Raw genomic sequence first — 69,703 nt, 5'->3', positions numbered from 1 at the left:
GGTCCTGCTGCCCCCTCGCCCTTCACCTGATCTATCTGTGTGAGTTTCAGGAGACTCCGGGTAATTATGTGGTAATTGAATTTAGGGAAACAGACCCTAAGGATAATCCTTGAGTCAGTTCCAGGAGATTCATGGTTTAATTTCCATATTTAGCTAGTGGTACATATTATACGGTTCCTGACAGCACAGCAATCACCTCGTCCTTATGTATTTAGTTTTGTTTTAACACGAGGTTCAGAATAGTAGAGATATGGGCATGTTACTCCAAAACACACACACACACACACACACACACACAGAGTTAACAACAAGCAGAAGACACAGCACACACCCCTTTTTTATTTTCATATGTGGTCTTAACGTAAGCTGTGTGGATAAGGCCTGACACAGTAAAAACTCACCAAATGCTGCCTGTAATTATTATTTCACTTAATTATCTGCAAGTTCTCAAATCTGGATAGGGGCAGAGAGCTGGCATTGCCAATGGACGTCCAAGGTGCGTGTGCATGCCTGCGTGAGTGTGCATGTGCGTGTGCATTTAGGGCTGGAGGAGAGTGGTGGCAATGCAGCCCGTACTGGCAGGCACGCCTCTCGTTTGCTGCCTGAGCTAAGGATCCTTTCAAACGCACCATGGAGTTTAATATTGCCAACGACTGGCCCTGACTCCTTTCAACCTGCGCCAGGTGTAATGTAAACCTCCCTGCATTTCCTCCCTTTCCTGTTTCATCTGAGAAATTCTTCACTAATTCCATGGTATCTGGTTTCTCATTGTTTCTCTCTGCTTTAGAGAGCCCCTTGGGGTGGGCTTTAGAAAGGTGTGCTTAGCGCTCTCAGCCCTCCGAAATGACACAGGCTCTTCCCTCACTACCACCACTATTCTCCGGAACCTCTTACAAGGGACTTCGCTGGCTGTCAGGGCAAAATAAGCCATAACATCCTGGGGAGATGAGCAAATGCCTGTCACAAAATCAGAGGATGGTCTTGGGTGGTCTGTAAGGCAGCATCCAAACTGAGAAAACGGGACAGTCGTATTCAGCTCCTTTGTAATATAACACTGAGGTTATAGTAATGTAACAGAATAATGGCGTGTCTTCCATCCTTTGTTGAAGTAGTGCTCTTTGGGGTTGAAGACAAGGAGGAATACAGCCGGATGGAGGAGGCCTGGGCTGTTCCAGATGCAAGCAGGAGACCATCTAATTTCCTCTGATTCTCTAAAGGAGGTGGGATTACAAAATCATGTGAATGTTGGGGGGTGGGGAGAGAAGAACCTGGAAAGCAGAATCCCTCCCATGAACAACGGAAGTGAACATCCTTATAGCCATTTCCTGCTTTGTGTTTTGTGCTCCCCACTCTCCTATCAGTGCTGAGGGGAGAGAGGAGGCACTGGGCAGGGTGAAGGAGACTCAGGACTGGCCAGGTTCCTTTCAACCTTCAATGCGTCTTCCTACTGTCTCCTCTCCTGGCATTGAAAATTATTTATGTTTGCAAATTGCTTTTGACTCACATGAGTTATTTTTCTTGCCTGCCAACAGGTCTGGGGATGGGAGAGAGTTATTGAGCCAGCAGCTGAGAAGTCCAGGGGCGATGGCAGAAGGAGCACTGAGGTGGAAGTCATGAGCCTTGGGATTTGGCCCCAGCTCTGCCACTGCCGTGCCATTACTTCCCCTTCCCAGGCCCCAGGTTGCTCATCTGCAAAATGAGAGGGTTGGGTGGCCTTTGAGTGCCAAGAGCCTTGGTGGCTCTGACATCCCCTAGGCCTGTGACCCCTGAAGAGACACAGATGAGGGTGGCGCCGGCCCCTACACTGCTCCCTGACCTGGGCCTGGCGGTGCTGCTGCTGCTGAGCACTGGAGGGTGGAGAGGATGCTGCCCGGGCCCTAGCCTGGCAGGAAGAACTAGACGGGGCGGCAGGGCAGCCAGTACTGTTTCCTCCCTTAGCCTTTTGCTTCACGCTGGTCCTTAGTGATGCCTACTTCCGTAGACTAGGATGAAAACAAATAACTGCAGAGGAACCACCAGAGCAGAAAGTCCCTGGGTACGTACACAAGTGGGTACGTACATTCCAACGAGGAGCAGTGCTCACCCAAGTCACCCACCATAAAGTTGGATTTAATAATAGGAATAATGATAACATAATTCAAAATTCAGTGCCATAGCCATGAGTGATTGGCCGTGTGCTGCTCTTTTTTTTTTTTTTTTTTTGCTATTTATTTATTTAAACATCTTTATTGGAGTATAATTGTTTTACAATGGTGTGTTAGTTTCTGCTGTATAACAAAGTGAATCAGCTATATGTATACATATATCCCCATATCCCCTCCCTCTTGCATCTCCCTCCCACCCTCCCAATCCCACCCCTCTAGGTGGTCACAAAGCACTGAGCTGATCTCCCTGCGTGTGCTGCTCTTGGGTGCCATGGTCTGGCCTCTATTCTCTGACTGTGGTTTGGGGCCCAACCCAGAGAGAAAAGAAGCCCGGGGTCTGGGCTTCTTCCAATCGAGTGACCAAGTGGGGACGAAGGCTGTTGTGGGCTCAGCTCCGTGAGGTGGCAAGAAACCTGCTAACCTCAGAGCTTTGAGTTGGCTCTGCCTTGGCAGAAAGATGGTATTTGCTCAGTCCTGGCCTAACCACAGTGAGCCTCAGCCCTGGGTCTAGAGGGGAGTTTGGGGTCTGTGCACTCTCTCATGGGGGATGACATATGGATGGGCAGAAGGCAGTCGGACAGCAAGAAGAGGAAATTTTATGCAGAATCCCTCTTCCTCTAGAGCGTGCCTTTTCTCATGGGCCCAGAGATGAGTTCCAAGGACCATGAGATTCCACCTGGGTAAACTACGATGCCTCAAAGGTCTAGCCTCTCATTAGTTCCATATGATTCCTCTTAGGAATCCGAGGACACACCTGGTCTTCAGCTGTGGGTCGGTCTGGTGGCAGGTCTAAGTGGTCTTGCATGCCTTTCAGTACTTTGGAGAGAGAATGGTGACACAGGACCAAAATCAAGGGTGGAGGCGGCAGCAGGGAGAAAAGGAAACCAGAGAGGACCAGAGATAAAGAGAGAGACAGACCCAGAGGTAAGGATACCAAAAGGACCAGCACAAGAAAATGGAGAATGATCATAACAGAAACAGAAAGAGAGCGAGACAGAAGCAGATGAGGAGAGAAACCCGTACAGGTAAGGAGAGAGACACAAAAGGCTGAAAGAAACCAACTGACAAAAAAACACTGGGTTGGAAGGGATCAAAGTTAGTGTCACCAATATGGGGACAAACTGACTTGTGCCTCTTGATACGATGCATTGAGAAGGATATAGCATCACTCCAGTACTTTTCTGCCACAAATGCAGTGCCCCAATCTAACCATGTAGAAATAAATATCAGACACTTACTCTTCAAAATGCCAAGGCTGAGGAACCCAGAGGCCCTGTCCCAGCTTAAGGAGAAAGGCATGTGCCCATTGAGATGACCCCACCTTTTTTTTTTTTTTAATATTTATTTATTTAGGCTGCGCTTGTTCTTAGTTGCGGCACGCAGGATCTTTGTTGACGCGTGCAGGATCTTCATTGCTGCATGCGGGATCTTTAGCTGCAGCATGCATGTGGGATCTAGTTCCCTGACTAGGGATTGAACCCAGACCCCCTGTATTGGGAGTGTGGAGTCTTAGCCACTGAACCTCCACGGAAGTCCCTGTCCCAGCTTAAGGAAACTAAAAGGACAGGACACTCAATGCAATTCACAGTCCTGGTTTGGCTCTTGGAAAAGGAAAAAAAAACTGCCTCGAAAGAGCATTGAGAAAACTGACAAAATTTGTATGTGGACTGTAGTTTAGAAAATAATATTGCATCCATGGTAAACGTCCTGATTTTGATAACTGTACAGTGGTTGTGTAAGAAAATGTCCTTGTTCTTAGGAAAAACACAGTAGAGTATTTAGGCATAAAAGGGTACAAGGTCTCCAACTTACTTTCAGATAGTTCAGAAAAACTATGGGGAAAAGAGAGAAAGAGAATGATAAAGCAAATGGGGCAAGTGTAAATAACTGGTGACTCTGGATAAAGAATATATGAGAGTTCTTTTACTATTCTTGCAATTTGGAGCCTCCCCTTTGGGGTTGGGGACAAGTGCTGGCTGGCACTGGAGCCTCGTAGTGGGGCTGGGAAGAATCAGAAGAGCCTCCCATGCGGGCGAGACTGAGACCCAGCTCTCCAGCAGCTGAGAACATCTGGGCAACTTGACCGTCCCTTGCCGACTAACTTGAAGGCCTATTTTCTAACCCTTCACCCCATAACCTCAACACAAATGAATGGGGGTCCAGGAGGGTGGGCCCATAGCCACCGAGTTTCACAGGTCATGGCCGCCTCCAGCTCAGCCTGGCTGCTCACACCGCACAGCAGAGCCCAACCTTACTCTTTGGCCATGTGAGGAAGCAGGATGTGGCAGAAAGAGGAAGGATTAGGCAGTCGGGCAAACCTGTCTCCGTGGGCCAGCTGCTCTGCACTTACCAGTTCTGTGCCCTGGGGCTGGCAGTCCTGTCCCCTAGAGCTCCCCAAGGCTGGTTTATTCTTACTATTTAGGTCTTCTAAATGCCACCTCTTGAGAGAAGCCTTCCATGACCAGTTACTCCATTTATTATATTATTCTGTTTTGCTTCTTTAGAGCAGAGGCAACCTTAGCTGAAATTTTGATTTGTTTGCTTGTCTGCCTCCCCTTTTCCCCAATAGAGTGTAAGCACCATGACAGCAAATCAGTGTCTGTCTTACTCATTCCTTTATTCTCAGCTCCCAGAACTTGGCAAGTGCACCAGAGCTATTTGTTGAAGGAAGAAAGGAAGGAAGGGAGGGAGGGAGGGAGGGAAATCTCTGAACCTCTCTGGGCTTCAGTATCCTCACCAGTGAAATTGGAGGAAATTTGTGCAGGGACTGCTGTAAGGTTTGCTTAGAGATAGGCTTAAGAATGTCCCAGGGTAGTGTTAGCCCCAAAGAGACAGTAAGAAGCTTCGATTGTTCATATGACTGTCTCAGGGATACAGCCTGTGTATCCCTGCTCAGTCATTTGGTAATTGATCTGGTCACCTAGTCATTTTTTTTTTTTTTTTTTTTGGCCGTGCCACGCAGCTTGTGGGATGTTAGTTCCCCGACCAGGGATTGAACCCAGGCCCTCGGCAGTGAAAATACAGAGTCCTAACCACTGGACCACCAAGGAATTCCCACACCTGGTCATTTTAATTTCATCTGGGGGAGGGTAGATTGGAAGGGGTGAATTATTTTGTCATCATTTGTTTTTGTTTTTTTTAGGTTTCTGTGTGTGTATGTGTGTCTGATTTGATTATATTCAGTACTATGAGCTGGGCACAGTGCTAGAGCCGAGGTCTCCCCACCGCTGCCCTCCAGACCTGACAAGCCAGGAGTTCTGTGAACATCAGCAGGCTGACAGGCCAAGTGTGGGTCCAGCTCCCAGAGACTGCGTGGGCCCCAGAAACACTCAGTCACGCTTCTCATGAAGAGATTCTAAAACTAAAGCATCCCTGGGCCCCCAGATTGCCCTCCTCATTTTGACCTGGGGATTCCCATCTTCTTTTTTTTTTAATATTTATTTCTTTGGCTGCACCGGGTCTTTGTTGCCGCATGCGGGATCTTTGTTGTGGCGTGCCGGATTTTTAGCTGTGGCATGTGGGATCTAGTTCCCTGACCAGGGATTGAACCCGGGACCCCTGCATTGGGAGCGCAGAGTCTTAACTGCTGGACCACTAGGGAAGTCCGGGGATTCCCATCTCGATTCAATCGCAGAACATGCTCGAAAAGAGTCTTGCCTTTCGGTTCTCTGACTTGCCTCCCAGTAATGGGAGAGAAACAAGGCCAACCAAAATCAGGCAATAAATGCTGCCTGGCTGGCCAAGTTATGAGTGAAAAAGTGAGTGAATGAATGAAGGAAGGAAAACCTCTGGGAGTTTGGGTTAGTTTAGCTCATAATTTGGTTTCTTCCCTGGCACATATGAGACTCTGGAAACACTGGGAAGACCCCAATCTAGGCCTGACCTTTGTCCCTGCCAAAAGCTGGCGTTATTTGGGCCCAAGAAGCTTGCAGAGGTGGCTGTGGCATCCCAAATGGAGCTGGTCCCTCCCTCAACCTAATTAGGGCCCAAGGAGAGAACCCTTTTGAATTGCAAGCCCCAATGAGACAGGAAGTAGCTCAGAAGGGGTAAGAGAAAGGCTTACCCCAGAACCACAACCACTGAAATTTGTTTACTGCCATCTAGCTTCCCTGGTGACACTGCTGAAGATCCAGATACACACTGTGCATTGCAGGGAACATACCACACAGGCCAATTTAGCTGATCAAATCTTGGCAAGTCAGCAAGTAGGGACCATACTGACATTTAAAACATTAGAGGCGATCTCCAGGTCTGCTCCAGTTGCCTCCCCAGCTGGCTGGAGAAATGAAATGTGCCTCCAACTCCAGACCAGCTGGGTCTCTTGCAGGCGAGCCATCTCTTCGTGTCGCCCATGCCTGTGTGAAGGGTAAGGGAATTGCCATGTTGAATGGATTGCTGACAAAGGAAGACACCAACTTGTGACCTGTTGTCCCAAATTCCCATCATCAAGATAAGAGCGGGCAAACGGTCAGATCTATAAATAATGCTTTCAAGGGGGGCCCTTCCTGAAGCACCTCGCAGATTTGGCAGGTGTAGGCTGCCCATTTCTCTCTCTTCCAAATGCAGAGCTGGCCAGCTTTCTCCCTGGAGCTTTGGAAGCCCACAATGCAAGAGTCCCTTTCTCTAGCCAGCCCTGAGCCAGGAACATGGAACCTTCTTCAGCCACGAGATGGTTCTCATCTCTCCACCTGCCCTGCAACCACACAGCTGCCCAGAAATTAACTTGGATGGGAAAGAAGCCTCCTCCAGGTTTCCAGTCCCCAGTTAGGGTGAGGCGCCTCCACCAGCTGACCAAAAACATGCCCAGAATTCCAGGCCGCACCTGTGTGCTGTGTCATGCCCTGCAGGGATCCCTGTGTCTCTGTCACCTTACGTCTCTCACTAATAGGGACTGTGTCTTTGTCACCATCATTCTCCAGCACAGTGTCTGAAAGGCCTGGATAAATAGTTACTGAATGAATGAGCTGTGTTTACAAGGTTATAAGTCTCTGCTGCTCCCTTTCTCTCCATGTCCCCCAACCCAGCCTCAGAAAAGAGTAAAAGTTCAGGCAGAGGATTTTTCAGGGATTGTCCCCTGGTCCCCCCAGGTCAGCATGATTTCCCACCTGCTCATGGGATTGGGAGGTGGGAAAGGCATCTCCCTTTCTCTCTGTGTGTCTAAACAATAGTCTATAGTTATTAGATTTGATCTTTGTCTTTACTCTTCTATCTTTTATGAAAAAGATTGCTTTTGTCTTGACTTGTGAGGTATTTTGTTTTTTTCTCTCTCTCTCTCTCTCATAATTTTCATCATCACCTTGAGTTTAGGTCAGATGCCAAAAGTGACACCAGCTGCCTGGTGTCCCCATGACCTAATAATGACAATAACTCACAATTATAGATTGCTCACTGAGCCAGGCTCCACGGGAGAGCCCTTACATGCTTTTTCTCTTTTAATCCTCGCAATAACCTGATGCAATACAAACTATTATTACCCCCACGAGGAAATGGATGCTTCAAGAGGTCAAGTACCTGGCCTGAGGTCACAGAGCTAGTGAGTGGTGGAGCCAGGGCTTGGATTCAGGTAGCCTGGGCTCCTAACCCCGGTGCCACACTGCTCCCTCGGGAGTCTTTGCACACACACAGTGTCTGGTCAGGATGCCCCCCGGCAGGAATGGCAGCACAGCCACAGCCACCTACACATCAGAGGTGCCAGCTGTGAACTGAGATGAACCCCAAAAAGTGCACTGCTCCTGGGACCATACAGTCATCACAAGGATGGAGCTGGAAGAAGCCTCTGAGAGACTCCAGGAAACACCCCCTCATTTTACAGGTGGATACAATGATGCTCGGGCCCCACACTTTAGCTAGTGAAGCATCCAAGACCACAAGCCCTCTGCCTGTGGTCCCCGATTTGTGGTCCACTCTCAACGCAAACTGGACAAGAGACAGTTTGAGATGAGATTTGGAGCGCTCAAGTTCTGGTTCAGATCTAAACACCCTGGCTTGTTCCACAACTGGCTCAGTCCTCTGGAGGCCCCCCAAGTTGAACACAGTTTTAGAGTAGCCTCCAAAATAAGGAGCTGCCGGTTACCACATCTGCTCTACAGACCTGGCAATAAACTCCCCTCTCCTCATGCCTGAATTTCTTTGTAGCTTCCTCTTTCCCGCAATTGAGAGCTGACAGAGGATTTTTATTCACCGACCTCACGTCATGGTCATTCTATTTCCATGGCTACTCCATCAATGCTTAAGTTTTGGTCACATCCTCATGGGCTGAGTGGACAACCCTAAAAATCCTGAACCAGAAGCCAGAGTTGTTCAGGCAACTTCCATCCTGGCCTTTGCTACAGCCCACAACCCCAAATGAACCTGTTATATGCTCTCAATAGCACCAAACACTTCTTCCCGGGCAATTTTCAAGGTTGTAAATTACATTAGGTGTGCGGCTTTTCTATTACTGTATCCTCTCACCCCAGGCTTTAAACTCCATGAGGTCAGAAGCCAGGTGTTTTATCTGTAACTCTGAGCACTGGGCTTGACCAGTACGGAGAAGGTGCCTAGGAAATCTTTGTTGGGTGAATAGGTAGGAGGGTGGGTGGATGGGTGGATGGATGGATAGATATTGAGAGAGTGAGTTAAAAAAAAGCCTAGATGCCCGATTACCAGAATGGCATCTAAAGCTGAGGGAGGTCCCACTGTGCAGAATGATGAGGCTTAGGGGGTCCAGGGTAGGTGTAATAATTCTTCCCCCACCTTCCCACCTGCAGTCTCTCCAGCTACCGGCCTGGAGACCTCCTGCTCAACCTGCCCTAGAAGGATGTCCTCTGTAACTGGCAGCCCGTTGGGTTAATGGCAACCTCAGGCGGTTGGTGAATGGGACTACGTTCTCTCTTCTGTTCGTTCTGATTTTGCCCCTTTCTTCCCTGGCCTGCTGCTCCAGGGAAGGTATTGGGAGTGTCCTAATAACTGTGAGGGGAAGCAGATGAGCAGGCTGGAGCAGATAACCTTCATGTACTTCCTGAAATGGAGCTGACATCTCTCACTTTATCTGGGGAATCCCCCACCAAGGAGAGAAGGTGGATGGGGGAGAGGGAAGACAGTCCATTCTTGGAGATGCTGGTTTCCTACTGCTGTTGCCTCCACTCTAGTGACACATGGGAATTCATAGGCACCTTCTTCATGCCCTTGGTGCAGGGCCTAGAACAGTGCTGGGAACAGAGGAACAGAGGTGCATTTGAGGAAGCTTCTCTATAATCATGATGACAAAGAGGACTATAAAGACATCAACACTTAGATGGAAATTAAAGATTTGCCTTTCCATTACTCTTTTAATCAGGGTACCTACTAAGTACCAGGCACTTCCCATGTTATTTCACAGGGTCCTGCCATGGAACTGTGAAGTCTGGAGAAATTCAGCTCCAGCAAAACTGGGCCCAGTTGTGGGCCATGATTCTGTTTTGTCTGTTCCCTGGAATCTTGTAGGCAGAGGCTCTAGAGGTCATTCAGGTCACCCTCCGACCTAAGCAGGAATTGCTCCATGATTTCCCCAGCACAGTGGGCCTAAGAGTCCAAGGTGTCCTGCTCTGCCCACTCTAGGGGGTGCTAATTGTTGACTGCTCCTCCTTCATCACTTTTATTTTATTAATTTTATTTTTTGGCTGCGTTGGGTCTTCGTTGCTGTGTGCGGGCTTTCTCTGGTTGCGGTGAGTGGGGGCTATCTTCGTTGCGGTGCGCCGTCTTCTCATTGCGGTGGCTTCTCTTGTTGCGGAGCACGGGCTCTAGGCGCGTGGGCTTCAGTAGTTGTGGCACGTGGGCTCAGTAGTTGTGGCTCACAGGCTCAGTAGTTGTGGCTCATGGGCTCTAGAGTGCAGGCTCAGTAGTTGTGGCACACGGGTTTATTTGCTCCATGGCATGTGGGATCTTCCCAGACCAGGGCTCAAACCCGTGCCCCCTGCATTGGCAGGCGAATTCTTAAACACTGCACCACCAGGGAAGCCCTCCTTCACCACTTTTAAATCCAGCTTCTCTGCAACTTCCTCCGGTTTCTTCTGGGCTGTGCCCTCAGGGGCAGGGCTCCAAGTGCTGGGAGCTCTGGGGGATACAGCCTTGGCAGTAGGGTTTCCCAGCAAACGGGACTGACACCCCAACCCCACTCTGCCGTGGTCTGTTGAAAGTGACCTGTACCCTCGCCCTTGGATCCTTCACACACACACCCCACGTCCACCCTAAACGCCTTCAGAAAGGAGACGGCCTCTGCCTAGCCTGCAGTGAAAGAGTAACTAGTACCTTGTCCTGGTTCTTCCCATACCCTACCCCCACCCCCCACCCCACTCCCACCTGCTTTTTTAAAACCTTTCAGCCATACCTAGAAGGAATAAGCCAGCTATTACGCCGCCGTCTGTGGGGAGATGGGAGGTGCTCCAAGGGCAGATTGCTCGGCCCCTTCCCCAAGTTAACGCGATGGGGGAGGGGAAGCATCTGGGAGCAGGGAGGGGTGGGCTGATCCGGGAGGACACCCAAGCACAACACCAACAACTGCCTGTGGGTGCTGATTGCCCTGCCCTTCCCCCTAAAAAAGCAAGGTGGGGATGGGAAGGGGCGGGGCTCGGTGAAGGAGCACACCGGCCGCAACTCGACCCTGCTGACTCGACAAAGCTGGCTCCGCCCGCCCCAGCCGGGCACTAGGAGTGGCCCGGGCCTCTCGACAAAGCTGGGTAGCGGCTCTCCTCCACCTTACGTGCCTGTCTGTCCTTCCGCGGCCCCGGCCTGGCGGGCGACGCTGGCGGCCGGCCATCTTCCCTCCTCGCCCCCGCGGCCGCCGCCTCGCAGCTCCGCACCCGGCCGGGACCGCAGGCCAGCCGCCACGCACCATCCCGGCCCTCGGCTAGTGGGTAGCTGGCGCGCGCCAGCGCTGGCGCCACGTGACAGGTGGTACCTGGGCAGCTCGAGCCCTGCCCTCTAGGGTGTTCTCATCGACTGGAGCCGCGGGCGGGACGTGGGGCGCATTGCTTTCTTGGGGCATCCTGGTGCATTGCTGGTGGAGCCTTTGAAACACATGCGCAGGGCGGACTTTAGTGCCACATGTCCATCTTCCCACTTCGGTGGGGCTGCTCTGGCCTTTCCCGCCCACGGTTCCCTCGAGGTCGGTCCCTCCTCTGCCACCTCCGTCGCATCGGGCAACACTGTGATCCCACGCAACAGCCACCGTCTAAAGGGTTCACACTCGATTCTGGGGCTCAGCTCGGTGTCCCGACCCGACTGTAAGCGCCCCCAGGGCAGCCGCGTCAGGGACAGTGCGCATGGGGCAAGGTCAGGAGGAAGCTCTGCGCCGGATCGTCGGGCCGGCAGCTGACCCAGCGGATGAAAGCCGACGCGGCCCGGGAGTGGAGCTTCCAACCACCAGTTTTCATGATGGGGGGAGACGGGGTGGGGAGCGACCGGAAGCCCCCAGAGTGCGGCCGGGTGTGTCCCTTTGACGGCCGCCTTCTGGGCAAATCCATTCGTCGCTGGGGCAGCGGAGGCTGCGGCCGAGCTGGGCTCACCCCACCCTGAGAGCCGGCCGCCGGCCGCCTGGGGAGGCTTGGGAAATGGGCGAAGTGGTCAGACTGGTTTCCGGAGCCGGGCTCGGAATCCACGCGGACTGGCAGGCATTGGTGGGGGGAGGACTGCGCCCCGCCAGTAGCGTTGGCAAAGCCATCCTGGGATGCTTTGTTTTCCACCCTCGAAGGAGACCCCGCAGGATGGGGGTGGGAGGGACAGCAGGCGTCCGGTTGGGGAAACCCAGTTTCGGGTGTGAACCAGCAGTCTGGCAGCTCCTCACCCCTCCGGTGCCCAGCCCCCTCTGCCGCGGTCCCGTCGTTGGCCAAGAGTACTTGGAGAAGTGAGCTCCCCGTCCACAGCGAGCCTGGGCTTTGATCTTGGTATCTGAAAGAAATAAGGGGAGGGGTGGGGGTGTGTGAAGAGTCCAGCTCTGCCACTCACCTTCTGAATGACCTTGCACCAGTCACTCCCGTCTCCCAGCCTGTTTCCTCATCCACCACCGTCCCTTCCAGTCAGACACTCCTGGGAGTCTAGGTGGGCTGGGAGATGGGGACTCCCTAGGGGTTCTGTTGAAGGGAAGAGAGGGTGCAGGAACCGGTGGCCATGTGCTCCTCCCCCCACCCCCAGCCTGGGATGTGCAGTCGGGAGGAACCAACCAGCTGTTAGAGACCTTGGGCGCCCCAGGGTCTGGGGACTTGGGGATGGGAAAATGGAGTCTTCAGGGAGAAAATCCCCTACCAAGGAGTAGCGTGGCACTTGACGGAGTAGGCTGCCGGGAGCCAGTTCTCCCGCGGTCTCGAGGCTGAGGAAGGGGTGCCTCATCTTCCCCCACACACGCCACAAACCCCTAGGTCAGGAAGTCCTGTGCAGGGGCGTTGAGGGAAGGGGTTGAGCAAGCGGCGGGGGGCTGGGGTGTTGGGGCAACAGCACTGCCATCCCAGAAAACTGGAGTGCCGAATCTCCCGTTTGCAGCAGCTGCTGAGCAGCTAGGGGGGTATCGAGAGCCGCCCACGCTGCGGTCTTCTTTGAGGTTCCCAGGAGAAAAACGAGGGCGTGAGGTTGGCACTACGGGTAGGTGGGGGCTCCAGAATTAGTGATCTCCCAACCAACCCAACCAGAAGAGAGAAGGGACTCGAGGCTACAAGAGTATCCAGCTCTTGTCACTAGCCCAGCCTGCGGGGGACCCCCCTTTCCGCAACAAGGGTGGGCTGCGGCGAAGGCGCGGGTCCAGCCTGGCAACCGATGTGGGGGTCCCCGCTGACCCTCTGAGGCTAGGCGAGTGGCCGTCGCACGCGGAGCCCCCCTTGGGAGGGGGTGTGCCGGCCCCCCAGGAGGGGCGGGCCGAGGGCGTGGGCCCGGGAGCCCCCAGACCGCCCAGCCCGGGTGGGCTGCAGGGGCCCCCGCGGGCCCAGGGCGGGCTTTGTCTAACGCAGCTCCTCTTTGGGAAGGCGCCAGCTCGGGTACAAGATGGCGGGGAAAGGGTGGGATCGCAGGCGCTCGCCACGCGGAGCGGCCGCGCTCCGCCTGCAATGCAGCAGGGGGAGGGGCGGGAGGCGCCGGCGACACTGCACGCCCCTAGCCCCCGCTCCGGCCACCGAATAACCCCCCCCCGCCGGTGACCCCGCGCCCCTCTGTCCCCGCCGCCTCTGTCTGGCGGCTGCAGCCTCCGCCTCACTCCGCAGAGCCCCGGCCGCGGCAGCTGCAGAAAATGGCTGCCAAAGCGGCGCCAGTCGCCACGCTGCCACGGGCGGGGGGCGGGCGCCGCAGCCCACCCGCAGCCCCACTCCCTTCCCCTCCCTGGGACTCTCCGCCCGGGCGCCGGGACCCTAGTGGGCACCGGGGGATCTGGGGCCGAAGCGGGGGGAGAGAGGGGAGGGGGAGGGGCGGTTACCTAGCGGCGGAGGGAGCAGGAGTGGGGGGTGGCAGGGGGACAGTGCAGGGAGGGCGCTGTCGGTCTGTCCCCCACCCCGCATGCCCCGTGCCCTCGCGAGGTCGCGGTGCCCGGGTGGGGCAATGCTAATGGGCTGTTGACCTCGGTGACCGCGTGCCGCCCCACTGTCCTCACCCCCACCCCGGCGCTGGAGCTGGGCTGGCCAGCCCTGACGACCCCCACAGCCCCCCACCCCCGGTGAAAAATAAAAAATAAATTAAAAATATGTGTGCGTGCCGACTGCAAAATGACCCAAGCCCGGAACTCCGCAGAGAAGATCCGGGTGGATCCTTCGGCGCCATGAGCCGAAGCGGCGGCGGCAGCTCAGCAGGTGCCGCGAGCCCACCCTCTTCTCTGCAGAGAGCAGCTCCCCGACCCCCGCCTCTGCCCAGTCAAGGGCCGCCCGCGCCGGAGAGGGGCCCGCGGTCACCCTGCAGCTCCCTGGCACCCGGGCCCAAGCAGGCTTCTCTGGGCGCCAAGGGGAGCCCGGGCTCTGGAGAGGGGCGTCCAGAGCGAGCTGGAGAACCTGTCCGGGGCGCAGGCTCAGGACAGGGCCTGGGGGCGCACCAGGGCGGGACGGAAATTGCCCCCGGAGCCCCAAGGCTGGTATTGTTGGGGAAAAAACGAAAAGTGCGAACAGAGGACCCACGGGTGGGGTCGGGTTCCGGAGCCCGAACCACTTGGCGCAGTCGAGTGGGTCCGTAGCCCCCTCTTACTCCAATCCCGAACAATCCCGGCCGTAGTGAGGCGGGCTGGCCGGGAAGAAGTGTATCTGTAAATTGGGACTTTATTTTTCCCTATCTGCAAGTTTCTCTCACGCCTCCCGCCAACCGCGTACTCAGCTCCAGCGATTTCACCGCTGCTGGTGAAATTTCAAATTCAATAAATCAGAGGGCAGGGACAAAGAGCCAACAGGTCAAGGAAAGGGGTTTCCAGACTCGAGAATGGCTTCTGCTCTTGCGGTTTAAGAGTAGAGAAGAAGAGGCACAATTAGGAGACACGTCCCTGTGCGGGGAGAACATCTGGGAGCCTCCCTCCCCCCTCCCCTTCCTCTCGCTGGGTGAAGGTATCCCCCCGCTGGGCGAAGGTATCCACCTACCTGAACACCCAGAAACTTGGGGATGGTTATTTAATATGAATGAACTGCCTAAATGGGCGTGGGCAGGTGCGGGGCAGGGATGGGCTATGTGGGAGCACCGGGAGGCTGCAACCGGGTATCCACGGATTTTCCAGTGCTCAGAGAGGTCTGCATGGCAAAGGTCCAGCTCTGGGCGCCGACCCAGACAAACCCTCTGCCCCGAGGGCATCCCCAGCCCCTGCGCAGAAGGAAAACTGTGCTTTCTGCTAGGCAAGATACCGCGGTAGCAAAGCTCAGCCAAGGTCAGGGAGGGATACGTGCTGGCACCAAGGGCTGCTGCGGCCACGGCGCTTCCTTCTCCAGAAACAGCGAGGAGGAGGCGGCGGCCAAAACAAACTCCATCCAGCAGGCAGCGCCCTCCCCAATCTCGCACCCTCGTTCCCTGGCAGAGCCCACTTCTGCCATCTTCCCCTGGGAGGTGCCAGGTTCGGGGATTTGAGTTTGAGAAGGGAAAGAGGGCGAAGGCGAAGAAGGATGCCCGAGACCGAGCAGAGGTCACGCGGGTCATCGTTCTCCGTTCCCCATCCCCCACCCGAGCCAGGTCTCCTATGCGACCCCCACCTGCGCCAGGCTCCAGGCACAGGCTTCCCAGTAGGGGGCATCGCTCAATGCCTGGGCTAGGCGGCAGCCCTAGAGGCAAGCTCGGTCCCAGGGCGCTAGGGTTGTCTTAGCCGTCCCCTTTGGTTCCCCTGGGGACAGGCGCGAGTCCCCGAGGCGGTGGCTCTGGTTGCCTCGGCGTCGCTAGGAGGACTAGCGCTTCGGAACCGGTTACCACTCGGGAGGGGACAGCCGGACACCTGTGCGTGCGTGCGCGTGCGCGCGCCTCTGAACGCGAGGGAGGGGCCGAGGGGAGCCCCGGGAACCGCTGTGCGTTTACTGCCTGAGTTTTAGGGGAACCGGAGCCTCATCTCCACGGGAATAGCGACGTCTTCTCCCTCCTCGGGCTCCCGTCCAGCGGGTGGGCCCAGAGCTGAGCACTTGACCTGCATCCCGCAACCACCAATGCACTGCGTTGTGCCTGCAAACCCGAGGGTGGCTCTATCAGTACATTTTTCTCCCGCACTCAGCGTTCCCCCCAGAACGATTGGCAGGTTTTTAAAATAAGCTTTAAATGAGACATCGATTTATCATTATTATGATTGCATTCAGAAATCCAGCCCGAAGGGACACCCTGGGGGATGGTAATTTGGTGGTACCTAGGACTGTTTGTGGTTTAGCACATCCCTAGTTCCGCAAGCACATTTCTTCGGCAGCTAATTGCTCTGATTACCTTTGGGGCGGGGGAGGTGAGCGTGTGTGTGTTGCGGGTGGAGGGGAGACTCGGACTGTTCGCAGAGCCCAGTGCGTGCACACGGTGGACCTGATGCTGCGGCAGCAACTGCAGCAGCGACGCGCGCGCGCGCGCGCGCACACACACACACACACACACACACACACACACACACCCCTTCCAGCTCCCCTCCCGCATCCGGGCCTTCCCGCTCCTCCGCCTCCGTTCGCCGAGGTTTGGGGAGGGGGTGCGTGGGATGGAAGTGGGAGCTTGCGCGAAGGGGGCGAGGACAGGCCGAGCGGGAGGAAGAGAATGACAACGAGGCCGAGGGGGAGGGGGACAACGGCGAAAAGAAAACTTGGGGAGAGGGTCAGGCAAAAATGGGGGTAAGCAAGGAGAGGGGTGCCGAGACGAGAGGCGGGGACGCTGGGGGAGAAAGAAAGGGAGGGGGTGGGGAGCGGGCGGGGGCGGCTGGCTCGTTTCCACTCGTGAGAGCCGGTTGCTGAGAGACGCGCGGGCCAATGAGCTCGCACCAGCTCAGCCCGGCGCCCTCCGCGTGTCCTTATATGGTGCGGCCGCTCGGCTGGCGCTCGCGCACATCGCCATATAAGGGCAGGAACCTAAATACAGGCTATACCTTGTTCTCCGCTCGCCCGGCCGCGGCCCCGGCGATCGATGAGCGCGCCACCGAGCGGGCTGCGGCGCGCGGGCCCCGGGAGCGGGCGGGGAGGGGGCCGCGGCTACCGCGCGGCCGGGCCAGATGTGGACTGCGCAATGGCAGCCCGGGCCAGCTGTGGCTCTCGGAAGGTGTAACCCGCTGCCGCCAGTTTCCCGACTCCTTCCCTCCCACTCCCTCCCCACTGCTTCCGAGGTGCAAATGCAAATGAACCGGGATTGAAATCTAATTGCTTTTGTTTAAAAAAAATTGTGTGAGCCAGTCTGTGTTGAGTCTGAGCAAAGGCCCAGAATCACGAGAAACCTAGCCGAACGCCTGGAAGGTGGTGGGGTGGGGAGGAAAGAGACCTGGACAGTGATTTGGAGGTTCAGGGTCCCCCTCAGCTGTCTCCCGAGGCCTGGCCCATGGTGCCGTCAGCTGAGATCCTGCGCCCCATTTCTCCGACCTCCTCGGCGCCAGGCCTGGCGGAGGTCCCAGGCCGGGTCTCGAGAAGAGGGAGCTGCGTGTGGCCCAGGCGGCGAGGACCCACGGGCTCGGTGCCCGGGCGTCCCAGGCAGCCTGGAGCCAGCCGGGCGGCGGGAGGGAACGGTGAGAGGCATCGCTGTCACACCCCTCTCAGCGTCTCCTCTGTACCTGCCTGCTCCTGGACGGCAGGCTAAATGCTGCCCGAAGTGACAGGCCCGGCGGGTCCGCGGCCCAGCTACGCGATTGGGCCCAAGGAGGCCGGATCAGACAGCTGCGAGGGGGAGGGGCCGCAAGGGGTGTCTTTGGGAGGGGAGGTTGGCCAGGGTGGAGCCTCGGCCATCTCGGGCTCCTGCGTAAGTCTTTGACCCCCAAGTCCTATCTCCAGCTTGTTGCACCGCTTGCCTTTTCCCTCCTCACTCTGGCCGGTTTCCTTGCCCACCTGGAGAAGAGTTTTGGCCTCCTCCAGGCGAGGGTCTGGACAAGGGAATGGCCCCTGGTCAGGTTGTCTGCCAACCGGGGAGGAGCCTCAGTGGTGTGGTGACAGTTCTCCTGCCAGCTGGGTGGGTGGCACAGCATGGCTTTGCCAGTGAATGTTGTTGGAGACCCCAATAGCTCACCTATCGCTCCCCACTGTGTACTGGGCTGAGGCCTTTTCTTCCCACCGTTTGCAATGGGCATGAGACTCCCAGAGAGTCTTGCCAGAGGCTGATGGTCCTGAAGAAACCTATGCATCTGGACCAGTGGCCCCCAGAGTCTGAGAGAACGATTCCTCCTCTCACACTCCACGGGTGCCTCAAGTGCCCCTCTCTTGGCAGTTTGAACTGGGGTTGTGTCGACCTTGCCTTGGCTTCCCCAGTGCCTGGAGATGCCACAGAGGGAGCCTCTTCCCTCTAAGGAGGCCATTTCCAGTAGCATGATGCCACCTATAGAATGTACCTGGAATTAGTCCCAGCTGTGGCTATGCCTCCAGCAGCTTGGCACTGGTACTGGAGCTGGAGAGAAGATAATGCCCCCCGTTGTCCCCGACTGAGGTTGGGACTGGAGAGGCCATCTGGTCACTCAGCGCTTCCTTCAGGACTCTTCCTCTTTCTTCCTGGGCCCCCTAACTATTTAGTAGCTCTGAGCCTGGCATCATTTGAGAAACTGAGACCAGTACCGGGCACAGCTGGGACAGGAACTCCCAGCTCTCCCCAGGAGTCCCCGTGATTTCTAGGCAGTCACAAACTCCAGGGTTGTGTGCTGGCTGAGGCAATGCACCAGTGGCCAGCCGTCAATGGTTAACAAGTATTTTCTAAAGGTTTTGGAATCCCAGTAAACCTGACCACACGACCCCAAATGTACGGAATGTGGAAACTAGACAGGCTGCTCCAAGACTACCTGCTCCAAATGACCCTTTTACAGGAGAAACTGAGATCGAGAGAAAAAAAAAAAAAAAAGACTTGTCCAAGGCAGGAAAGAGCAAGAGCAGGTTTGGACCCAATTCTTTCCATTCCCAATCCAATCTTTTTGGATTATGCAGGCATGTCTCAGCAGCAGCCCGGGCACTGGCTTCCATGTTTGCATGGTCTGGTGGTCCTGGAACCCTGGAGCTGGTGCATGAAGACCCATAGTGGCTGCCTGATTGGCTCTGCAAGCACTTTGGAACTGACTGCCTTTGATGGCAGCCAGTGGCTCTTCCTGCGTGGCTGGAGAGGAGGGGGGCCAGAGGCAGGAAAACTCTGTTGGACTCTGGCCCCAGGCTGCTGGGCTTCTGGTCTGGCCAAAGTCTGGGAAATCCGAGGGCCAGTGACCCCAACTGCACCCCAGATGGCTCTCTTGTGCCAAACCCCATGGCTTGGAGCAGCAGGAGGGTGTGTCTAGCTTCCTGCCGAGCCTGGTTCCACTACCACGGCACCTCCTCTTAGGCACCTCAATTCCTGGGTGACAGACCTAAGTCGAGCCCTGTCCTGCAGCTTAACTTGGTCACTAGCAAGTTACTTAGCCCCTCTGAGTCTATTTCCCCAGCTTTAAATGTGGTTAATAAAGTCTCCCTCTAAGGTCTGTGATGAAGAATAGAAGTGAAGAGTTCGGAAATCATCTAGTCAGAGCTTGCCATGGAGCAAGCAGCCCTTGCTCAGCGGATGGTAACTACATCTATCCACTCCCACCACTCCTGCACACCCTCTTGTACCAGGCTGGGCACAAGACTCTGGGATACAAATGACCATAAAACATCATGTACATTTGAGCCCATGTAGAAACAGGTACTCCCAAGCACTCCCCAGCAGGCTCCCTTGGGCAGTTGGTTGGTGGGTGTCAGCTCCAGCTTCCTCCCTACCCTTGAATAAATTCCTCCAGTCAGTGCTCTCCAGTTCCAGCCTGGCTCCACCCTCTGTCCTGCCCCACCCTCTGCTGCAACTCAGAATCCAGCTGTCTGTCCCTTGGCTGGCTTCCCTGAGCATCCCTGGGAACTCTCCAGTGTAGACAGCCCCGGGATCTTTCCCTCTGGGGAAGAGAATTGCCTGAACCCACAGAAGCTGGAAGAAGCACTACCTTACTGTAGGAAATTGAGCCTGGGACCTCTTTCCCCATCTTAGAAAAACAACACGTGTGTGTGTGTGTGTGTGTGTGTGTGTGTTAAGGAGTCCTGCTTTCCTGGGATCCGAAGTACTCTCCATGTGGGTCCATTATAGGTACCTGTCATAGCAACAAAATGGGGAAGAACCTGCCAATCTGGCAGGTGGGAATACTGATTTTTCAGAGAGGAGAGGAGCCTGCTCTTCTTGCGGTGCAAGTGCTGAAGGCACTTTCCTGGATTCCCCTGAGCTGGAAACCCGGGCTGGACAGCATTGAGAGCCTCATCTGGAGGGGGCACCCGGGTTAGCCTACAGGATCTGAGTACCCAATGGTGGGGAGGAGAGGCTCTGACTGAGGCTCCAAGTCACTCCCCCAAGCCACCTCTCCTCCACTTCTGTGCCCAACTTTCCTTCTCTTCCCCCACACTTGCCTCTGGCACACCCTCACCCTCAGACTCCCATCTCCACGCTCGCTGTCGGCTCACCCCTCAGCGGAGACAGGCGACTCCTCCACCCGCTTCTGAGTGGTCCAAGCGCCTTTAAAGCCCAGACGGATTGCTGAGATCCCCGCACCCACTGCCCTCACTCTCTCCATTTCCACTGGACAAGTCCGCGCGGACCCGACTAGTGCAAAGTGGGGCGCGAACTTTTCGCCTAATCAGACTTGGAAATTTGCTCTTAGAAGTTTCCGACTCCAGGGAAGAAAGCTCACCACCCTGCTGCCCCGCACTGGGGCTTGCGACGGTGACTCGGAGCCCGAAGCGTGGCGCTCGGCGCCCCCAGCCCGCGGGCGCCGTTCTAGCGGGATGGGCAGCCCGTCTCTCTGCGTGGGCTGCTCTTTGTTCTCGGTCGGTTGGGCCCGGGTTGGCTCCGGCTCTGGGGTCAACGAAGCCATTGCTCCGGACCTTGCAGGCTGGATGGTGTCCCCCTCAGGATGAGAGGCTGCTCGCGGGCCGGGGAGGTCCGACCCCTCCCCTAAGCTTGTGTGTGCAGGGGTGCGGTAGTGGGAAGGACTGTTCCGAGACCCACGGCCCGGGGCTGCTAGAACACCCAGAGCGGCCGGAGAACGAGGTCGTCTAGAGACCTTCTCCTTCAGACTTAAGAGATTTCGGAAGCAGTGGACCCGGCAACGCCTCTGGCTCCTTTCTCTACTATTCATTGGGTGTTCTCCCTACTCTCCTAAATGGAGAAATTGAGGCTGTAACCTGGAGCTATGATTGGGAGGCCTGGAATCCCAACTCTCCCTGCGTTTCCTAGCGAGGAAAAAACTTGAGAGCGGCTAGAACATTTCCTCCGGTATTCCAGGGGTGCCCTTCCCCCAGGGCGCCCCTGCCCCCAGGGAAGAAGCTGTGATATCACACCCACCGCCAAAAAAAAGATAATACCTCTGGGGTCGAGCTGCGCCACGCAGGGAGGTGTAAAAAAGGCAGAATGGAGACTGCGTCCAAAAGGCAGTGAGAATGAATGCAGAGGAAAGAGAAAGGAGATGGAGGGAGGGCCGGCTTCCTTGTCCCAACCCAGTAGTCCCAACTCTCAGCGACACCCTCTCCCGCGCCCCGCGGTCTCTTGGCGCCCTCCTCCTTTTCCGCGAAAACAGCCAGTCCTTCGACCGTGGGCTAATCCTCCGCCCATTTTCCCTCTCGCTTGCTCACTTCACTCTGCAGGTCGCTCCACTCTCAGCAATTCGTAATCCGGCTTTCCCCCTGCAACCCTGATTTTAAATGAAATGTAAGAATTATTTTAAAAGGAGTGACCGCAATGATGGCTTCTTGGTGGCTAAGCTGAACTGGCGCCACTTCCTTAATTAAACGTAAAACTTCTGTCTTCTTGGAAGAGATAGGGAGTTCCTGTCCACAGCGCAATGCGGGGGAGGCCGCGGGTGGATCTCTCAACCTTTTGCACTGTGCTCTCTCTGCACTGTTTACTGGGAGAGGCAAGATTGACCTTGGAGGGGACAAGTTCTGCTGCAAAAATCTTCTGGAGCCCAGAATAGCCCTGAAAGTGGCCCCACGATGACAATTCTGGTCCAAATCCATTTGCCATATTTATTTGTGGATTTCTCCATGCCACTCCCCTTCATATTAAAAAAGATCAAAAAGATGTTTTAATGTATAAAAGATGCTTCCTCCACATAATGCCCTCCTGACTATCCACACACCCGTTTTCTGCTTTGAATCCAAGGATTTCTGCTGCCCCAGTCGTTGCGGCGACCAATCCCAGAGCAAGGAAGTGCTTCCTCTTGATCTGTCCAAAGGGTGGGGAACTGAGCCTTAGAGGGGCCAGACCAGAGGCCCAGAGCGCTGATCAGCCAGATACCTCCTTAATCCAGTCGGGCCGCCGGTCTACTTTCTCCCCTCCCCACGCTACCTTCAACATCGACCTCCGATACCCCCAGCCACAGTCCATGCTGCCCCCGTTTCCCGAGCCACTGAACATCCCTCTACTGTTGAGGTGATAGAGTGTTTTCCAGGACTCTCACGGTGGCTCAGCCCTTGACCCGTTTGGCCCAAAGTAGATAAACTCCAAGGGTGAAACTAGAAAAACAACAGAAACTCAGCGTGAACATCACATTTCCACTACTTTAAACTTCATCTCTCCCTGGTCTGGTCAAGAACCCCACACTCACAGCAAAATCAGTTTTTCTTGCCGTAAGCTTCTGTTTTCAGGATCTCAAAGACTAGCTGAAGCAAAGAAAATTAATTTTGCCTCCATTTGCTGTGTCATTCTAGATAAGCCATTATTATGCAAATGAGAGAGTGCGGCTTTCAAGATGAATAAGAACGGTGCCGGGTAGCGGCGCAGGACAGCCCCAGATGTTTGCATAATTACTTCTGCCCCAACTTCAAGAGTGCAAAATGTCAAGGGAGGAAGTGTTGCGGGTAAATACGGTACCACGTTCCCTGAATTTGATTTCCTAGAGAAGGGCGGGGAAGTCGATCTGAGGCTTTCATCTGCAGCGAGAGAAGGCGTCCCGACTCTCTGGCGAGAGTGGCCCGGCCTGAGTGGCCGTCGGTGTCCTCCCCCTGGGGGGTGAGCCATCCCGCAGACAAGGGTGGCCGGAGAGACGGGTCTCGCCCGGGCAGTGAGGCGCTTGCGCGGGGACAGAGCCACCGCTGGCCGCGCGCTTTCCGGCAGCCCCGGAACCAGCAGCACGGCTTCTGGGCGTGCGCGGAGCCGGCGCGCTCTGGTCGCGCAACCTCGACGCCCGCCCGGCCTCGTCCGGCCCCCGACAGCGCCCACCCTTGGACTAACGCTGGGGGCGCACCGCGGAAGCCCCGACCGGGGGCTACAGGAAAAGGCACTGATCAGAGTGGAGGACGCCGAGGTTCCACCAGGGTCCATCAGAAACAAGAAGGCCGGACCCTCCCGAGCACCGTCGCGTTTCCTCCGTCGAATCCCAAACGTCTGCCCCTAGGGTTTCCCGTATGCCCCGGTGAGGGCGAACGCCTCGGCCCCCTGAGGTTCTTTCGGAGTGCTCAGACTCGCTCCCCACCCCCACCCCTCCAACATGTGCCTCGTCAAAGGACCCGGCAGGCTCCTGCACTCGATTTTTCCGACCTCTAAAAGGGGAGACTGGATTTTGGCTCTTCTCAGCGTGAACAACCTCGCGAGGAAGTGGCACTGACTGAAGGATCTCCAGTTTGGAACTAACTTGAAGTCCCCTGAGTCACATCAAAAAGTCACTTCAATTCCTTCCGCTTGGGGGCGGGGTAGGAAGTGAGAATGAACGTGAAGCGCCAGAAGGAGTCCCAGGCGTCCCTGCAGATTCCCTGGGGCGGGAGAGATCCTGTGGGGATGGACAGGGCAGTGTGGCGACCAGTTGGCCACCACGGCTGGCGGCCGAAGTGCCAATCCTGGCAGAGGTCGGGTTCTAGGGAGCCAGACGACCTCGCTGAGCGCAGGCTCTAGGGCCACCAATCACTGCCCAACCTTGTCTTCCCTTGGGAAGTGCGTGTTCCCTGCCTTCTCGATGGATGGGGTCACGAGCGGGAAGGAAGCACACACGGACCCTGTCGAGTCACTGCGAGGTCAAGGCCCTCTCCGTGCAGGCAGAATCCGGAGTCAGACTCTCCACCTGGGGCATCTTATATCACAGGCTGCAGTCAGTGGGTCGAGCCCGGTGGCCAAGGCTGACGCAGCAGCAGAGTTCGCGCGTCCGGGGAATCTCGGGGCCAGGAGGCTTCTGATAACACCCTCCTCTCGGATGGGGCGCAGAGGCCTTGACCCTTAGGCCACCCATTTTTCTCAGGCTTCTCTGCCCCCACACCCCGCTGCCCTCTTCGCTTCTCCCAGTCCCGCCCCGGCTGTGCCTAGGCCGTAGAGTCTGACGCCCTTCCAGGGACGACGGGAACCGAACACCCAGACCTATCCGCTCTCGGACCCCTTTCATCCTGCGGGTTAGGCACGGAGGTGCAGCCGCTCAGGTCTCCCGTCCACCTCGGAGCCATCTCCCCTTGCACCCCGCCAGCCGAGGGTGCCTCCAGGCTCCCGGAGCCGGACTTCGCAAGCAACACCAGGCAGCCTTCCCGGAGAGGACTTGGGGGGACCCACCACGCGGCGTGCGTGCGCGCATGCGCGCATGCGTGCCGGCCTCATCTCTGTGCGCGTGCTCCTGCAGCACCGCACCCGCACGGAGCCAGGCCTCCGCGCTGCAGGAGCCGCGGTTGCGTTTTGGTAGCGAGGCCATCTGGTGGGACGCATCCCGCGGCAGGCCGTGCTAAGGGGCGAGTCTAGACTGTGTCTGAGGAGCACACAGTTTCCCTGGGAGGGTCGGTGAGCACCCGGCTCCCTCTTTGTGGGTACCCCTCATAGGAGGTAGGGAAAGTTCGGGCTTGATACCGGGCTCCTTGGGGAAAGTCACCCAACCCAGACCCACCAAGTCCCATTAGCCTGACCTGGCCCCAGAACACTAATAAGCGACAAGTGTAACAGTAATGATGAACATTTATTGAGCATTTGCCTGTGCCTGACGGTGTGATAGTGCTTACATGACAACTCTCTGAACCTGTCCATTCACCCCCTGGGGTAAGCATGTTAATATTTCTTTTTAAATAACAGTTATAGGAGCTGAAGCACAGAGTGGTTAAGTAACTTGCACAAGGGCACACAGCCAATAAGTGGATTTGAACCACTGGCCCTAGAGCCCACAATTTTAGCCACTGTGCTCTATGATGAAGGAAAAACAAAGACTTCCACCAACATCCAGCCTCCAGCTGAGTCGACTGGGCTCTGAGAACTCCTCCCTCCCTCTGTTGTTCCAGCATCAAGTTTTATGCTAATGGCCCAGAGCAGCATCTCTGCTTAGCACAACCAGGTTGCTGATTCTGGCAATAAGATCACTGTCTTCCTCTATGGCCAGTTCCATGAGCCTCCATTAGCCCTTTCTTACCTTGAATAATTTCCATAAGCCCTGGAGGAAGTGAAACATGCAGAGTGTCCAAAGCCACTGCTGTAGATATTAGAGAGCATTGGGCTTGGGACTCCTCAGGCAGAACCCGTGTTGTATGTCCTTGGGCAAGTTACTTGCCTCACTGTGCCTCAAGTTTCCTCATCTATAAAATGAGGATAATAGAATTGCTCTTACCAGGTTGATAATGGAATGGCTCTTACCAATGGTAAGTGGGATAATGCAGGTGCCCAACAACAGCTGCTCAATAGATGCTGCTTGCCCCTGTGGGGCTGCTATTCCTCCTGCGATTTCAGGGGGCTGAAGTCAAAGGCTATGTGTCATCTAGAGTGTGTGCAGGCTTGTGGGAAATTATTGTAACATGGTCAGCCCCTTAGTATCCTTTGCAGCATGCTCTCGTGTTTCTCTGACACCGATGGTCTGGGTCTGAAAGTCTCCTCGGGAGGAGAAAACGGGACAGGAGAAGTGGGAACTTCTTGATTCTGGGAAGGAGTAGAGGCTAGAGCCCAGGCCAGAAACCATGGCAGCCTCACCTCCAGTCACCGGCCAGTCTGCCTGGGCCGGGTCTTTGGGACCTCTTTGCCGGGTGTTCGGTCACCCCTGCCCTTCCCCTGTAGCGGGCGAACAGCGTCCCGGAGATGTCGGGCCCTGGCCCAGGCGTGGGGGCGGCAAAGTTGGAGGGCGCCTGCCAGGCTCCGGGGCCGCCGGTGGTAAGTCACGGGCCGCGACCGCCACACACGCGGCCACGGCCCACGCGGCCACGCTCGGAGCCACCCGCGCTCACTTCACAGCCGGCCCGGCTGTCGCGCCCGAGGCAAATGGTTGGGTTCCAAATCCGCCCGCGTCCGCGGCCAAGACCAGGCAGGTCCGACACCCGCCAAGCCGTGGAGTTGAAAAGCTCCCAGTGAACGAGCCAAGGCCCGGTCTCACCCTCTAGCTAGAGGACGCGCTGGGGCTTGCTGGTCTGGCGACCCAGGAGCCCAACCCCTCATCGCGGCCGCCCTTCGCCTTCCCTCCCCTCGGACCGCGCCAGCCTCGGGCCTCCTCCCCGGGGGCTGAGTCCACGGGCAGCGGACACAGGGAGGCCTAAAAGGCCCCCTGGACCGGGGGCGGCTCCCCGGTGAAGGAGGCGGGCGCATGGAGCACAGGGTCCGGACTCTTTCCGGAGACTGGGCCGAGGGCTGGGGCTGGCTTCCAGGAGTCGGGAGCAGGTTGGAGGCCCTTTGTTGGGAAGGGAAGTGGCAGGCGCGTCCCCAGTTCACCAAAACGAGTGCAGAGTCGGGCAGGAGACCCAGGCGTTCGGGAAGCAGGTGTCCCAAGGTGGGCGGGCGTCTATAATTCCATAAACAAAGAAACTGGGCAGCTCATCCCCGGAACCAGGGGGTGGTGGGAAGACTGCTAAAAGAATCGCCGACAATTTCCTTCATAAAAATGCGATCTGAGAGCATTTGATTTCCACTTTCACTCCCCCCCGCCCCGACACACGCACTGTCTCCAAAGACACTCAAATTGCAGCCATATGGGGCTAAAGTAATAGGAAGCAGTTACCTTATTTACTGCAGTGGCGGCGCACTCGAACCTGACAGCCGCAGCCGAGGACCGCCGGGCAATGAAATTAAGAGCAGAAGGTTCTTGTTCTTTGAAACTCTGTTTTGTTTACACCCAAGGGTGCACGAGGGAAAAGCAATTATCTAACTTTGAAGGATAAAAGAGGTTGTGTGGAGGAAAGAAGGGAGGTGGCGAGAAGTGAGTGATCGAGGAAGGCAGGTTCAATAAGAAAGGTGGAGAGCGGGGTTCCTTCTTCCCTTGGCTTCTAAGTGTCACCGGCTGATCACTTTGAAAGTCTCAGCGGGAAGGACGCCTCTACCACCCAACGCTAGCCCCCTCTCCCGGCAAGTACAGGCATCTTTCTTCACCCACCAGAGAGGCCCCAGCTCTGGGTCGCGCCAGACTACAAACCTATTTCTCAGACTGCCACCTCTCAGTCTCCAAACTGTCGGGGAGTTGAGGTCACCCAATGACTGGTGTTCACACTCTCTGCAGCCCTGCTCTCTCACAAACAGTTGGCAGCAGTGCGCCAGTCAGGAGTGAGACACACCCCCATCACTAAGTTGGGGGTTGCTTTCCCCACCCTGCGGGACTGAGTTTCTCTGCAGCGGACAAGAACTGGGCTTGGTCTGATTGTTCTCAGATTATTCTATGCCTCTCGTTTCCTTCTGGATCGAGTTCCACCTTTGCTATAGGCGCTGCAGGCAACCCGACGTTTGAAAACTCAGACAGCTCGCAAGCGCTAAGCTAATTTTGTTCAGAACAAGTGTTTTTGCCACCAGACATAAAGACAGGCGGGAAAATGCGACGGGGAAGCAAAAAAAAAAAAAAATTACTAAATACCCCTCCGGAGGAGGGGGCCATGCACGGCAGCGCTGGGGTTTTCATTTCCCACTTGAAGCTTCGGAGGCACTTAGGCAAGGAAGAAAAAAGAGAGTGAGAGAGGGAGGGAGAAAGAGAGAGAGGGAGAGAGAGAGAGGGAGGGAAAGACGGAGGGAGGGAGAGAGGGAGGGAGAAAGAGAGGGAGAGGGAGAGGGAGGGGAGAGAGAGGGAGAGGGAGGGAGAGAGGGAGAGGGAGGGAGAGAGAGAGGGAGAGGGAGGGAGAGAGAGAGGCAGAGGGAGGGGGAGAGGGAGGGAGGAAGAGAGGGTGGGGAGGGAGGGTGGGAGGGAGGGAGGAAAGGAGGAAGGAAAGAAAGAAAGAAAGAAAGAAAGAAAGAAAGAAAGAAAGAAAGAAAGAAAGAAAGAAAGAAAAACACTGGGAGGGAGGAGCTGAGCTAACTTTTTCAGCGTGAAACTGATACCATCGACCTCTGCACGCCTCGTGCAAACTCCGGGTCTGTAAAGGCACCCAACGCAAACACAACTCCCGGGAACAGGGCTCCAGAAACCCTATCACAAGGGAAACCACCACTCTTCTCTGGCGCAGGCCAGCTTGCGAGGGGTGGGGGAAGGCGGGGGGTAGCGAAGCCGGTCCGTTCCTCCAGCCCGATCGGGACAGGCTCCCTCTCTTCGGCTCCAAGGTGGCCCTGGGGCTGCCCGGGAATTCGGGCGGCCGGTGCGTGGCTGGGACAGCCTGGCAGCCATCGCCCACAGCGGGCAGCGGATTCCAAGCGGGAGCGGGCGGGGTGTGCAGAGCGACCCGGGCCCAGGGCGGAGGGTGGGCTTTCTCTGGGCGGGGAAACCAGACACTTATAGGCGGCTGAGGCCGACTTTATTTTTACTGCCCAAACTGTTGGAAAGTATTTAAGCTTAAACAGAAACAGCTGTATCGCTGGCACCGGCCAACGAAACTATTTGTTACCGGGAATGACTTTTTATGATTAAGGACGCGGCCGTCGGCGGCCTCTCGCGGGCAGCCCGCGCGGGTCGCCAGAGCGATCTGGGCGTCGCCAACTCGCTGTTCTCTTATAAGACCAAATGGCCAGAGAGAGGAGACTGTACACCTAAAGCCCACCTTGTAAAGTTTGAGCAAGGCCAAAAACTGGAACCCCGCGTTTCCAGGGGTGGGGGCGGGGAGTGGCAGGGAGGGTGGGCCGGGAGCCGCGCCTGTCCCGCGCTTCCAGGACGCGCCGCTCCCGCCGCGCACCTAACTTTGGACAGGAGGCCGGTTTTCCGCTCTGGGCTTTCTGCCCTTTCGAGTCAGACTCCTTGGCTCGCCTTTCCTTCTCTCTCTCTCGTTCTTTCTTTTTTCTCTCTTCCACCACATCCCTCGCCAAGGGAAACTGCTTCCAATCAAGTTTATCAGCGATATTTTAACTAAATCATGGGTTCCGAGGAGTAGGTGCTGTTACTTGCAGCTTGGTTGGTAAGAGAAAAGTGTTGGGGATTGCTGGGCCCGGACTTGGGCTGCTGTCCCCGCCGCCGCGGCCCCAGCCACGGGTCACCTCGAGCTGAACAGGAGCTTGTGTTTGCGTGTGTGCAAACTCGAGGCTTCTAGGGCCCGGCCCTCGCCCCCTTTCCTGGACCCCGCCATTTTCGCCCCTCTTCCTCAACCCACACTAGACCCCGCGACGCTCCCCGGGTTTTCTCGCGGAGTGTCTGCCACGCACGTTGGGAAGAGCTGTGGACAGGAAGTGCGCGGCGCAGGCCCAGCGGGTCGCCCGGATCCGGGGGAAGCAGGACGCTCCCCCAGCCGCGCGCCCCAACCCCAACCAAACTCCAGACTCTGCTTGGTGGTCGTCCATGCCCTCCCCCAACACACCCAGGCCCGGGGCACGGAGAGGCTGGGCTGTGGCTGGCGACCCTTGGGGCCAGGGCCTGGCGGGGACGAGCAGCGCGGGCTGGCGGCAGAGGCAGGTGGCTGCGGGCGTCTGGGACGGGTGGGGGGGGCAGGAAAAAGGCGCGCGACGCCCCCCACGGGATCCCGGGGTGTGGGAAGAGTCGGACGGCAACAGCGAGCCGCCACTGGGTCTGCATTCGACTTCCAAGCTGGGGGCGAGCGCTCGAGCCCAGCCCGGCTCGCAGGGCCCGGAGGGTGGCCGAGGGCAGGGTTGCGCGACAGGAGAAGGAGACGCAGGCACATTGATTTGTTAGCGGGATGGGGCTGGCGGCAGCGGGGGAGGCCGTTGCCATGGAGACCGAGGGTCGGGTGTGCAACTCGGGGGGAGGGGGCCGGGTGGAAGAGCTGGCAAGGGGCGCGTCGCCGGCTCTTGGGGTTCGGGCGCGGCCTGCGGCGCCCCAACACCTGTGCATTGTGCATTGTGCGGCGCGGGCGGCGGCGGGGGGAGGGAAGGGCGCGAGTCCGGGCGGTGGGGGTGGGGCGGGCTGGGGGTCGCTGAGGGGGCGTGGCCTGGCTGACACCACCGCAGGGGTCCCAGCGAGAGCTGTGAGGGACGCTGAGCACCGGAGGGACATCTTGGCGGCGGGAAGGGGGCCCCGGCGGGGACAGAGGGTGGACAGCCCCCCTGCCAGCCCAGCAGACTGCGCGCGGGAGGGGGAGGAGAACTGACGTCAGCGGGAGAGTATTATGGTCTGTCGTGCGCTGGCTGCTGCTTTTCTGCTCCTGGAAGCGGCCAAGGGGGGAAGCGGCGAGTCAACATGGAGCTTTCAGCGGTGGGGGAGCGGGTGTTCGCGGCCGAAGCCCTCCTGAAGCGGCGCATACGGAAAGTAGGTGCCCCCAGGCCTTGGGCCGAGCCCTCCCCTCCCGGCCCGGGTTCCCTCCCCCTGCTGCAGCCCAGCTTCCCTTCCCCCAGGTCCCAGCAGCGGCCGCGGCCGTGGCGGCGGCTCTGAGCCCAAGCGCTTTCCTTAGACTTGCAGCGATGCACAGATTGCATGGGTGGGGGTTGGGGGGCGGGGTGGGGGGAATGAATGCCGGTGCATGCACTTTGTGCAGCGTTTCGTGCAGGGGGTGATGCAGCGGGCGCTTGCCTTTCGCGGTGGGATTTCGCGCATTCATTCGGTGCATGCATTTTTTTGCATGTATTTCTCGTGTCCTCGTCATGCATTTTTCCCCGTGCACACATACATTTTCCTTTTTACATCCTCAGGGACGCATGGAATACCTCGTGAAATGGAAGGGCTGGTCGCAGAAGTAAGTAGGTTCTGTGCAATTCTCAACCCCAGACTGTTATTTGGGAGCTTGCTTTCTTCCTCTTTTTCCCTTTACGTTGAAATACAATACAATGCAACAAGAAAAGTTACAGACATACACACACCTACCCGCGGCTCTTTCCCTGCTCCCGGGACTGATGCCCACTTCTTCCTGATTCCTTTTAGGTACAGCACATGGGAACCTGAAGAAAACATCCTGGATGCTCGCCTGCTCGCAGCCTTTGAGGAAAGGTAGAGGCCCCTCCAAGCTTCGACTTCTCACTTAGAACATGAAGGGTGGCTCCTATCCAGCTTGAACTGGAGGCCCACTTGGTTTCTTTACTCACACACCCCTTTCTCCCTCCTTCCTTTCTGCAGGGAACGAGAGATGGAGCTCTATGGCCCCAAAAAGCGAGGACCCAAACCCAAAACCTTCCTGCTCAAGGTAGGATGGCAGTGTCCAATGGTGGGCAGCAATGTTATGTCAGTTTGTGGGAAGCGGGCCCTGAGGGCTTGTGAACCAGTGGGGTGTCCTATTTGTAATCTAGGAGGGAGTCCCCAGACAGGCTGTCACCAAGTCACTGGCACTGCTAAGTGTGTCTTGAGGGGAGGGGTATTTTAGAATTCCACACTAGAATTCCTTTATCGGACCCCCCAGCCATCCCAAATAGACATGTAATCAAATACAAGAAGTGTGCTTGGTGTGGATGGCTGCTTCCAGATAGATCGTCTACTCCTTCCTCCAGACTGCTGCCCCTAAGCTTCACCCCAACCCATATAGAAATTCCAAGGCATCAGAGAGTGTAGCAGGGAGGGTGGGGCTGGAAGAGGGGTGGGGAGGTGGGGGCGGTGGACAGGGCACTGCTCTGCTCTTGACACTGCATTCTCTTCTTGCAGGCCCAAGCCAAGGCAAAGGCCAAAACTTACGAGTTCCGAAGTGACTCGGCCCGAGGCATTCGGATCCCCTATCCCGGCCGCTCACCTCAAGAACTGGCCTCTACTTCCCGGGCCCGTGAGGGCCTTCGGAACATGGGTCTTTCGCCACCGGGGAGCAGCAGCACCTGCCGAGTGGAGCCCCCTCGGGACCGTGATCGAGAGAGGGAGAGGGAACGAGAGCGTGAACGGGGTGCTAGCCGCACAGATGACAAACCCAGCTCGCCAGGCGACAGCTCCAAGAAGCGAGGTCCCAAGCCCCGGAAAGAGCTCCTGGACCCCTCACAAAGGCCCTTGGGAGAACCCAGTGATGGCCTTGGAGATTACCTCAAGGGCAGGAAGCTGGACGACACTGCTTCCGGGGCAGGAAAGTTCCCAGCTGGCCACAGTGTGATCCAGCTGGCTCGAAGGCAGGACTCGGACCTGGCCCAGTGCGGTGTGGCCAGCCCCAGCCCGGCTGAGGCCACGGGCAAGCTGGCTGTGGACACCTTTCCAGCCAGGGTCATAAAGCACAGGGCCGCCTTCCTGGAGGCCAAAGGCCAGGGCACCCTGGACCCTGGTGGCCCCCGGGTCCGGCATGGCTCAGGCACCCCCAGCTCTGTGGGGGGCTTGTATCGGGACATGGGGGCCCAAGGGGGAAGGCCCTCCCTCATCGCCAGGATCCCAGTGGCCAGAATCCTGGGGGACCCAGAGGAAGAATCCTGGAGCCCCTCTCTGACCAACTTGGAGAAGGTGGTGGTCACCGACGTGACCTCAAACTTTTTGACCGTCACAATTAAGGAAAGTAACACGGACCAAGGCTTTTTTAAAGAGAAAAGATGAATTGCTGGGTGGGTGATCCCAGGACAAGAGAGCAGGAGAGAGAGTGAGAGTGCAAACTTGGCATAATGCTTTTTATTTCTGGGTGGGAGGTGGCCTTCTGGCTGGTCCTTTCCCATCCCTACCTTCACATAACCCCCTTCCTTTCATCCCTCCCCCTCAGTTTTGGTTGGAAAGATTATCTCTAGAGTTATATTTTCTATTAGATGTAAATATGTTATTTAAGAAAAAATATCTAAATATATATATTTCAACTCTTGAAGTTGTTTTATTTAAACGAGGAGAGAAAGAGAGACTCAGTGTGGTTCAGTTGGGGCAGACAGGCTGAGATGGGCAGGAGGGGCCTGACAGCCACCCAGGGCACTAGGGAGGATGAAGACCTGGGCACTGGGCCTCTGATGGTGTCAGGAGAGACTCAGCCAGCCCACCTAACCCCTCCTCCCTTTTCCTACAGCCCCAGGTCACACCCCTGGAACCAAGGCAGGACCCGGATTTTTTCTCTCTTCCCATTGGTGGGCCAGGCCAACAAAAGGTTGGCTCCCCAATCAGAAAGGAAGGGGGTGGGGTCAGTCTGTTATTCTTTTTCCTAATTTTTTTTTTTTTTTTAAGATTAAGAAATCTGTTGCGGGGAGAAAGTATTAACTGGAGTAACATTTTGTGTGTGAGGTTAAAGGTAAAAAGTTGCGGGTGGTTGGGGAGCAGCAGATTTCTCCCAGGACCACACCAGAAAAAGCACTTTACGGGAGATGTGTGTGTTGTACACGCAGATCGGATCGTGTGTATGTCATGTGGACAAAATCTCCCAGTTCCCTCGATTCCTTTCCTTACTCCACAGAAAGAAAAGAAATCCAGCGAATCTGTTTACATTCCCGAAATGCCAGGATAAATTGGGAGGATTGCATGTCAGTGCCCAGAGTTCGAGGCGCTTGTTGTTTTACAAGAAAAGTGGTCGGGGTGGACTTTTCCTTTTCGCGTCCTCTAGTTACGCCAGAAGAGACGGTGGCCCCCACCTCCCAGGAAGAGTTGGACTAGCCTCCCTCCCTCGGGGAGGGCGGGCCGCCAGCTCTCAGGAGAATGTATGGCCAGACAGGCCCACCCTGCGGGACCCACAGAGGGAGGGGCGGCTGGGAGCGGGGGCCGCAGCTTGGCTGGGAGTGCGATGGAGGGTCTGGGCTTGGGGCTCGGGGCTCGGAGCCGGCAGGACTCGCATCCCGGCGGTTTCGGCTGGGAGAGGGGAGGGGCGAGGGGAGGTTTCCATCCAAGAGTGCGCATCAGAACTTTTCCTTTTTTTTTTTTACCCCCTTAAAAGCAAAAGCTATAATTTATAGGCCTTTTCGATTCGCGGAGTGTTCTCTATTTGAACTCGACATTCAAACTCTGCCAGAGGGGGAGGGAGGAGCGGGAGTTGGAGAAGAGACGGCTGGGGAGGCCTTGCGTGGCGGCGGGTCCCGGGACGCCCCCGCCCCGGCCGACTCCTGACCACGCTGTGCTCCAGGGTCGCAGAACGCGCGCTCCTCTTTTGACTCAAAAGCACAAATCTGTCCCCCTCACATCCCGGTCCCTTCGAGGAATGATCCTGCGGCCTCCCCGCCCTCCCCCACCCTTAAAGGGCCAGCGGGGATCTAACGTCCCATTGCTAGTGGAGGGAGGGGCGAGGGGGCCCCGAGCCTTGAGAGGAAGCACAGATTTCGGGCGAGCGCGGCGGGGACCCGGGATTGAGGGGGGAAACTTCTCGATGCTGGGGGGACAGGGCGGGAACCCCAGCCTGGTTTCTCTTCCGCACTCCCCGTATTCCCACCTCCCTCTTCTCAGCCTCTCTCTCCTCCAGACTTTTGCCTTTGAAGTGAGGGGGTAAAAAAGAGGAAGACGGTGTACTACATGATTTTTTTTTTAATTATGAAATTGCGCCTGTAAAGAGAAGCCCCTGGAATGGGGATTTTTAAATGCTCGCGTTTGTAAAACTGGTATTTTAGACTTTGTATAAAGAAGCGCCGTTGACCAAGTGTATCTATTTAAATATCGACGCTATTTTCAGATGAAACTTCATTGACGGGACATGTCTGTTACCGAGTGGAAGGTCACTCCGGGACACGTGTCTTTACCTGGCTGCCGCCTTCCCTCCCTCCCTTCCTCCCTTCGCCCTCATCTCCCTCCCTCGGGGATGACTTTGCCCCTTCCCCCTGACCTTTCCCGGCTAGCGTCGTTCTGCCCCACCGTCCCTCTGTCCTGCCGTCTGTCCGTGGCCATTCGCTCGTCTCTTTTACTCTCTTTTGCGACGCTGACCTGGGGGTGGGTGGGCAGGGCCGGGGCCGCGTGGCTGGGAGTCTGCAACCGCGCGGGATGTGTGCGTGTTGGGTTTATTTAATTCTAAGATTTGTACAAATCTCGACTCGATCTCCGCCTCAGCTCGAGTGAAGGTTGGCACCTATCTTCCGCGGTTGTGAATGTCTGTATCCAATACCGCTTTTTACATGTTTAAATATATACTTTGTAAATAGAGACGTGTCTCGGATTTTATTCCTTTTTGCTGGCCCTCGAGAAGAGGGAACAGGCGCCTCGCGGGGGAGAGGATCCTTCCCTCCTCGCTCATTTCCCATCCCACCCCCTCTCTCGCCCTGTCGGCCCTGGACGATTCCGTTTCCAGTAGGCCCTTCCCCAACTGGGGGGATGCCAAACCCGGCGGTGGAGAGGGGTAGGCTTGGGAGGGAGTGGGATGTGACCCTTCTTAGCCTTCTATAAGGGGATGGTCCTGGCTTTCCTCACCTACGGACTGCACTTCTCTGCGGCCTGGGCAGAACTCAGGGATCTCGGGAAGATGGGCCCGACCTCTGGGTTCCCTTTTCTTCTGGCAGGACTCCCGCAGCGCACCCCACCACCAGGCCTGAGGTCCTGGTCCCTGACGCCCGGCGCCTCTGTACCGCGCTCCCCCGGCTTCCTCGCCAGCTCACCAGTGCTGTCTGGGGACCCGCCCCCCAGACCCACCTAGCCTCGCCAGCGCTCCCCGAAATGCAGCGCCTCGCGCCTATTGATTGAGGAATTGAGTTCGCGGGTATTGCTAGGCAACTGGCTGCTCCGAGCTGGCGCAGAGCGCGCTGATGTGATTAGTGAACCCGGAGCTGCCTCGGCGCAGCCCCGCGCCCCCGCCCCCGCCAACCCCCACTGCCTCTCAGTCTCCGGTCTTCTGGGGGACAACACCCCCATCGCTGGGCGAGGAACGGTCTGGGGTAGAGCAGAGCACAGGGTGGGGTGGGGGTTTCTCAGATTTTCCTGGCCGAAGACTGCAGCAATGGGGCGGGGTCGTGAAGCCGGCACAGAAGAGCCGCCCTTGGGACCCCAAAGAGGCCACCACATTGAGCTCACTTCCACCCCCATAGCCCTAGCAGACGTCGCCCCGTGGAGAAGCGCGGATCTAGGCGTACTTGGCAGAGCCCGAAGGGAGGCGTGTGGGCACGCGTAGGCTGGCGCATCTCCTGCTCTTGTCCATCGAATCGGTGACCCCACGTTTGGCGGAGCTCTCCCCGCCTCCTTTCTCTAGTCTGTGGCCTGTGTGAGGACCCGGGAGGGAGGGCGCGGCCAGGAGCCTGGGCTTGGGGCAGTGGGTCACCCTTCGGACGTGAGGGACTGGGCCGGCGGGCAGAGTCAGAGGGCGGGGAGTGGAGTGGCTTGGCGAGGGTCGCGGCGGGCGGCCAGCCCCAAAGCCCCAAAGCCGTGGCCCCGCTGCTCCACCAAGACTCCCTCCCGCATTGGGCAGCAGAGTGGGCTCGTGCTTTGGGAGATAGGGAGATGGAGGGCACCGACTCTGCCCACTTTCCCCAGTTGTTTGGCCACCACCAGCCTCGGCTTTGATCTGGTGCTTTTTCCACGAGTTTCCGTTGCCTGGGCAGATTCTCTGGGAAAGAGACCAGGTGTGGAGGCCTGGGCCTGTGGCGCTGCCTCCGGCTGGGGCATTCCTTTGCCTCCGGATGGCAGGGCCGCCTCGTGGGGCCGCCGCCAGCGCGGAGCCTGGCCCAGCACACACACTGGTTGAACTGGAATCTTTATGGCTCTTCGGAAAGCGTCGGGTTGGATTTTTTTTGGTCCCTTTGATGCTTAACAGTACAGATGCTAGTCGAGGCCCCGTGCTGTGTGCGGGAGACCCAATGGCGAACAGGCCTGCCCTCGCACTTTGGGGGCTCGTATTCTGATTTCCTCTTCTCACCCCAAAGTCCCCTGGGACCAAAGGGGTGCTTCGGTCCAGCTGGAGTTCTAGTTGGAGCGTCTCAGGGCTTGCTCGGGCTCTACCTCCAGCCTTGGGAGCCTGGACACGGCGAAAGAGGCTGTGGCCTGGGGCCGGGGCTTTCTTCGTGAGACTTTGGAAACGGAGGCTGCTGGGGGGCATCTCAGAGCGGTTGGGTTGCGGGTCGTCCAATTCGGTTCCCCTTAGCAGCTCGGAGCCCCGGGGTGGGGAATGTTCCCCGCGCGTCCAAAGAGCCCTCGGCCCAATCTTCGCGGGTCGCGCGCGCCCTCTAGAGGCGATGGCCTCAGCCCCGCTCCCTGGCGCCCACCCCCTCCCCGGCGGCGGTGCCTTTCTGGGTCCCAAAAGGAGAAGGAAACGCCTCATCTCCCCTACCCAAAAGTACTCTAGAGTGGGCCACCGCGGGCTCCCCCTCTGCGCCCTCCCTTCGGCCAGGCCCTCCAACCACAAAGGTAGGGAAGAAGGATGTGTCCAGCCCGCCAGATCCACCAGGCGCCCTCGGGCTGGACCAGGAGGCGCGGGGCTGAGCCCCCGGGATGCCGCGGGCCAGGTCGGGCCCCTTGGCAGCCCAGCCCATTCTTCTGGGAAGGCGGTGGATTAGGCGATCAGATCAGCAGCGCAGAAACTAACAAAGGCCAGTGTGGGTCAGGGCCCCCCCTCGTGCACGTCTGCCCGGCGCTCTGTACAAGTGGACTCGGGCCCGCCACCGGGAAGGGCGCGGGCTCTTACTCCCTCTAGCCCGCTCTTTCCCGGCCATCCCCAACCCCTTTCTGCTGCTCTCAAAGGCCCAGGACAGGACAGCTAGGGTCGTCCCTGCCCACCTCCTCCAAAAGAAAGCCGCTGCAGCCACCGAAGGCACAACAAAAGAAAACATGCCCGCAGCCTTCCCTGCAGGAATCTGATTGCAAATTCGCAGGGCGAATTCTGGAGCCGGGCAGAGCTGAGGGGGTGCACTGCTGTTTGTATTGGGAATCTCCTCCCAAACTAAAACATTCAGGCCTTCGCCCCAACTAGCCTTTCAATCAGTGGTGGCCAACATCCAGGCCCAACTTCTCTCTTTACTTCAAAGGGAGCTTCATTCTCCCCAGAGGCTGAAATTTATGAATAAATTCATGCTGAGGGTAATGCAAACCTTAAAGGACCAGGGAAGGTTATATAATAAGCAAATCATCTCTTTATTATGAGCCATGGGTTAGGAGTCGCAGTAGCACCACTGATTCAGTTTCTTGTGCTTCATGGCAACTCCCCTGGAATTTTATTGCTGTGTCCTTTAGAAGTGTTACCACGTGTGGTGGATTCAAGGGGTTAAGCAGCTTTCCAACACAGTATCATTGGATACTGGGTGTGTGTGTGGAAATTTTGTTTTAACCTAAAGTGTTAGTTTCTGGGAGATGTCTCAGAGTGAGTTTATAATGTATTGCAGCATCCCTGGCCTCTACCCACTAGACGCCAGTAGCAACAACACTCACCCCTGCCCCCAAGTTGTGGCAACCAAAATTGTCTCCAGGAATTGCCGAATGTCCCCTTTGGTGCCAAACTGCCGTCCCTGGGAAACGCTGGTGTAGGGACTCATGACCAACCCCACCTCTTTGCTTAGAAGAACATTTTTTTTTTTTCCATCCCAGGAAAGTGGCTGAGCCTTTCCCAAAGCCTTTAATTTTTTCACCCCATGATTCAGTTCAAGTCCAGATAACTATTTTGCCTCAAGAAAGGGAAAGTGAAGAGACTGTTGTTTCCAGGTATCACTCATGACATACACCAGGCTGAAAAGTTAAGAAAAGAATTTATTGATATACTAAGAGTTAACAAAAAGTTAAGACAAAAATCCTGACACCTTTGCTAATGACTCTCCCCTGCAAAATAAATTAACATCAGTCTAAAAAGATCTGCAACCTATTGCTAGCGTTAGTTCTCCAAAAATACTAGAAGATCCACAGAATCTTTAGATGCACTTGAGCAAAAATCTGGTCCTCTAGGCACTACCTCTCCCCTCCTCCCACCCCTTTCCCCCAGAACCATTGTGGGTTTCCTGGGGGAAGCATTTCCTTTAACTGGTCCTGATTGAATATGGGGGCTGGGCCGCTGTGCTGTTTCAACAAAGATCTTAAGTTTCCCAGGGCAATAACATATTCACTTTTGTTCTCTCTCTTTTAAAAAAAGCAAACAAACAGCCACACTTTAAAGTAATTAGAAGTGGCATACATGAATAATTTGGCTTTTTTTTTTAAATTAAAAAACACAAATCAAGCCAGTGATTGGCAATGGTCCAAAGCTCTGGTTCTCCCCCCTAGTTTCCCCCTAATAAAACCTCTAGGCTCAGAGCTCTCTTAGTCAGGTCAGAATCTTGAGTGTAACCAAAAACAAGGAACACTCTTTTTGGTACCAAAAAATATATATAAAAATATGCCAAATCCTCTAAAGAAGAAGATAGACTGGCCCCTTCCTATCCGTTACAAAAGCAAACAGAAAAACAGGATTGAAACACCCACTCAACATACACTGTGATGCAGTTCGCATAAGAAACCCTGCAGGATAAACAAGTCAGATGTGTGACCAATGCCTAGCCACACACACACACACACAGCAGCAAAAAAAGTACTACTTTTATTTATTGGTAAACATGACGACCAACTCTGAGCACCTGTCCAACTCTTCAGCGAAGGCTGTCACGCCTGCACATGTGTGTACACACACAAACACACACAAACATGAACCTCTTGGAGTCACAAACACCAAGAAAGACACACAACACAGCAAGAAGGCAAAGTGGCTGGGAGTAAGGTGTTTGCAGATTCAAACTTTGGGATTGAAGTAGCTGGTAAACAGAAAGGCACCTAATCAGGGTTTGGAGACCTGGCTGCTGGGGCTGTCAGATCAGCCCAGATCAGGGTCACCCTGAGGGCTTGCAGGGGAGAGCTGCTACTGGCCTGGCTCTGCAGCCTCTAAGGCAGCAAAACTTGGAGGTTATGAGCTCCTTTGAGGGGGAGGCAGCCCAGAAGAGCCCCTTTAGTCTCACCCAGGGACATCTGGGGACAGGAGGGGAGGTTGGTGCCAGGGGCCCAGGGTGCTGGCACCCCTTCCTTCCAGACTGTGCAGTGCACTGGCATCTCGCCATCTCCTGCTGGGGCAGTGGAGGGGGCATTCTCCCCCTTTACTGCCCACTTTCCAGTTTCAGCCTGGCTGTCCAGGACCCCCAGTCCTCAGGTTTGCCAGGGTGGGCACCACTCCTGCTGCAGCCAGCATGGCTATCACGTACAAGAGTCGGAAGCTGCATCTGGATGCCCCTCAATGAGGTCCTGGATGTGATCTGTCCCCAAAGGCACACTGTTGAAATCGATCTGGCTATGCAAAAGCCATCTCTTCCTATTTGGCGTGGAGGGTGAGGGACTGAGGGGACTGGAGTTCTGGCAGGCCCACCCTCAGAAACCAGAGCCCACCGTGTCCACTGCACTTAGGGCTATGGGGACAACAGAAGATCCCACACCTGCTGGCTGATGTTAACCGATAATTGAAGCAGAAATAAAGTTCCCTGCATTCCCACTTTTTTTTTTTTGGCATAAAGACCAGTGACCCCACTCACTGATGTACCTCTCTGCCCCAAATCAGTAATGGCAATTCTGTTGTTGGTTGGAATTGCCAAGACAGCTGCCGGACTCAGCCATCTGGGGGGAGGCAGTCGGGCTGGCAGCTCTGGCCTTTCCGAAGGCCAGGTGGGTCACTCAGATTTTGTCCCATTTCCAAAATGGTACAGGGATACAGCTTCTCAGCTGGGTAAGAGAACATGGAACCCCCAGAAGTGGGGAGGGATTGTCAGGGGAAGGTAGGTGGGAACTGTGGGAAGCACCTGCACAGCAGCTGGAAGCCAGCGCATGTCGGGAGGGGGGACCTACTGCCAGCAACTGCCCACCTCCCAGTGGATCTGGGGCAGTTTGTGGGGCCATGATTAGGACTAAGACAGTCCTTGAACAGGTTGACAGAAAGGAAGGCAGCAGCGGCCCCCGACACTCGGTTTAGGTGGAAGAGCTCTGGGATCAGCCCCCTCCCTGCCCATGCTGGACTCTTGAGTCATCTGGGGGCTGCTGTTGTTAATCTGAATCAGGGTTAGATCGCACCAACACCAACCTCTTCAGGGTTCCTGATCCCAACTGCCACACCTGTCCTTATATTAAGGCCACAGCCCTCATCTGTCCCGGGTGGGGGCAGGGACAGGGAGGTGGACAGTCCCCTCACCCTTGCCAGCTCAGGCATTGCTGAGGGGGGAGTTCCGACCAGAAAGGCCCCTTTCCTGCTCCCCCCACCCTTCTACACACTGAGCAGAGTCCTCCCTGGAGCAGCTCCCCAGGCCTTACCTCCCCCCAGCCCTAACACCTTCTCTTCCAGCAGCTGGGCAGAAACAGCCAAGCTGGGCCAGAAGCCCCCTCCTCTAACACCTGTGCTCTGGGAAATTGGGAGGCAAGGTGACCACCGTTGTCATCACAGGCCACGGAGGCAGTTCAAACAGCGAACATGGTCAGGCTCAAGAAACACAGGATGCTCTTGAGAAACATTTCGCTGAGCCACAGGCAGCCACCTAGACTTCCTGAGGCAAATGGAGAGCAAAGCGAAGGCCCAGAGGTAGGAACAAGGGCGAGGCCGGGTGGCAAGGCATCACGGAGCCTCCCCTGCCAAAGTGGCAGGCAGGGCTGGGTCCAGGGGAGTTCCCATCCAAGCCTGCCCTTGAAGGAGGCCACCGGCCCCTGGAGAGGGTTTGGGAGGCGGGCCATGTATCAAAGCAAAGCCAGAGGCCAGAGAGGGGAAGGTGAGACCCGGGCAGCCAGGGGGTGTCAGTAATGTCTCAGGTTGAAGAAGCCCACGCTGGTGGGAGACTCCTTCACCGTGACTGTGATGAGGTTGGCGGTGACGTCGGTGACGAAGACGTGCTCAATGAGGCTGCGGGTGGGCTTCCAGTCCTGGCTGGTTTGGACGGACACTGACAGGTTCTGTCCGGCACTGGGCAGGGAGGCCGAGTCAGGGTCCGTGTCAGAGCTGCTGTTCTCTTCGCCGGTGCTCATCTCAGACAGTGTAGCTGTCTTCCGCGCCTCTCCCGGAGTTGGGTGGCCCTCCTGCCCTGGGGCCATGCTGCCCTTGACAAAGTCCCTCTTGCCGGCAGGCATGGGCAGGGCTGCTGCCCTGGAGGCCAGCTTCTCACTCTTGCTGGCGTCGGTGGGCAGGCCAGCCCCACTCACCGCAGTGAGGCCACCCCCGGCACCCTTCCCAGTGGCTGGGTGGGGGGCAGGGTTACCCTTGGTGGTTGTGGCATGGCGGGCGACCATGCCCAGCCCTGGTGTGCCGTTCTTGACACTCTGTAAGTCCAAGACCTGGAGGCTCAGCTCCTGGGTGGGTGCAGGCTGGGGGCCCAGGCACCCGGCAGGGACCTTGTTGCCACTGTGGACGTGTGGAGGCCCTCCTGTGCCCCCGACTTTCTGCTCCAGAGCACCACTGGGGGCCTTTGGGACTTTGCTTCCCGGGGGGCTTATCCCCAGCTCCCCCTTCTGCGTCCTCACCTTCAGGTCCAGCCCTAGGCTGCACTTGTTGGCAGTTGGGGCCCTGAGAGCCAGTCTGCCAGCGGCCTGCGCCTGGCTCTGGCTCATCCGGTTCATGTAGTGCACGATGGAGCTCTGCCAGCTGATACCACCCCGGCTGGGGCTGCCGGCCATGCCCTTCATCAGGCTGGCCAAGTTCTCCGGGGTGGCCATGGTGCTGGGGCCACTGCAAGCCTCCTTGGCATGGGCCTTCAGGGCTGCCAGGCCGGCCACGGGGGCACTGAGCGGGGGGGGCAGCTTGCCGGCCGGTGCCCCTAGGTCCTTCCGGGCCGTCTTCAGCACCTTGGCCAGGCTCACGGGCCTCCGGGCCGCCTTCTGCTCTGGGGGCAGGGGCTTGCGGCCCCGCTTCTTCCGGATGGGATCCTTCAGTTCGGGCTTGGCTACCAGGATCTGGGCCTTCTTTTGAGGCACTGGGTGAGTCTCACGGCCCCGGGGGCCCCTCTTGGCGTCTAAGTCGCTGTCATCCTCTTCATCTGAGGAAGATGAGGAGGACGTGGAGGAAGAGGAGGAACTGCTGGATTTGGATTTGGAGGGGGCGTCGGGTTCCTGCAACGACAAAGGGGAAGGTGTCACTTCTACAGCCTGGTCTCCAGGGGCATCAGACACTTTGGAGCCAGCCCCTCCTGTGGCTTCCAGACCCGAGAGGCAGCCAGGAGGGAGCGATCTCACTGTTTGGTTCCAGAAAGGACTGAAGAGGTCCTTATGAGGTCCCAAGAAATGCAGTTAAAAGTGAAAGAGAACGAAGAAAAATAGGTGGTTCACAAAGTGAAGCCAGAACGATGGAGGGAAACGCTCACATGCTGACAATGGACGCCGAGCTTTCCAGGGACACACGGGGAGCTCCTGGCCCTCGGCAGACACCTGGAAAAGGGAAATTCAGAGCAGCATGATTCACGTGTCTCGGAAGGGAAGGGTGGAGTGAAGCAGTGTGTGTGAGAGCTTGGTAACCTAAAGCAACCGGACATCTTGCTTCCATCTCCCCATTTCCAAAGCTGACCCCTTCAGAACCTTCCAGCACATAGGAAAACAAACCACTGCCCTCCTCATCCTCTGGGTGTCATCCCAAACACTAATTAAGCACACCTTACTATTTCTCAGGTCCCTGTGTAAGAAGTGTGCTTTAGGTAGACAGAGCCAACACCTGCTCCCGGTCGCAAAGCTCGCCTGCCCCGAACTGGGGATGATGGAATCAAACCCAGGGAGTCTGGGGCCTCCCTGCCTGGCTGGCCCCCCGCCTTGCTGATGTTCCTCAACGTACATGCCCCACATTCTCCTGCAGTAAAGCTGAATCCTCCAGCCCCACTATCCTGCTCAAAAAGAACATTTTGAAGACAAAACCAGGCCAGCGTACCCTAGCCAATAAGGCTCACGGCAGGGTTCTCCGCCTCCTGGAAGGGCAGTTTTGTAAGAAGTGACTGAGCTCCTGGCCAGTGTGTGGGTTCAGGCCCCGGGGGCAGTGCCTTCAAGAGAGAAATCACAGACACATCTAAGACTGAGGCCGGGACCCCTTCCCCATCCTGCCTCTGAGCTACTGGAAGGAGGGGCTGTGCCATGGAGCCCAGGTGTGTGTGCCCCTCTTAGCTGAGCCTACCTGGCAAACCTATGAGCACCTACTGTGTACATGCTTCCTGTTTTTGTTCCCTGTAAGCCAATGGAGGTGAGAAAGTAGCAGAGTGGACGTCACAGGACCAGGAAACCAGCTTGGGGGGCTTAACCATTGCAGGGCCCTCCCCAAAGAGACAGGGCAGGAGGTGGAGAGCTGAGGTTTGCTGTTGCCCCCTGCTGGCAGAGGCTCACAGCGGCAGCCTAGAGAGAGGCAGAGTCAAGGTCTTCTGAGCAAGGGAAAGACTTGGAGGTGCCAGCTGGCCCCCTTCCCCAAAGCCCGCAACCCTCCCGCCACTGCCTTCCACTCAGCCGGCTGAGGGCCACTGCTGGGAGGGGAGCAGCCACCCACCTTAAGCTTGGAGTGCCGGCTGCAGGGGGACATCACCGTGTGCTTCCTCGGCCTGCCCCTGGGCCGCTTGCCTCTCTTCCGGTTCTGCACCTCCTTCTCGTGTTCCCTGAAGACAATCAGCAATCAGAGTCACAGACTTTCCTTCTGCCACCCTGGAACCCCGTGGTTTCAAACACCCCCAGGTAGCTTAGCACCAGTTTCCCTGCAAAAACATATCCTGTTAATTAACACATCCAAGGCAGAGGTCCAGACCCCCATCTTTGCATTAGGGTTCAGTATTATTTTTACCTCCATCTATTTCATTTACCTTTGGGTAAAGTCAAGTCACGAAATTCAAGTAAAGCTGGGAAAGGAACGGTTCCCAGTTTTCTCCGACTCCTCTTAAAACCCTGTGCGAATCCTGGCCACTTTCTGCAGGGAGATGATATTGTGGAAATTCTACAATACCACAACTAGAAGGAGGCTTTGTGCTCACGTGGTCCAACCCCCTCACTCCAAGTAAGAGAGTCCAGAGGTAGGGAGGTGAGGACCACTGCCCCCCATTCTCAGTCTTCTAATGCCCGCACAAAATCTCACGGTCGTCAGAGCACTGGGGTAACCAAGGGCTCCCGGTCCCCACACGGTCTACCCAGAGCCAGTGCCCCTGGCTCACATTTCTTTTCTGGTTTCCTCTTTCTAAGCCCTTTCTGTTCCTACACTCTGCTCTAGATGGAAGTACTGGTGACGCCTGATTCCGAGGTGGCCGGGGCTCAGGGCTCAAGGCAGGACACCATTAACCAGCTCCATGACTTGGGGTCAGGGAGCCAAGAAAGCCGCCTCCACCCACCAGCCCCAAAAGCCTCTATTCCAGGCTACCCCCGGGGAAGAGGCTCTATCTGGAGCAGTTTCCTGGTAATCAAAATGGGCAAACATCATCGCATTGAGGCCTGTAAGGTGATCTCTTAAAGAAGCCAATTAGTACAACGAGACAGAGCTCATACTCAAAGCAGCCCCAACATGTCTCCTAAAAGTAGAGGAGTCTCCGTTGACACATTAACCTGTACCCGTGAGCTCTGAACCTGAGACTTCCCCTTACAGTCAAAGGTCACATCCCCACACCAAGCAAATCACCACCAGTTCCTAGTTCCCAGGGGGATCTCTGGGGTGGACAGGAAGACAGAGCACCCACTTTCCCAGTTTTCTCTCCCCCCGTGATGTAAACCAGACCACCCCATGGCTCTTTGTAACTGCTGCATCTATCTCTCTGGTATTTGCTAACCTCAGTTCCTGTCTGCTGTGCTGTAAGTAAGAGTGACGTTAAGGACACACACTCTCTCGACGGTCAGGACACTGTCTCACAGAGAAAAGTATCAGCTCCCACCCTCTGCGACTTATAGGACCTGAGTTATGGAGTAAACAGCAGACAGCTTGCTCATAAGCTTCTTCAAAGGTACTGAGGCAAGCATATGCTCGATGTATTTTCTCTCACCCCCCCCCACCAAAATCTATCTCTATTTTTCCCCATTGCTCTGGCCCTTCTGAGAAGACCCAAAATGTCCTGCTATAGTAAAAAAAAGTGGACACAGCTTGAGCTACCAGAGAACAGCTGGCCGGATCGACCCCGTCTGGGAAAGATTTTGAGCACCTAATTTATCAGCCTCTATCAACAGGGCAATCCCCACACCTTGCCCCCACCAGCCTGCTCTGGAATAGCACTCCCTGGAACCTTATGCCATCACATGCCCCTCACCACCCTTTCCCCTGAGTATCTCAAAGAGGTCTCTTTTAACCCAAGTCTCCTACCTAAAAACAGATATGACATCTAGAATTACAGAAGTAAATTCAGCCCGAGACTGGTAAAGGGGCCCCCCGTGGTGCTCACTTGGTGCTAGCTGTTTTGCAGCAGAGAAAAATAAATGTGTTGTTCTTGGTCAGACACACCACAGTAGGCATAACTTTCTGCTGTGTGTCCCAGCTCCCTCTCTGAGCCTTCTCTTGTTCAATGGCACCCACAAGGAGGACTGGGAGGCCAGGTCTGCAATTTTTAGGGCAAACCTGCCATCCTTGTTTTTAACCAGTGCTATTTGCAAACTAGTCAACAGAAAAGGCCAAGAAGAGAAGCCAGAACTTTTCACGAAGGAACCAAGAAGGTTCATTTTGGCAAATCTGGCTGTCACAAAGACCAAAAGCAGCACTTACTCAGTGACTCCCAAGGTCTGGGCACAGTGCTGGCCAGCCGAGGGAAGGTGGGGAGAGGACTCATCTGGGACCTCAAACCACAGCCCAAGCCTGGGACTCCTGGAGCGCCATCACTGCCCTGTACGACTGTGTGACAGGCCAGGGTCCCCCCAACAGTCTCCCCCTCCCACAGGTCTGTTAACTTTCTCACTTCTTCTGGAAAGCCAAGAGCAGCCTCGGGTCCAGGATATTTTCCTCTGGCTCCCAGCTGTTGTGTCTGGAAAAGCAAAGAACAGGGCATCTTAAAGCACTAGGCACTGACCAGCCACTTCAGAAACAAGCCCAAGTGGGGTTGCGCCATTGCTCTCCGATCCCTGTTGGCAGCCAGGGCACCGGGGTGCTGGGGAGAGTCCCGAAAGGTCTCACCCATGCCCAGGACGAGCTCCTGGACACCAAACTCTTGAAGCCAACACCGTGTCCTCAAACTCAAAGGGAAACCACAACCTCAACCCCCAATTAACACCCGGCCTCAGGAGGACTCTACAGCCTCCCTCTGGAGGAAAACAAATCCCAATAAAATGGAAAGTTGCAGAGAGGGAAGACCCCAAACCCTGGTCCGGAGCCAGGGAGGGAAGGGAAGGCTCCTTCAGGATGCAGGGAGAAGGAGGCCTAGGGGCACAGAAACGCAGCCCAAAGATGTTGCTGTCGCCCAGGCCTACGCGGCCCAGGAACCCGGAGAGTTAAGCAAAGAAAGAAAAGTGGGGTCCGGGAAGAAAGGGGAACTGGGTCTGCGCGATTCTCTGTAAATAGAGCCCCTTCCGGGATGCCAAGTCCCCTCCCATCCATTAAAAGAAAAAAAAAAAAAAAGGAGTCCTACATCCATGAATAGAAAGCTCAGGTTACAGCGGGGAAAATACGGACTAGAGTAGGGGGGCTCGCGTCCCGCAGGGAGGGCTGAGGCGGGCGGGGGCGCATGCAACAAATGGGCGCGGGAGGAACGCGCGGCGCCGGAGGGGCGCGGGCCAGGCGCGGGGAGAGGCGGCCGGGGCGCCGGGAGCGGAGCTGGGCGGGCTGGAAGGGGAGGCCGCCCAGCCCTGCGACCCGCGGGCTTGTAAACAAAGGGCACCCTGCGCAGGCTGGGTGCCCCCTCCCGCCAAGCCCGAGGAGCCCGCGGAGCCCCCACAAACTTCCCGCCCGGCGCGCGACGCCCCCCGACGGCGCGGCCGAGGAACCCCACGCCGCCCCCCCTTCACACCGAGGTGGCGCGGGCGGGAAGGCGGGCGCCGCATTGTTGGGGACTCACTTGGAGGACCAGCCACGCCACTTGACCAGGTACTCCAGCTTGCCCTGCAGGGAGAGAAGAGGCGCGTGAGCCGGGGTGGGCGGGCGCGGGTGGGCACGGGCCGGGCCGCACGCACCTTGCGGAGCCGCTTGCTCAGGATGCACTCGGCGGCGAAGACCTGCTCTCCCACGCTGCTCAGCTCCTCCATGCTGCCCCGCCCAGACCGCGGCACCCGCCGCTCCCCGCACAGCCACCGCCGCCGCGCGCCCTCCCGGCCGCACACAAAGCACCGCCCCCGCCCCGCGCAGGCCCGCCCCGCGCACGCGCAACGCTTCCGCGCCCCGCGCGCCCCAGCCCGCCACCAGCCCGTGCGGGCCGCCCTGTTCCGGCATGGGCCAATGAGCGCAAGGGGGCGGTGCCTGGGGGCGGTGCGCGCATTGTTCACGGCGGGACCAGCTTCGCGCCCCGGGCGGGGGTCCGGCGCGCCTGGTCTGGGTGGGTTGGGGCCGCGGGCAGCGCGCGTGGGTCAGCAGAGCGCGGGCGGGTCCCTCGCGGGGAAGAAGGAGGCGCCTTGCCTCTTCGGACCTGGCGATCAGCAGTCGAGTCCCGCTTGGTCTCCGGGGTGCGCCTGGCCTCCTCCGAACTTCGTTTTCCGGGCAAAAAGCCATTGTTCTGCCCCGAAGCGGGGGGAAGTTGGGACGCGGCGAGGCGGCCGCTTCCTGCCTCTGTCCCCGAGGGGCGCTGCTTGGGGCGCGGAGGGCCCAGGCGCCCTCCGCATTTTTGAACTTGGTCTCCTTTGGTCTCGGGCAGTCGTACTATTTTGCGTGGGAGCAAAACGGGCTGGGGCGGGGGCGGGGAAGGAATGGAAGACAAAGTGCTGGGGGAGGAGGTGAGCGGCAAAAACGGAGCAGCCCAGCTTTTTATCTCAAAGGCGAGAGAGGAAAATGCATCTGGTGGAAATGAACGGCTCTTCGTTCTTTAAGTTGTGAAGAGTGGCACCCAACCCCCAAGTTTTAGGGCGCACGTAGGGGGAAAAGCAACTGCACCTTTTAAAAATTTATTTCATGATTTTAAGGAAATGAATGTGGAGGAGATGGGATCGGGATTTGAGGACATGGTTCTAACCTAGGACCAAGTCGTTAATGGGCCCGCTAGGATTTGGCAGTCCATGTCCTTTGGATCAATTGCATGCGGCAGAGAGGAGACTGGACCGGGTTTAGAGAAGGCGGTGGGCTGGAGTCCGGTGGGGTCATCTTCGGCAGCCACCCTTAACGCTGTTCAGATCGGTATTCCGTGAGCAACTCTTCCCTTAAATCATTTAGATCTTGAATCAGAGCAAGTCAAACTAGTAATAAAGGGGATATACGTTAGCACTTTTTTTTCGTATCAGTACAGTTTAACTCAAAATTCATTTTCTGGCTTTGTTTTTCCCTTGGACACAGCTGCAAAGTACTCTATGGGTTGAGTACGTCAAAAAGTCGTTTCTTGTTGCAGGAAACTGTCTCAATGTAATTTTGATCATTAAAACCATATTTATAAAGGATTCTGCAGGAGAAATGTATTTTTGTTGTTGTTTTAATAGGAAAGGCCTACTGTAGAAAATATGGAACTTCAGGAGCCCATCTTTCAATTTCTGGCATGTTCTTCAGTTTATTTGGTTAAATAGGTTACGTTCATACGATATCCTGGAGAGAACTTGAGTAACATTTGCAAACTCAGATATTATTTGCAAAGGAGGTGGGAAGAAGGAAGATTGCTTTTGGTGGGGGGTTGATTGCTTACTTGGGGGGGGCTGCAGCCCAGAATACCTGTTTTGGGATAAAACCTGCACTCCTGGGGTAGAGAGAACTGCGTACAATCTCTCTACAGCTCTTTTTGTATCCTCATCTTGTGGAGCCAGGCAGTAAATTGTGGAGCTGAGGCCAAAGGTGTATTTATTGTAATCCTACAAAGAGCTGGATCAGTTTCAACTCACATTTCCTTGCAGAATTCATCTTGGGTGTGAGGTTTTTGCCCTGGAGGTTTCCAGTTTCCTCTTGATGATATATGTTATCCTGGGATACTTGCTTAATTTTTTTTTTTTTTAAAGAAAAGAAAGCTTAAAAAAGAGAATGTTTTCTTTCCCTAAGAAATAAGTTTGTCCAGAATGTGATCCTAACTCATTGGGGGAAAAAAATCAATTTCTTGGAAGGTTTAATACATACATTGTCTATCCAACTGGGGATGCCCAGTTTGGGTAAAATAACGTTTAGATAATTTATTGGGAGAAACAAATATGACCTATTTGACTATAATTAAATTATCAAAGTTTTGTGATCCAAAGTTTGTGAAGTGCTCCTTAAAAACAAAACCGGAAGTTGGCAGAATTGAGGAATGATTCCAGCTAATCCAATTGTGTCAAAACATGGGTTTGGGCCAAAGCTGATTCTGTTTTGACTGTCACATTTAAGAATTATTAAGACAAATTAGAACTAATTATTTTCTTATTCATTCAACAAATGGTTCCTCAGCATTTGCTGTCATCTAGACATGAGTGGATATAGTGCAGAGTCTGTAACAGCGCTGTCTAGTAGAAGTTTCAGAGAGGATGGAAATGCCTTATGTCCATGCGCTTCAGTGTGTCAGCCGCCAGCCATCTGTGGCTAGTGAACACTTGAAATGTGCTGCTGAGGAATTACTTTTTAATTTAATTTAATTTTAAATAATTTAAATTTAAATAGCCACGTGTAGCTAGTGGTTAAGTACTGGGCAATACAAGTCCTTAGGAATGCAAGGACTATACTTTAGACATTTTCAATGAAAGTAATGCAATTATTGATACTTAAGTTAATCCTGGAACATGAATAGTTTATCTACATTTCCATTTATACTTTTCTGTTTATGAGAATGTTTAAAACATGTACAAAAAAGATATTAAAAAATACAGGCATACAGGCAAACATAAGTACTCTGTTTAATGCCACTTTCTTTCTGTGCAAGTGACAGTGCCAATGACAAATATTAAGTAATTAATGTCTGAAATACCACCAAGAAAGGTTAAATATTTTCATGCTGCTCTTGTGGATCTGAAAGCAAAGATACCGAGACAAGAAATGAATGATGTGACGGTATTATTCTCAAGTCAATGGAAAAGTCAGAAACTGAGATGAAGCCAATACCCTGGATCTGTCAGCTTTGGCAGTTAAAACTAAATAACACTGGCTACATCTTACAAAACAGTTTCAGGCCAGCTCTTAGTTTTTTTTACAAATACTGTCTCATTGCCGTAATCAGAGTTGGTTAAAAGGAGTAACTAACACCATCCACACTGGACACACGCTCAATGGTCTGCATGGGATAAACTCAGGATGTATAATACATTGCACAAACTTGAATATTTAATGTGATGATTTGTCCCCCAACCAGGTCCGCTCACATTTGCAAGCCTGAGGTATAACTTACAGGCTAGCTGTGTTATGTGATGCTGACTCTGTATATGCAATGGATAAATGTTATACATACGTGACACACAGTGTTTATGTATCAGAACTCAAGTAAAAATAAGCACAGTTAGGGCCCTTGCAGAAGTTCTCAAGCTTTCAGTTTGCCTAAGTATCCCCTGGGCACACAATGCAAATATTGAACCCTGGGCCCCACCCCAGACATCCTGACCCAGGAGACCCCCCCGAGGCCGTCTGCAGCTCACACTGTTTAGAACACTTCTTACAAAGGGCAGCCTGTCCCAGCCCTCATTTTACAGATGAGGGCAAGGAACCGTAAATTGCTTCAAGTCCTGAGGCTGTGGAGCCTGTTTCTGCCATTCCCCACTTGTGCCTGGTGGGGGCGGGCAGGCTACGTCTGGAAGTAGTGAGGCAGCCTGCACGCAGTAGGCCCTCCAGGGCTGCACGAGGCCCGCCCCAGGCCGCCTAGCCTATTGCATGGCCCCTAAACATATGCACAGACTGGACCCCCCTTGGATCCTGGGGGCTGGGGAGGTTAAGGAACGCTGTTGTAGGAGGTAGGGAACGAGAATTAACCAGCTCCTTTGCGATGTTGCTTTGGAGACCAGACCACAGCCCCCTATGAGAGACCTCTGTTGTAGAAGGCTTTTATTTTAAAGAGTGTCGTTTATTAATTTTGCAATCATATCAGTCCATGATTCCAATTTCTTACTATTAGAAACAGTGCAGTGATGAACATCTTTATTTTTTTTCTTAATTGGAGTATAGTTGATTTTTGATGTTGTGTTAGTTTCTGGTATACAGCAAAGTGACTCCTTTATACATATATGTATATATACACACATATATATATAAATACATTCTTTTTCAGATTCTTTTCCATTATAGTTTATTACAAGATATTGAATATAGTTCCCTGGGCTATACAGTAGGACCTTGTTGTTTATCTATTTTATATAGAGTAGTTTGTATCTGCTAATCCCAAACTTCTAATTTATCCCTGACCCCCCTTTCCCCTTTGGTAACCATAAGTTTGTTTTCTATGTTTGTGAGTCTCTTCTGTTTTGTAAATAAGTTCATTATATTATTTTCTTAGATTCCACATATAAGTGATATCATATGATATTTGTCTTTCTCTATATGACTTACTTCACTTAGTATGATAATCTCTAGGTCCATCCTTGTTGCTGCAGATGGCATTATTTCCTTCTTTTTTATGGCTGAGTAATATTCCATTGTGTATATAAACCACATCTTCTTTATCTGTTCCTCTGTCGATGGACATTCAGGTTGCTTCCATGTCTTGGCTATTGTAAATAGTGCTGCTATGAACATTGGGATACATGTATGTTTTTGAATTAGAGTTTTCTCCGGATATATGCCCAGTAGTGGGATTGCTGGGTCCCATGGTAACTCTATTTCTAGTTTTTTAAGGAACCTCCATACTGTTGTCCATAGTGGCTGCACCATTTTACGTTCCCAGCAACAGTGTAGGAGGGTTCCTTCTTCTCCACACTCTTTCCAGCATTTATTATTTGTAGACTCTTTGTTTTGGCTATGTTTGGTCTTCGTTGCTGCGCGCGGGCTTTCTCTAGTTGTGGCGAGCGGGGGCTACTCTTCGTTGCGGTGTGCGGTCTTTTCATTGCCGTGGCTTCTCTTGTTGCAGAGCACAGGCTCTAGGCGCGTGGGCTCCGGTAGTTGCAGCACGCAAGCTCAGTAGTTGCAGCTCACGGGCTTAGTTGCTTTGTGGCATGTGGGATCTTCCCGGACCAGGGATTGGCAGGCGGATTCTTAACCACTGCGCCACCGGGGAAGTCCCTATTTGTAGAGTTTTTGAGGATGACCATTCTGACAGGTCGAACATCTCTTTTTTTTTGGCTGCACCGTGTGGCTTGTGGGATCTTAATTCCCAGACCAGGGATCGAACCTGGGCCCTCTGCCATGAAAGCGCGGAGTGCTAACCACTGGACTGCCAGGGAATTCCCTGGTTGAATATCTTTATCTTTGCATGTGCAAGGTGCTGGCACATCTCTGGAACAGCATGTATTGTACTGATGCTGTATTGAAGGGCAATGGGTCTACTTTTTTTTTTGTTGGCTACTGCCAAAATGTCCCCCAGGGGTCGGCACTGATTTAGACTCCCACCCCAGGTGGATGGGGTTGCCTCTGTCCCCGAATTCTCAGCAACTCTAGGAGGTATAAGTCCATCTAGGCATTTCTGAAAGTATTTGATGCTTAGCTGGTTTCAGTGGTATTCTAACACAAATTAGTCACGTCTGTTACACATCCCACATCTGCTTTTTTTCAAACCTTTGCCTGGTGCGAGATTGTTAGAGTGTAAAAATGATTTTATGAGTGCAGTTTTCCAGTGTGAAATATCATACATTATTTTCTCAAATTTAACAATAAGTTACACTTAACAAAGTTTTAAAATTTAGGGTGAAGTCCTTATTTAAAAACCAATAATTAGCTTGGGGATTCAAAGCAGTAAACAAATACACATCGTGAGTTTGCTAATTGTTCTCCCCGGATGCTAAAGGCGATCTTGAGCATCCTCTATAAATCCTGTGGGCACCATCGATAAACCCAGGGGTTTCAGGAGTGATGGACCTGAGAACTGGGTTGCAAATCCCCCTGTGAATCAAATGCATGCTCTTGTTTACTCCCTTCATTTGCTGGGTTACTTCTTGTCTAAAAGAACCCAAACAAAGAAATGTCTGTCGCTCAGGTCACGTGAAACAAGAGATTTTCATTACCCTCTTTAATCCTGCTGCTTTGGTGAGATAGTACGAAGATAAGTCCAAAGGACACATTTTCTTTTAAAAAGTCATTTTCCTGCTTCTTGTTGGCAAAAATCTCAGTGATAATCAGAGGAACTGCATTTGGAGGCAAGGAATGTTAGAACCAAAAGGCACCGTGAAAATTCCGCTTTGCAGGTGAGCACAGGGTGGTCCAGAGGACGGCGGGAATGTCTAGTTTGACATGTCCAAGGCTGGGCCCCTGCTCATGCCGGGCAGCACCTTGCCAGCCCCCCAACCTCCAGCTCTGCTCCTCCATCACCATAGGCCTTTGTGGCTCTTAACTGAGCAAGGAGAGTGGGACATGCCCCGGGTGCCAAAAGGTTCAGATGGATACTGAAAAAACTCCCTCCCCTCCTGTCCCCAGCAGTCTAGTTCTCCACTCTGGAAGCAACAAACTCAACCCCTTCCTAGGTTTTCTTCCAGGGCCTTTCTGTGCCTGAACCAGCAAGGATGCGTGGAGCGTTTTCTCCTGGTGCACCCTCCCGCTGGTTTCTTCTGGTCACACAAATGGTAGTGCACTAAGGCTGTTCTTCCTGCTGCTTTTTTTCCTCTTAGTTGTATGGCTCGAAGGTTGCTCCCCAACAAGTGGATAGACCTACCTTGCTCCTTTGAATCTCTCCATGATATTCTGTAGTTGCTGTATGGTAGTTTATATAAATAGATCCTGATTGACAGACGGTGAGTTGTTCCAATGTTTAGCTCTTGCTGCAAAGAGTAACATTTGTTTAAAAAATCAAGTTTTTCTGTTCTCTGGACTGTGAGAGGGATGCAGGCCTGCAGCAGAAGTGTCCATGATAACTGCAGAAACAAAACACTGGTTGAAATGCTGTTAATCTAATCACGATGCACGGCCAGGTGCTGGAGCCCGGCTCCTTTGGCTGGGCATGTCCTCACAGGTTCTGTGAGCATCTGAAATAACTCCCAGTTATTTCAGATGACAGTGGTGACCACTGTCTTTTGAGGTATTTTCATAGAATATTCCTCTTCGGGGCTGAAATCTTCTATTATACACGTTCTGGCTATGTAAGTGAAAGGGGCTGCTGTCGACATCACCATTTCATATTTCTTGGGGTTTAGTATAAGTTGCATCCTGCAGTCGCTGCTTTTTAGAGTCTCATGTCTTAGTGTGAATGCTGCTGATGGGAGCACATGTCCCAGAATGAATGGCACCTCAATGTACCCACGACTTCAGTAGACAGAGTTGGACAAGATAGTGAGGGTGCATCCAGATAGGAATTCGCAAGGTCAATTTTGGGTTCAGAGGTGGTCATGAGACCATGCACACAGCAAATATTTTTTAGTGACTCTTTTGGCCTGGCACTGTGTTAGGCTACCCTGTAAGAGTGAGGAACAGGGCTGGCAGGGACCCCAGCCAGCAGTGACAACAGAGCAGGGCCCACAGCCTCATTTGGGGGGTGGATTGTATCAAGTAGGATCCTCCAGAGAAACACCGATATAGAAATGCCAATACCTAAAGAGATGTATTGCAGGGAATTGGCTTATGCCATTGTGGGCTGCCTGGCAAATTGGAAATCTTAAGGCAGGCCATCAGGAAGGGCAGGCTGGAATTCATGTTCACAGGCAAGATTTCTTCTTCCTCAGGGAAACCTCAGTTCTCTTCTTAAGGTCTTTCAACTGATTGGATGAGACCCACACAGATTATCCAGGAAAATCTCCTTTACCTCTAGTCAACGGATTGTAGATGTTAGTCACATCTACAAAATACTGTTGCAGAAACACCTAGTGTTTGTTTGAGCAACTGGGGGCAATAACCCAGCCAGGTGGACACATAAGATCTCCAAGGTAGTATGTTATTATGTGAAAAATCTAAGCATGGAGCAATATTGTATGAGTTTCCTAGAGCTGCCATATAAGCTACCACAAGCTTGATGACTTAATAGAAATTTATTGTCTCAAGGTTCTGAGGGCCAGAAGTCTGAAATCAAGGTGTCAGCAGGGCCAAGCTCCCTTTGAAGGCTCTGGGGAAAAATCCTTTCTTGCTGCTATTAGCTTCTGCAGGTGGTTGCCTGCAGTCCTTAGCATCCCTTGGCACAGAGACCATTCCATTCTCCTCCTCTATCTTCGCATGGACTCCTTCCCTGTCTCTCTTCTGTCTCTCTGTGTCTCAAACCTCCCTCTCCTTTCTCTTATAAAGACATTTTAAATCTTATAAGTCTAGTCATTGGTTGTAGGGCCCACCCTAAGTGCAGGATGCTCTTATCTTGACATCCTTAACTTAATCACATCTGCAAAGACCCTATTTCCAAATAAGGTCACGTTCACAGGTACTGGGGGTTAGGACTTGGACATATCTATGTGGGGGCCATTATTTAGCCCTCTACAAATATATATGATATTACTTTTGTTGTGCAACCAAAAGGAATTTGTGTGTTGGTGCATGTATACAAATCTTTTGAGAGGATACTCAAGACATGCATAACAGTGGTTACTTTTGGGGGGCAGTGAAGAGGTGTTTTTTTTTTAAGATTTATTATTTATTTATTTAATTATTTTTGGCTGTGTTGGGTCTTAGTTGTGGCACGTGGGATCTTCGTTGAGGCATGCAGGATCTTTCGCTGTGGCGTGCGGGCTTCTCTCTTGTTGTGGTGTGCGGGTTTTCTCTTCTCTAGTTGTGGTTTGCAGGCTCCAGGGCGTGTGGACTCTGTAGTTTGCAGCACTCAGGCTCAGTAGTTGTGGCACTCGGGCTTAGTTGCCCTGCGGCATGTGGGATCTTAGTTCCCTGACCAGGGATTGAATCTGTGTCCCCTGCATTGTAAGGTGGACTCTTTACCACTGGACCACCAGGGAAGTCTCTGAAGAGGTTTTTAATGATCAGTTTATGACCTTGTGAATATTTGAAAAATTTTACCTTGTGCATGTATAAATTTATATAAAATACTGTTTCCTGAGTTATCTAGCTTTTAAGCTCACGGATTACTTTGATCTTTGTTATAGTTTAATGTGTTTTTTAAAACTCAAATTTTATAAAAATTTTCTATAATAAAAATATTCAGGCCCTAGTCTCCCCTCAGTATATTCTGATTTCTTTATTGTGGAGAAATATTAAAGAAGATTTAAATAAAAAAGACTGTTGGGAATTCCCTGGCGGTCCAGTGGTTAGGACTCTGCGCTTTCCCTGCTGAGGGTGCGGGTTCGATCCCTGGTCGGGGAAATAAGATCCCTTAAGCCGTTATGCGTGGCCAAAAGAAAGACTGTTTATGAGCTGGAAGATTTGCTATTTTTAAGATGTCAACATCCCCAACTCGATCTAAGGATTTAACACACTCGCAATCAAAATCTCAGCATACTTAAAAAAAAAGAAATTGACAAGCTAATTCTAAAAGGACCTGGAATCATCAAGACAATCTCAAGGGACTTCCTCTGTGGTCCTGTGGTTAAGAATCTGTCTTGCAATGCAGGAGACACTGGTTTGATCCCTGGTCGGGGAATTAAGATCCCACATGCCGCAGGGCAACTGAGCCCGTGAGCCACAACTACTGAGCCCGCACTCTTTGGAGACCGCGCACCACAACTAGAGAGACGCCCGCATACTGCAACGAAGGGTCTGTGTGCCACAACTAAGACCTGATGCAGCCAAAAGTAAATAAATAAATATTAAAAAAAAAAAAGACAATCTCAAAAAGAACAAGGTAGGAGGACTCACAATTCAAAGTCTGGCTAGTTCACTGCTGTGGCCCCACTGTGTAGAGAGGGCTCAGGCACAAAAGACACTCAAAAACTTGTTGAATGAATGAAGAAGGTAGTTCCTGCCACTCAAAGGTAAAGATGGCCAGGGAAGGACTTGGGTACAGTGGGGCTGCGGCAGGAGAGACTTAGAGGCCAGGGCTCATCCACGGGTTTGGTGGAGTTTGCCTCAGACCACCTGCCGGAGAGACAGCAGCAGATTGGAGCTGACTTCTGATGCTTTACTACATGCGGGACACATATCAACCTCATCCTCATCCTCACGTGGAGGAGACAAAGACCAGGTACAGGGTCCACGGCTGAGACAGTGGTATGAGCAGTTTATGTACTGCCATGGGACCTGCAAAAGGATGGCAGGTGCAGTGTGTACCAGGGGACAGTGTGTACCAGGGATAGTATGTACCAGGGGACTATTCACCATGGGGCACTGTGTACCAGGGGATGGCATGACCCAGGGGCAGTGTGTACCAGGGGACAGCATGTACAAGGGGACAGTATGTACTAGGGACAATGTGTATGGGGTGACAGTACATGCCAGCCTGCAGCCCAGCCCATTTACTTTGTAGCGACATTAGCATAATTTCCTTCTGATCAAAGTTTATCACTCTTTCTGGTTTGAAAAATCCCATGAAAACATTCAAACATTTTTATGACTCTGACATAAATTGCCAAAATGTCCACGGAAAGAATTACCCCAACTTCCCGCATTCCCCAGGTGTACACAACCTCCCTCTCACTTTCACAGGCTCATTCAGGCCTTTTCAGCTTGATGACCTCCTGCGAGTACATGAGGGTTTCTTGGTTTATTTAATTTGTGTATTGTTCTTTAATTGTTTCTTGATTTAAATTCCTTCCCATCAGGGTATAAACCCTCAAGGGTGGGAATGGAATTGGTACGTCCCTAAATCCACCACACCACCTGGCACAGAACTGTAACCCCAGCCTTAGCCATAAAAATGAATAATTTGAAGGTAGGCATGGGGCAAATTCATCCCAGGAAAGAGCATATTAGTGATTTTAACCCCTCAAGTCCTCAATTAAATTAAAAATCAATTTAGAAGGCCCTGGTAAAAGTTGGGTGACTATGTGAAACCAGCCCTCATGCGCCGTGGGTGGGAATGCAAATGGCTTCATTGTTTCTGGAAAGTAATTTGCTAATGCGATTCCAGATCCTTAACACCAGTCACGCCCTTCTGTTATCCATTTGCCTAAGGAAAAAAAAATCAGAGATGTACAGAAAGATTTATTTATGTCCTGATTTGTTCACTGCAGTAGAGCTTATCAGTAAATTGGAAATAGCTCAATGTCCATCAGCGGGCAGCTGACTTAAATGGAGTGTGCTGTGCTCGTCCAAGGAGATTCTCTATGATCCTTAAAATACAAGTTTTAGGAGATCTTTTTAAATGACATGGTGGAAACCATGTGTAATGTTAGGTTAAAAAATGCAGATTAAATAAACAGATGCAGTGTGGTCTCAATATTATAAAAATATCTATATAGATGCATCTAAAAAACGAGTGGAGAGAAATAATAAAAATACTTTATGTGAGATTAAAATTAGTTTTTTGATGCTTCTTGTCTATATTTTCCAAGATTTCTGTGATGAGTACACATTATGCTTATAGTCAGCATTTCTGAACTCAGATGCTCAAATTCGGACAGTTGGGTGGCTGGGTGGCAGGGTGGCAGGGGTGGGAGGGGGCAGACTCGAGAAGGACAGACTTTTTGAGTAAGAGAGGTAGAAATTATGAGAGGGAAGAAAAGTGAAGAGGTGCTGGTTTGATTTTTTAAAAATCATTAAAAAATTGTGCACCAGAACAAAGAAGGCTGTGGCATCTTAATAAGTTACAGCCCGTCAAGGTTTTCTTTTCATGAATTTTAACGCAGGAGAGGTAGCATTAAAATGCAACAAGTAGCAGGACTTCCCTGGTGGTCCAGTGGCTAAGGCTCTGTGCTCCCAGTGTAGGAGGCCGGGGTTCGTTCCCTGGTGAGGGAACTAGATCCCACATGCTGCAACTAGCAGATTGCATGCTGCAACTAAAGATCCCGCACGCGGCGACAAAGATTCTTCGTGCCGCAACTAAGACCCGGCATAGCCAAAAAAAAAAAAAAAAAAAAGCAGCAAGTGGTAAGTATCACAACTAGAAAAATTAAGGAGAGAACAGTTGCCGCTGAGACTCTCAGGTATCTTTCTGAGAAATCACAGACCCAGCGGGCATGAAACGGTGAGGCCTTAGAGGACCAGACCCTGGTACTTTTGGTGTCCTGATGGAGCACCTTGTTTCCCTGGCAGGATGTATCTGTATGCTTGGCTCCCTAGCCCTGGTTCTGGGGAGAGCACCCACCTCCCTTTGGGGTGCCAACCCTCACTCTCTCCGTGTGGTTGGGTGTGCGTTGGCTGTGGGGCTGGACATGCATCCTGGGAGTTTATGCAGCTCCTGGCTTGGGGATGGCCGTGACTCAAGTTGGGGCAGTTACAGCCCTCCCCCGGCCTTCACCTAAGGACCCTGCAGGAGGGTCTTGCTTCCTCTGAGGTGGCTAAATTGGAGGGATGTTTGTCATGCCCTCCCCCCGCCACCCCTTGATAAGCGTTTCTACTGAGAGACACTGAAGCCAGCACACAGAGAAAGGCAGGCTAAGAAGGAGAGAATGAGAAATAGAGAAAAATAGAGAGAAACCTGGGACAAACCCAGAGTATCCGCCGGGGCCTTCCTAGTTGGGACATCCCTCTGGTGGTCCAAGCTAGTATGAACTGGGTTTCTGCCCCCTCCTGTCAACCCAAGACTCATTTCAACTTCCCATCAAACATTTGTAAAACTTGATGTTCTAGGCCACAAAGAATATCAAATTCCAAAAGTGGAAACCATATGGGCCCCATTCTCTGATCACGAGGTAATAAAACAGGAGACTAACCAAAAAGGGGGGCTGTCCAGAAAGAATCTAAACAAACACATCACAGAAGCAGACATCACCATCAACAGGCACCTCAGAAGATGCTCCATGTCACTGCTCATTAGGGACACACACGGTAAAACCACACCTCTGCCGAGCAGATACAATTTAGAAGACTGACAATAGCAAGTTCTGGTGAGGGTGTGGGGAAGCTGGAACCTGCACACGCTGCTGGGGGGAAGGCAAAATGGTTCGGCCGCTCTGGGGATCAGTTTGGCGGTTTCTTAAAAGTACATAGACACTTACCATATGACCCGGAAATCCCCCTACGTATCTATCCAAGAGAATTGCAAACACATGTCCGCATGAATCCTGTATGTGAATGCTCAAGCAGCTTCATTCGGAGTAGCCAAATGCCCGTCAGCTGGTAAATGAATAAACACGTTTTGGTACAACCATCCTAGGGACGGCTGCTCGGCAACTAAAAGGAAGGGATTACTGATGAAAGAAATAACACGGACACGTCTCAATGTCTTACGCTCAGTGAAAGAAGCCAGACACAAAGGACTACATATATATGCTTTCTTTTCTATGAAATTCTAGAAAAGGCAAAACTTACAGACACAGGAAGCAGATCAGTGGCTGCCTGAGCCAGGGGTGGGGGCTGTCTGCAGAAGGCACGTGGGATTTTTGGCAGGATGCTCTCCAAACTGGACTGGGGATGTGGTCCTAAAGTCTTTCTTCACTGTCCTAGGATTTCCTCTGCCTCTCTCATGGGACAGCCATACAACAGAATGCCTTATGGTCATAAAAAGTGCTGTAGAATTTTTTTTTTTCTTGTCCTGGGCAGACAGACGTGTTAAGTTTTTAAAAAAGCAGACTATAAAGCTATATACACAAAATGATTCCATATTTGTTAACTATGTCCACAAAAGGCTGGAAATACATTTGTCTAATTTTTGCTTATTTTTTAAAATCGTGTCTGCTCAAGGAATGTGTATTGCTTACATAATGAACAAATAGAAAAGGTATTTGTAAGGAAGCCTGGAGAGGGACTTCCCTAGTGGTCCAGTGGTTAAGACTCCGCGCTCCCAATGCAGGGAAGTAGATCCCTCATGCCGCAACTGAAAGATCCCGCACATGGCAACGGGGATCCCGTGTGCTGCAACTAAGACCCGGCGCAGACAAATTAAAAAAACCCCAGAAAGTCTGGGGACCCTCCACTCTGGTCTTTTCTTCCATCATCTTCTGTATCCTAAAACTTAATTATGGTGGTGGTTGCACAACTATATACATTTATCAAAACGGGTAGAACTGTTTAAAATGGGTGTATTTTATTGTATTTAAGCTATATCCCCCAAAGCAGAAACTAGTGAAACTGGAGAAATCTGAATAAGGTTTGTGGATTGTACCAATGTCTATTTCCTGGTTGTGATATTGTGCTATAATTATGCAAGATATCAACTTTGAGAGAGGCTGGCAACCACCAGAAGCTGGAAGAGGCAATGAAGAGTCCTCTTCTAGAGGCTTCAGAGGGAATGTGCCCCTGCCGACACCTTGATTTCAGACTTCTGGTGTCTGGAGCCGTGAGAGGATAAATTTCTGTAAGTTTTAAGCCATGTGGTTTGCTGTACTTTGTTATAGCAGCCCCGGGAAACTCATACAGAGGACTTTGAGCCACTGATGGTAGTGACATTTGAATCAGTGTGGAGGGATGGTTAGGCAATGAGAGGTCTCAGACTAATTGGTAATCTTTTAGGAAAAAAAATAATAAAGTTGTACACTTTACACTGACACAAAAATTTTAAAAATATCAGATCGATAAAAGCTTAAATTTTTTTAAAAAGTAAGGCTATGACAGAAGAAAATATAGGAAAGATAAATTTGTTTACTCATGGAAAGTCCTTTCTAAGCATAATACAAATGTCATTAAAATAAAAAAGATGAGTAACTATAAAGATGCATTAAAAAGCAAATGCGGGAATTCCTTGTTGGTCCAGTGTTTGGGACTTGGGGCTTTCACTGCTGGGGCGCGTGTTCAATCCCTGGTCAGGGAATTACGATCTTGCAGGCCTGGTGGTGCAGTCAAAAAAAAAAAAAGAAAAAAGCAAATGCAGTGCTGAAGCTTGGTTGGGTCTTGCTTTGAAAAAGAAATTTTGGGGCTTCCCTGGTGGTGCAGTGGTTGGGAGTCTGCCTGCCGATGCGGGGGACACGGGTTCGTGCCCCGGTCTGGGAGGATCCCACGTGCCGCTGAGTGGCTGGGCCCGTGAGCCATTGCCGCTGAGCCTGTGCGTCCGGAGCCTGTGCTCCGCAGCGGGAGAGGCCGCAGCAGTGAGAGGCCCGCGTACCGCAAAAAAAAAAAAAAAGAAATTTTGGGGACAGCTGGGAAAATTTGAATCTTGATTGAATATTAGATGAGATGGAGAATTATTTTTCATTTTCTCAGGTGTGATAGTGGTTTTGCAGCTAGGTAGGAGGCGGGCCTGGTTCTCAGGCAATGTATATTGAGGTGTTTAGTGGGGAAATGCCATCAACACCTACAACTTCTTTTCATATGAATCGGCAAAAACAAATTGATAAAACAAATGTGGCAAAATGCGGAGAATTAAGTGGAGAGTACCCAGGTGTTCATGAGCTCTTCCTTCAACTTTGCTGTATGTTTGACATTTTTTATCATAAAAAGGTAGTGAGAAAAATGAAATTATAAGTGGACAGGATGTTAACATCCATGCTTTATTCTTTATAGAAATAAAAACAGATATACACTATAATATGTAAAATAGATAAAAAACGAGGACCTACTGTATAGCACAGGGGACTATATTCAATATCCTGTAGTAACTTATAATGGAAAAGAATCTGAAAAAGAATAGATATATATTTTTATGTATAACTTAATTACTTTGCTGTACACCTGAAACACTGTAAACCAACTGTACTTCAATTTAAAAACAGAAATAAAAAAAAGAGGTCCTGGGGATTCCCTGGTGGTCCAGTGGTTAGGACTGTGTGTTCTCACTGCCAAGGGCCCAGGTTCAATCCCTGGTCAGGGAAATAACATCCCACAAGTTGTGCAGTGTGGCCAAAAAAACAAAAACAAAAACAGAGAGACTCCAAGAAAAAAATGGGCAAAGAGACAAATAAAGAGGCAATTTGCAGAAGAAAAGTTAAGAAAAAAAGTTAAGATGGTAAAGAAATACATGGAAAAGATGATCCCATCCTAGTAATAATCAAATAAATGCAAACTAAAATATCAATTACAGCATCTATTTTCACCCATCAGATTGTAAACAATTTTTTTTTTCGGGCCCACTATGCGGCATGCAGGATATGCGGCATGCGCACTGTGCCCACTGCATTGGAAGCGCAGAGTCTTAACCACTGGACCACCAGGGAAGACCCAACAGTTTTTTTTTTTTTCTAAATAAATTTATTTATTTATTTATTTTCGGCTGCGTTGGGTCTGCATTGCTGCGCATAGGTTTTCTCTAGTTGCGACGAGCAGGGGCTGGTCTTCGTTGCAGTGCGCACGCTTCTCATCACGGTGGCTTGTCTTTGTTGCCGAGCACGGCTACCTGGGCCGTGTGGCTCACGGGCTTAGCTGCTCTGCGGCATGTGGGATCTTCCTGGACCAGGGCTCGAACCCGTGTCCTCTGCATTGGCAGGCGGATTCTTAACCACTGCACCACCAAACAAGTGCCGACCCAACAGTTTTTTTTCTTTTTTTTTGTGGTACGCGGGCCTCTCACTGCTGTGGCCTCTCCCGCTGCGGAGCACAGCGGCCATGGCTCAACGGGCCCAGCCGCTCTGCGGCACGCGAGATCCTCCCGGACCGGGGCCCGAACCCGTGTCCCCTGCATCGGCAGGCGGACTCTCAACCACTGCGCCACCAGAGAAGCCCCGACCCAACAGTTTTAAAAATTGATACTACAGAAGCATTTAAGGACAAATGGTGAGGATGTAGGGAGGGATACAAGCTCAAGCGTGGGTTGGCTGCGTGCAGTCAGCCTTGGCCATTAACAGAGACTCCGAAAGGAGTGAAGAAAACTTTGTTCCAGGGGCCCCATTTGAAAAACAAACACAGTTTTCTTTTTAAAATTTTTATTTATTTATTTTTTAAAAACATCTATCTTTATTTATTTACTGGCCGAGCCATGCGGCATGTGGGATCTTAGTTCCCTGACCAGGGATCGAACCCACGCCCTTGTCAGTGAATGCACCGAGTTCTAACCTCTGGACCACCAGGAAATTCCCCACATTTTTCCTGATTATGAAAGTAAAACATATTCCATAGAAAATACATGAACATTTAGATAGAATAAAGATCACCTAGAAGAAGGGCAATATTAATATACTTATATAATTGCTTCTTCCTTACTATTTTATATGGTTTATAATCTTTATCCTTTCTTCACTTAACGTTACACCAGGAGCATTTTCCCATAAAAAGAAAGTTCTCTGCAAACGTAACTTTACATGATGGCACAGTTGTCCCTGGATAATTGTCATTATTGAGCACTTACATGCCAGGGACTGTGACAAGAGTTTATAGAGATGATCGTGTTTAATTCTTGTCTCACACTAGTGTTTAATTCTTGTCTCACACTAGTCCAAGAAGCAGGTAAAATTATTATTATTTTTTTAATTTTTTTTTATTTTTGGCTGTGTTGGGTCTTCTTTTCTGTGCGAGGGCTTTCTCCAGTTGTGGCAAGCGGGGGCCACTCTTCATTGTGGCGCGTGGGCCTCTCACTGTTGTGGCCTCTCTTGTTGCGGAGCACAGGCACCAGACGCGCAGGCTCAGTAGTTGTGGCTCACGGGCCTAGTCGCTCAGCGGCATGTGGGATCTTCCCAGACCAGGGCTCGAACCCGTGCCCCCTGCATTGGCAGGCAGATTCTCAACCACTGCACCACCAGGGAAGCCCAGGTAAAATTATTATTCCCACTTTAGCAACTTTAGATTTCCTACTTTGGCTTGTGACCCCTTCCTGTATCTTCTGGGCCAGCGGTGCAGCATTGTCTGTTGCTTCCTCTGACCTCTGCTTCCCCCCTCACATCTCCTCCTCTGACTCCCACCCTCCGGCCTTCTTTGTTCACTTATAAGGACAGCTGTGATTACATGGGCCTGCCCGGATAATCTGGGATCATCTCCTATCTCAAGGCCCTTACCTTTATCACGTCTGCACAATCACTTTTGCCTTGTAAGGCAGCATATTCACAGGCTCTGGGCTTTCAGGTGTGGACATCTCCGGGAACTGTTATTCTGCCCACCACACTTGCCCACATGACACAGTGTAAGCGATGGAGGCCAGATTCCTCCCTGCTGACACATTGTGATCTATTCAACCTCTGCAAATTGTTGGCTGGTTAGATTATTTCCAGTTGTTTTAACATTGAATAAATAATGCTGGATAAGCATTTTTGAATAGAAAACATTTTGTAATTGGAATTATTTCCTTATGGTATGTTTTCTTGGAGGGAATCTTGGGATCAAAGGGTATAATAATTTCTGTTGCTCTTGATACTAAGGGCTGTCCAAAAAGATTGGCCACTGCCCACAACCAGTAGCACCATATTTATCAGAGAATTCTAGCTCACATTTTTGTCTTAGAGCAGGAACAGCAAAAAGTGAATCCAGTTGGCATGGAGACCAAGTGCCGAGGCGGAGGGCTTCTGCTCAGGTTGCGGGCTGAAAATTGCTGTTCTCAGGTGGAACGTGGTCCATAGATCTCCTTTATTTTGCTTGCACACTTTAAAAAATGTATACATAATTCACCAAGATAAAATTCACCATTTTAAAGTATACGATTCAATGGTTTTTAGTATATTAATAAGGTTGTACAACCATCATCACAGTCAGTTTAGAGCATTTCCACCATCCCCCAAAGAAACTCTGAACGCGTCGGTGGTCACTCTCCATCCTCCCCCACCCCCGACCACCCAGCCCCTGGAAACCACTAACCTACTTTCTCTCTCTATGGAGTTGCCTCTTCTGGAATTTCATATAAATGGAATCATACAGTATGTGGCCTTTTGTGTCTGGCTTCTTTCGCTGAGCACCATGTTTTCAGGGTTCACGTTTGGCGTGTGGTGTGTCTGCTTCGGTGTGTAATATTCCACCACCTGGATGTGCCACATGCTGCTTATCCACTCATCCACTGATAAGACCTTTGGGTTGTTGTCACTTTTTAGCTGTTACAAATAATGCTGTTGTGAGCCTCTGTGTGCAAGTTTTTCTTTGAACACCCATTTTCCATTTTCTGGGGTATACACCCAGGAGTGGAATTGAGGGATTTTGTGGAATTCTCTGTTTACCTTTTTTTTTTTTTTTTTTTTTTTAGTATGAGGGCCTCTCACTGTTGTGGCCTCTCCCGTTGTGGAGCACAGGCTCCGGACGCACAGGCTCAGCGGACATGGCTCACGGGCCCAGCAACTCCGCGGCATGTGGGATCCTCCCGGACCGGGGCACGAACCCGCGTCCCCTGCATCGGCAGGCGGACTCTCAACCACTGCGCCACCAGGGAAGCCCCCTCTGTTTACATTTTGGAGGAGCGCAGTGGCTGCACCATTTTACATCCCCACCAGCAACGCACAGCTTCCAATTTCTCCACATGCTCAACGCTTCTTATTTTCCGTTTTTTAAATTCTAGCCATCCTAGTGGTTGTGAAGTGGTGTCTCATCGTGGTTTTGATTTGATCTCCCTAACGTACACATGTTCTTTTTAATTGGAGCTAGTCATCTCTTGAAAAACTGTAAAAGTCAGGTAACCCTGGGTGGATTCCCCCCGACAGGCTCCTGCATGCGCCTGCTTTCTCTCTCACTCCTGTTTGCCATTCTGGACTTAGGGGCTTACCCAGCCTGGATGGCAACTCCCATGGAGGGTGGGGTGCTGCTTGCTCGGTGCTGTCTCCAGACACTGGATGCCCAGCCGGGAGTGGGTCTGGGCCCCTCCCCCTGGTGGCTCCTCTCCCTGGCGGGCTCCTGATTCAGCCTCTTTGGGTGCTGTGTGGTGTTGATTGTTCTGCAGGTTTCTCTCTTACAGGCCGCGGGAGATGGTGAAGTAAGGCCTGGATCAATGAGGCAGCTGGGAGACGCATTTAGCTAAGTGGCTGCGTTAGTCCACTCAGGCTGCTAGAACAGAACACCATAGACTGGGTGGCTTATAAAAAACAGACATTTATTTCTCACCGTTCTGGAGGCTGGAGTCCAAGATTGGGGTTCCAGGGTTCTGGCGAGGGACCTATTCGGGGTTCCAATCTGCAGACTTCCTGTTGCATCCTCACATGGTGGAAAGCGGGTGAGAGAGGGCTCTCAGGTCTTTTATATGAGCACACTAACCTTGTTCATGGGGGCTCCACCCTCATGACAATATCACCTCCCAAGGCCCCCTGCTCCTAATACCATCACATTAGGGGTTAGGATTTCCACATATGAACTTTGGTGGGGACACAGGCATTCAGTCCACGACACTGTGATTGGTTCAAAGTTCAGTGACTCTTGTTTCATGAAAACCTGCCCAGGGCCGGGGCAGGTGGCTTCTCTGACAGATGCCCTCTGAACACTTTTGGAAAGGCTAAACCACCTAGCTGGCCGGCAGGGTTCAGCCCTCAGAGCTACGAGAGTGGGAATTGCTTGTAGGAAATGAGCTAGTGCTCACTTGGAGGCTGGGATGAGGCCTGGGCCTCCAGAGGCCGGCACACCTGGATTCAGGTTCAGAATTCGCCCCGAGTTGGGAGGAATTTAGCAGTAGATGCCGCTTGGGGTGACGTCAGGACTGAGAGTCACTTGGGCCTCAGTGAATGTTAGATGTCATTACGACATCTCATTATTACATCATTGTATGCCTGCTCCAAAAATAACTTGTCAAGGTGAAGGCACAGAGCAGAATATAGTAAAATGTCAGAGAGTAGAATAGAGCTGGAGGAGAGGCCCCAGATATGGGAGCCATGGGGTCTTCCACACCAACAAGTGGGGCTACCACATGCTCCCCGGCAGGCAAGGGGGCTTTCTGCCACCTCTCCCCACACCCAGAGTTGGAGGGATTTCTGCCCAGGCCTTGCCCAGGGTCGGTGGCAGGGTGTCCACTCTGAAATGAGCACAGGGCTGGAGCAGGGCCCTTCCCATCTTCTCTGCCACCTGAAAATGTCTGCTCTGGGGCTGGACACGCAGGCAGCATCGATAGTAGAAGCAGCAGGAGGGGGATGGGTGTCCACTGTGCTAGTTTCTCTGAGATGGAGGAGTTTCCAGGGTAGTGGGTTGAATCGTGTCCCTGATGTGTCCAAGTCTTAATCCTGGGGGACCTGTGAATGTGGCCTTATTTGGAACAAGGGTCTTTGAATATGTGGTTAAGTCAAAGATCTCGAGATGAGATCACCCTGGATTTGAGCTGGGCCCTAAATCCAATGTCAGGTGTCCTCATATGAGGAAGGAGAGGGGGATTGGGGACACAGACACAGGGAGAAAGCTGTGTGCCAGCGATGCAGAGATTGGAGTGATGTGTCTACAAGCCAAGGATTGTTGGTAAACCCAGAAGCTGGAAGAGGCAAGGATGGACTCCCTCTCAGCCTCCAGAAAAAAACAACCTGCCAACCTTGATTTCAGATCTCTGGCCTCCAGAACAATGGGTTTCTGTCGTCTTAAGCCCTCCAGATTGTGGTAATTTGTTACGGCAGCCCTAGGAAACTAACACAGCTTGTGTGAGGGCCTTTCAGTGCTAGAACTGGGAGAATCCTGCAAAAATAGAAGGGTTGGTCAGCCTGGTGCTGGAAATATCCACCATGTTTTTTATTTTTTTAAAATTTATTTTATTATTACTTTTTTATTGTCTTCTCTTTTTATTTATTTACTTATTTAATTTTTGGCTGCGTTGGGTCTTCATAGCTGTGTGTGGGCTTTCTCTAGTTGCGGCAAGTGGGGGCTACTCTTCGTTGCTGTGCGCGGGCTTCTCATTGCAGTGGCTTCTCTTGTTGCGGAGCACGGGCTCTAGATGCGCGGGCTTCAGTAGTTGTGGCGCATGGGCTTAGTTGCTTCGCGGCATGTGGGATCTCCCCGGACCAGGGCTTGAACCTGTGTCCCCTGCATTGGCAGGAGAATTCTTAACAACTGCACCACCAGGGAAGTCCCAGCCACCATGTTTTTTAAACTTGAGTCAAAACACATGAGACAGCTCTGGCAGATGGCATTTTGAGTTTCTCTTAGATCGGGACTGGTCACTTTTCTACG

At 53.2% G+C, this 69,703-nt stretch overlaps 2 protein-coding genes across 2 annotated transcripts; one reads left to right on the top strand and one right to left on the bottom strand.

Annotated features, from left to right (window-relative positions):
- The first annotated feature begins 30,128 nt into the window (after positions 1-30,128).
- On the top strand, positions 30,129-32,694 carry CBX8 (chromobox 8). The gene is made up of 5 exons (XM_027080918.1): positions 30,129-30,261; positions 30,642-30,685; positions 30,871-30,936; positions 31,063-31,129; positions 31,582-32,694. The coding sequence occupies exons 1-5, from the start codon at positions 30,193-30,195 to the stop codon at positions 32,437-32,439; spliced, it is 1,104 nt and encodes a 367-aa protein (XP_026936719.1). The 5' UTR covers positions 30,129-30,192; the 3' UTR covers positions 32,440-32,694.
- Positions 32,695-39,241: 6,547 nt separating this feature from the next.
- On the bottom strand, positions 39,242-47,914 carry CBX2 (chromobox 2). Its single transcript, XM_027080915.1, has 5 exons — positions 47,782-47,914; positions 47,667-47,710; positions 46,575-46,640; positions 44,207-44,312; positions 39,242-42,798 (listed from the first exon to the last, which is right to left on the bottom strand). The coding sequence occupies exons 1-5, from the start codon at positions 47,851-47,853 to the stop codon at positions 41,494-41,496; spliced, it is 1,593 nt and encodes a 530-aa protein (XP_026936716.1). The 5' UTR covers positions 47,854-47,914; the 3' UTR covers positions 39,242-41,493.
- Positions 47,915-69,703: the final 21,789 nt, after the last annotated feature.

Source organism: Aethalodelphis obliquidens, unplaced genomic scaffold (genome assembly GCF_003676395.1).
Source record: "Aethalodelphis obliquidens isolate GAN/ISIS:26980383/991018 unplaced genomic scaffold, ASM367639v1 scaffold44, whole genome shotgun sequence".
Lineage (NCBI taxonomy): Eukaryota > Metazoa > Chordata > Mammalia > Artiodactyla > Delphinidae > Aethalodelphis > Aethalodelphis obliquidens.
Note: the sequence above shows the minus strand (reverse complement) of the source record. Positions and strands in the feature narration are given on the sequence as shown.

Bases quoted from the DNA above. Each gene is read 5' to 3' on its own strand.
- CBX8 (XM_027080918.1), top strand. From the start codon at position 30,193: ATGGAGCTTTCAGCGGTGGGGGAGCGGGTGTTCGCGGCCGAAGCCCTC. The intron at 30,937-31,062 runs GTAGAGGCCCCT...TCCTTTCTGCAG, and splicing joins CTCGCAGCCTTTGAGGAAAG to GGAACGAGAGATGGAGCTCT. The intron at 31,130-31,581 runs GTAGGATGGCAG...CTCTTCTTGCAG, and splicing joins CCAAAACCTTCCTGCTCAAG to GCCCAAGCCAAGGCAAAGGC.
- CBX2 (XM_027080915.1), bottom strand. From the start codon at position 47,853: ATGGAGGAGCTGAGCAGCGTGGGAGAGCAGGTCTTCGCCGCCGAGTGC. The intron at 46,641-47,666 runs GTGAGTCCCCAA...TTGCTTTTCCAG, and splicing joins TGGCGTGGCTGGTCCTCCAA to ACACAACAGCTGGGAGCCAG. The intron at 42,799-44,206 runs GTGGGTGGCTGC...TTGTCGTTGCAG, and splicing joins GCCGGCACTCCAAGCTTAAG to GAACCCGACGCCCCCTCCAA.